General features: G+C 42.7%; 3 protein-coding genes across 3 annotated transcripts; 2 read left to right on the top strand and 1 right to left on the bottom strand.

Annotated features, from left to right (window-relative positions):
- Nucleotides 1-2,565: 2,565 nt before the first annotated feature.
- Nucleotides 2,566-6,499, bottom strand: LOC134334695 (TLC domain-containing protein 1-like). The gene is made up of 4 exons (XM_063017117.1): nucleotides 6,068-6,499; nucleotides 5,499-5,581; nucleotides 4,812-4,894; nucleotides 2,566-2,985 (listed from the first exon to the last, which is right to left on the bottom strand). Exons 1-4 carry the CDS (start codon nucleotides 6,262-6,264, stop codon nucleotides 2,581-2,583), a joined length of 768 nt encoding a protein of 255 aa, XP_062873187.1. The 5' UTR covers nucleotides 6,265-6,499; the 3' UTR covers nucleotides 2,566-2,580.
- A 3,590-nt stretch (nucleotides 6,500-10,089) lies between these two features.
- On the top strand, nucleotides 10,090-21,918 carry nek8 (NIMA-related kinase 8). The gene is made up of 15 exons (XM_063016646.1): nucleotides 10,090-10,161; nucleotides 11,428-11,633; nucleotides 12,028-12,260; nucleotides 12,649-12,780; nucleotides 12,871-13,079; nucleotides 13,362-13,441; nucleotides 14,407-14,594; nucleotides 15,164-15,311; nucleotides 15,708-15,784; nucleotides 16,136-16,253; nucleotides 16,924-17,074; nucleotides 17,374-17,537; nucleotides 17,639-17,791; nucleotides 18,481-18,639; nucleotides 21,377-21,918. Exons 1-15 carry the CDS (start codon nucleotides 10,115-10,117, stop codon nucleotides 21,403-21,405), a joined length of 2,094 nt encoding a protein of 697 aa, XP_062872716.1. The 5' UTR covers nucleotides 10,090-10,114; the 3' UTR covers nucleotides 21,406-21,918.
- A 3,027-nt stretch (nucleotides 21,919-24,945) lies between these two features.
- Nucleotides 24,946-62,243, top strand: traf4a (tnf receptor-associated factor 4a). Its single transcript, XM_063017067.1, has 7 exons — nucleotides 24,946-25,280; nucleotides 53,786-53,837; nucleotides 57,478-57,582; nucleotides 58,667-58,828; nucleotides 59,091-59,252; nucleotides 60,964-61,119; nucleotides 61,579-62,243. The coding sequence occupies exons 1-7, from the start codon at nucleotides 25,138-25,140 to the stop codon at nucleotides 62,209-62,211; spliced, it is 1,413 nt and encodes a 470-aa protein (XP_062873137.1). The 5' UTR covers nucleotides 24,946-25,137; the 3' UTR covers nucleotides 62,212-62,243.
- Nucleotides 62,244-72,089: the final 9,846 nt, after the last annotated feature.

Here is a 72,089-nt window from a genome sequence, read left to right as displayed (position 1 = left end):
CCTCACTGTCAGAGCTGGACTGGATAATACGAACCAAAAATATCCAGCCAACAGCGCCCCGTGGGCAGCGTCCTGTGATCACTGATGAAGGTCTAGAAGATGACCGACTCAAACAGCAGCAATAGATGAGCAATCTACAAGGTGGACCAACTAGGTAGGAGTGTCTAATAGAGTGGACAGTGAGTGGACAACGTATTTAGCCTGAACCACTCATACCAGCACAACACACACTAACACACCACCACCATGTCAGTGTCACTGCAGTGCTGAGAATGATCCACCACCCAAATAATACCTGCTCTGTGGTGGTCCTGACCCCTAAAGAACAGGGTGAAAGCAGGCTAAAAAAGTATGTAGAGAAATAGATGGACTACAGTCAGTAATTGTAGAACTACAAAGTGCTTCTATATGGTAAGTGGAGCTGATAAAATGGACAGTGAGTGTGGAAATAAGGAGGTGGTTTTAATGTTGTGGCTGATCAGTGTACCTAAACAAGTCACCAAGCAATAGTGTTGGTATTACTGGTAATCAAAGTTGTCTTAATACTGGACAAACTGACACACCTGAAAACAAATTATTCCCAAGTGGAAGGGTCCGGATCCTTTCTGTTCTGGAGTTTGCATGTTCTCCCTCTGTCATTGTGGTTTTCCTCAGGTTTACTCCCACAGTCTAAAGACATGCAGTCAGGTTAACTGGAGATACTAAAATTGTCCTAGATGTTAATGAGTGTTTGTGTGTGTGTGTGTGTGTGTGTGTGTGTGTGTGTTTGCACTGTGATAGGCCACGCCACAAAGACATGCTTTTCAAAAACACATTTATTCACAACAATTTAAATACAACAAATAACAAATAATTCACACTGTAGTTTAAAGGCCTGTTCCAAGTTTTCACTCATCATCCAGGCACACACGACTTTAAGCCTTTCTAGTCACCGTTCCAACCTGCACAATGCAAGAAATGACTTTTCAAATGCAAATCTTCATACGGTGACCTAATGCTGTGAGGCCTTTATCATGCATAAATTAAAGAATTAAGAATTAGAACAATCTAATCTGGACGAAATACATCTTCAAGCTGCAATACTTTCTCAGTAAATTATCAGTAAGGGATACGTACAGATGTTTACAAACTGTAAAATATAATACTTTCAGAATTGTCATTAGGTACTGTGGTACATTTCCCTTGTGAACCTGAGGACAAGTAAACAAAACACTGTGGCACAGACAAACGGCGCATTGACATCCTGACGGTCCAGATACTGACTGTCCAGTTTTAACAATGAAGCCTTTCATTCATCCTAGTTGGACCCAGTCACACATGACACTTTTAGAAATCATTATTTGAATCTTTTGAATAATTTCTGCATTGATTACAAAGCAAATCTAGTCTGTTCATTTAATCATACTAGGCATGCACATTCTGCTCAAACCAATAACACACACTTTTCATGCCTATATGAAACAAACACTAAATCAAGTACAGTCCAGACTAAATATATATAATAAACCTTTATAATTAATAACTGGTAGAACCTCCTTTAGCAGCAATAAAGCAGCCACAAACCATAATGCACCCTCCACCATGCTTCAGAGTTGACAACATGTTTTGCTGTCAATGCCTTTTTCCTCCAAACATGACACTATTGTGTGTTGTGTATTTCTGCCTAAAGGCCCAATGGATTGGCATCTTGTCCAAAGTGTGTTCTTGAATTACGCCCACAGATTCTGACCAGGATAAAGCAGTGGTAACTGTAAAAAAATCTAAACAATATAAAATTCATTCATTTGTAAATACACTATATTTAGGTGTTTCAACCGTCCATTGCTAACAGGTAATAAAATTGATTAAATTTAATAAAAAATATGCTTTCTACAATAAGGGGAAGGCGCTTGTTTATTCCAGCATGACTGTGTCCCTCTGCACAATTCAAGGTCCATAAGGACATAGTTTGATGAGTTTAGTATTAAGGAACTCCAATGGCACGCTTAGAGATCTGACCCTAACATCAATGAGCACCTTTGGGATGAACTGGAATGTGGATTGAAATCCAGGAGTTCTCACACACTAAGGCTTTTTGACTGAAAAATATGGTAAAAAGCCAAAAAAGGTTTGGACACCCCTGCCATATGGAAACCACTGATCATCTAGCTCCTCTTGTTGTAAGACTTAATTAGTTCATTAAAGGCCAGACCCCTGTTACCTAGGGGAACAAGTGTTGGTAGACCATATGACATCCAAGTTTATGCCCAAACACCCCAAACTTTAGTGGAAACTGACTCGAATCTGGAACAAAAGGTTGAATAAAGCCTCAGTTTTGATGGATTTCATGTTTTAAGTCAACAGTTTCTCACATTTGTTATTAATTAAATGTCAAATTGTGATAATCATATACACCACGATGTTACAGATAAGGGTTAGGTTTAAAAAAAACAATTCCACAAACACTTGCGGCAGTGAAATACTGGAAATAGTTCTGAAAAATGTACAAAATAAACACGTCCCAGTGAACTGGGCAAGTAGTCCATTATAAATAAGTGTAATCAAGCAGCCAAGAAAGTTCTCATGAATGCTTCTCATCAATCATTCATCAAGTAAATGAGAGAAGCTGTTGTGTTGAGTGCCATTCTGTTCCGGGTGGCCTTTCCTTCGTGGAAAAAAGTCAGCCCTGAGCAGCCGGTAGAAGTATATGAGGATCATGATGTCCATAAGGAGCACAGTAAATAGAAAGTAGATTCCAAGGTCTAGCCAGTGATAGTCACGCACAACATGGTATGTGATGTAGAACTGAGCTAGCAGACGAAAGGCAACGTACGTGAAGAGGTTGAGGAGCTTGTTGATGTGGTAAAGACGTGACGATTGGGCTCCTGCAAGTTTCAGTAGGAGCCTTGCGTGAAGAGTTGTGCTGTTGATCTCCACCAAGAGGGTAATCGCAGCTCCTGCGATGTATTTTTGGGAGTACAAAACGTACAAGAAGACCCACAGCACCTGGGGATGACAGATACAATGGAAATATTAGAAATATAATAGAATTTAGGAATGTTTTTGTCCTGTGTTCAGGTGATGGTATACTCACAAGTTTATATACCATGCCATTATACACTATATGGTCAAAAGTATTTTGACACCCCAACCAATTATATTCAGATGTTTCAGTCACATCTGTTGCAGGGGTAATTAACCAATTACATAAAATAAATTACATTACTCCATCTTTTGAACAAACCAGCTTGGGGAAGGCTCTTTTCTGTGCCAGCACGACAATGCCCATGTGCAAAAGCTAGGTCTATAAATACATAGTGCATACATACGTACATTACCTTTGGAATGAATTGAAACCTCAACAATGATTTGGAACCTTAACTGTCAGGCCTATTAGTGCCTGAACTCCCAGGCAATGTTCTTTGAATGGATGGACTCACACACACAAAATCCTGTGAAAAACCCTTGCCCATGGTTTTGGAATGTGATATACAACAAGCCTATGGTTAGGTGACCACCTATTGGTCAGACATTGGGCAAAATGGCATATATGGAACACTGCTGACCAAGAGGAACATAAATGTTGGTCTTAGACCTGTCAAAAAAGACCTTAATGATACCTTAGCCTTTTGTGATAACGTTCCTTGGACTGATGAGTCGAAAGTGGAACCTTTGGACAACATGGGTTCTGTTGACTACGTACATTTGAAAACAAGAACATCATACTAACAGTCAAACAGTGGTACTAACAGTGGTTGTATTGGATGCTTTGCTGATTGATGGCCCATGTGACTTGTCCTAATTGAGCTCTACCCAAAAATCCAAAAGGATTGCATAATATAAAGCTCAAGAGCAATTAAGTCATGTGACTAGTTAGTTTTTTCAGCTAAAGGTGGTACAAACACTAATTAAACTTAGATGGGTAATGAATTTAACATAAATGATAAAGCTGTTGTATATATCTTATCATTATTAGGTTTATCTGAATCTTTTTATAATATCATGGTATGTAGATGGTAAAACCCTTAAATTCTTGCAAGTGTACATAGTGGCAAACTTGACCCATCCTTGCTCTTTTTGGAATGTGTTGCAGGCATCAAATTAGGAACTGAAAATCAAACAAGTTTATAATGAAAAGCATTAAGTGTCAGTTCTTTATGCGGTTTTTAACTGAATACTTGTTAAAGACTTGTTAAAGTTTACACAACACTAATTTAGGTTTGTTTTAGAATTTTACCTACTGTCCCAACTTTTTGGGAATTGAGTTTGTACACTTTATAAAAATTTGACACCATTTAGTGCTGAGTTAGCTTAGCTGCTAACAGCAACCAGCCCTAGACAAACAGCAGATCTCCAACAAATAACCAATGTATAAAACTTTGTTTACACTTAGTGTTATTTGGCATCTAAATTGCATTTATGAAGCTAGCAAAACCTGAATTAATTTCCAAAGTACTATTTATGCTGTAAATGCTAAGTAGTTGCTAAACATCTAACAACCATACAATATCTATAGTATATTCCTGAGAAAGAACCATAGGTTTTTATATCATATAAAAGAGCTAGTTTGTTAAACTCGGTCGCAGAAAGATCCTTCTCTTCAGAGCGTGGTGGACAATAAGAAACATCTGAATTATAATGCTTTGCTAACTGTGTTTATATAAAAGCACTCTTGTTCCCTGACTTTGAAACACAGAGGCTTGTTTGTACACCCACACTGTGACCCTTTCTGTAAGCGAGATTCAGATCTGCCTATTCACACCGATGATTAAAGCTATTAGATTATTTCAGCTAAGCATTTCACTCCTCTCTGTTAAAAAAATACAACTCACCAGGAAGTGATGGAGCAAGAACTCCCATGATCCTCTGGCATGCCCTGAAAATATAATGTCACCCACATCTTGTAGAAAGTAGCCTGTGATAATAAAAAACCAAAATTAGAAAGATGCTACCTAGATGGCACCGTACAGTGCTTCAAAGACAGGTCTGGACTACAGGTAGACCAGTCTAGCACCTGCGCTCTTATGCTACGAAGATGCTGTTGGAATGTGACTAGGTACTGTCTTGCTGAAACAAGCAAGGATGTTTCTGAAAAAGAAAGCAATCCAGATGGCAGCATACAATGCACCAACAACAGGTCGGGACTACAGGGAGGCCAGTCTAGCACCTGTGCTCTTATACTACAAAGACGCTCTTGGAACATGTGCAGAATGTGACTAGGCATTGTCTTGCTGAAACAAGCAGGGATGGTCCTGAGGAAAGATGCTGTCTAGATGGCAGCATACAATGCTCCAATGACAGGTCTGGGCTACAGGTAGGACAATCTAGCACCTGTGCTCTCATGCTACGACGATGCTGTTGGAACATGCAGAATGTGACTAGGCATTGTCTTGGTAAGGCACCTGTGCTCTTACTGCTATGAAGAAACTGTTGGAATGTGTGCATGTCTCTGCTGTTCATACCAAAATGAATACCCATGTTGTATACCAACCTGTAGGCAGTAAAAGGTGGATACTGACCTGATGAAACACACACTAGCAGATAGGAGACTGGTGTGCCGTTGGAATAGATGTCACTCAGCATCTCTGGCCAGAGGCTTACACTGTAGTGAAAGAGAAAATAATCACATATAGATATGAACGTCCATGTTTTCATCACACAGAGTGTCTTGAAAAAGTATTCACGCCATCGTTTTAGCTCTTTCTTCCCCAAAATCCTGACACTCCACCAATTTCCTACTCAATCCTGAGACTCTCGAAAAACTGCCTATATCTGTGCTTGTCTGCAATATCCAAAATCAACCTGAAAGGCCTCCTGTTCCATCTCAAATCCTCAAATTTCCTCTTGTTCTATTACAAATCTTGAAACTCCTTATGTTCTAATGCAAAATCCTAAACCTCCTTCTTTTCCATCTAAGATCACGCCTGAAATGCCTCTTGCTTTTTCCAAAATCCTAAAACATCTGTAACAAATACTGATCTCCTTGTGTTCTCCGCTAAATGCTGAAACTCCTCTTCTGTATCACTAAAACTCATGAACCTCTGTGCATCATCAAAGAGAATCTCAAGACCAAAGCATTGTGACCCACCACATGATGGCCCATGGACCGGTAAGCAGTGAGTGGACCAGAGACACACTGAGGTTCCTCCACTTCCAGGATCGAAGCTCATCCCGTTCCACCACTTTAGGCAAAGGCAGCTTTCTCAGGAGGTGATGAACCACCCTGAACATGAAAGAAAACACCAACACAGAGACCCCAGGTTTCTGATGCCACATTCCCTCCATTTTTCACCACCTGCCTCCCTCCTTTCTCCTCCGCCTCCACGTCCTCCGTCCTCCCTCGGGGTGCACTAGGAGATTCCGAAGCCTGGCTGTTTGGGTTTGAACAGACAGCTCCAGAGGGCAAACTTGCTCTTTCCTCTGCCCCCTTTGTTTTCCTCATCAGCCGTCGCACATCGCCTTGTGTTTCCCAGCTCCCAGAGGCGCCGGAGGAGTCTCAATTCCGTGCATTCTTTTCTTTGCCTCTGTCCCTTCTTCTGCGGCAGCTCCGGCAGACCGAGCGGTGTGAGGGGGGTGATGGAAAAACAGGGGGAGTGGAGAAGAGAGGAGAGATGAGGAACAGAGAAGAGAGGGGAGGGGTGATGGATCCAGAAATGCCAGGGAACCAAACGGAGGCGACGTCACGTTATTTGGTGAAAATCAAAATAAAGACATCTGACCCAGAAGGCAGCATGTTTTGCAAAGCACAGTATCTGCAAGGCAAAATGGCTGATTGTTCCCACCCAACAATGTGTTGTTTATGTGTCTCTCGTGGAGAAAGTTCAGGCATTGTCACGAGACCCTCAGTCAACTAGCTATTAGGTGTCGACAATGAATGGCCATGAAGTGGTATGTGGATGGGTTTAATTAGCGCTTTGCATCTGTTTTGTCAAGGGAATATAGCACCCAGTTATTAAAGAGAGAAAAACAGAGAGAGTGTTTGTATGCAAATGTGGGAGTGTGAGAGATACCATGATTATCCCATTCACTCTCTCCTCTCCCTCTTTCTCTTTTACAACCTTTCTCTCTTTCTTCCAGTGGGGGAAGGGAAATTGGGGAAAACAGTTGTGCATTATTGGCTGAGCAGCTCCACGGTATCCACAGTGCTCTGATAATGTAACTGACCCTTTATCAGTTCTTTTTGTTATTGCATATTTCTCACAGTGAAGTATAATAATATGACTGCTGCTTTATACTATATAACGATCAGCCATACCATTAAAACCACCTCCTGGTTTCTAAACTCACTGTCCATTTTATCAGCTCCACTTACCATATAGAAGCACTTTGTAGTTCTACAATTACTGACTGTAGTCCATCTATTTCTCTACATACTTTTTAGCCTGCTCTCACCCTGTTCTTCAATGGTCAGGACCCCCACAGAGTAGGTATTATTTAAGCTGTGAATCTCATTCTCATTCTCAGCACTGCAGTGACAATGACATGGTGCTGGTGTGTTAGTGTGTGTTGTGCTGGTATGAGTGGATCAGACACAGCAGCGCTGTTTTTAAATACCGTGTCCACTCACTGTCCACTCTATTAGACACTCCTACCTAGTTGGTCCACTTTGTAGATGTAAAGTCAGAGACGATCGCTCATCTATTGCTGCTGTTTGAGTTGGTCATCTTCTAGGCCTTCATCAGTGGTCACAGGACGCTGCCCATGGGGCGCTGTTTGCTGGATATTTTTGGTTGGTGGACTATTCTCAGTCCAGCAGTTACAGTGAGGTGTTTAAAAACTCAATCAGCATTGCTGTGTCTTATCTGCTCATACCAGCACAACACACACTAACACACCACCACCATGTCAGTGTCACTGCAGTGCTGAGAATGATCCACCATCTAAATAATACCTGCTCTGTGGGGGTCCTGTGGGGGTCCTGACCATTGAAGAACAGCATGAAAGGGGGCTAACAAAGCATGCAGAGAAATAGATGGATTACAGTCAGTAATTGTAGAACTACAAAGTGCTTCTATATGGTAAGTGAAGCTGATAAAATGGATAGTGTGTGTAGAAGCGGTGTGCCACCCGAGGTATTTAAAGCATTCTTCACTTACATAGAGTGTCATGGGTGTTTTGCACACATGGGGGCACTATAAGCACATGTGAGAAAATCAAATCAATTCCAAGTTAATTAGAGAAAAATGTAAGTGGCACAATAACAAAAGTTAAGTGTGGATGCAACATATCACCAGGATTTAGTCACTGTTTGTGAGTAGTTTAGCATGTTTTCCCTTTATTTGTTTAAGTTTATTTAACATATTCTGGTGTCCTCCAACCTAACAACATGCTTTAAATTGCCCCTGGGCATGGGGGAGTAAATATGAACTGATATGTTGCTGTATGTATATTTTGCACTTCAGAGTTTCTAATTCTCTATACACCATGGTTGTTTTGTCTTGTGGATTTTTACTGTCATGAACTCTTTTTCAGAACGTGTCTCATTGCATGTTTCCATTGTTGCTCATGTTGGCTGGCTGCTCTCACTGGAACTCACAGGTTGAGGGAGTGAATCACCAAAACAAATTCAGAGCTCCAAGTACAGCTTCATTCCTCACTGTACCATTTCTGCTCCAGTATACATACAGTATATAACATTGTATTACCTATGCTTTATTGTAAGCTTATTGCAGTAGGCATAAAAACGTTCAGACACCAAGAAATGTCTTGTGATTGCAAGGCCATAATCACAATATATACTGGAAGGGATATACTGATGTAAAAATGATAAATAAACATATTCCACGCACTAGTTTTGTATAATGTTAGGATCTGGCAGTGTTCCTATTAATTATTAATGGCAGGGATGTTTTAGACTGACAGGAACCCCAATTCCCCCCAACCCCAGGTAGATTCATACCCCTCCAATGTTCAATTCATGACTACAGCCTTGAATTATTGGCGCAGCTTTACTTACGGCTACTCAAAGATACTGTATACTGTGGCTGTAAGGCAGTTAAAAAAGCCATCCAGTCTCCATAATTACTGTCAAACGTATTTAAAGGAAATGATAAATCTTATTAAAATATTTTGAATAGAATCATAATCATTGGCAATTCTTGTGGAAAAATCTAGAGTATACTCTCATTTGGATTATACGTTTTCAATTTTTTAGAAACAGTAAACTGGGCATCCATGACATTCTCAAATATACATACATATGTACAGTATATAATCAGGTCAAACTGTATTTTTTTTTCTTTATTCTGCTGTTTTTGTACAAACATTTGTGAAACAGTTCACATATCACACATTACTCTTATTATTATTATTATTATTATTAGCATTTTAGTAACTTAACCAACGTTTTGGGGATTGGGATTTGAGCAAAACATTTTAATAGTAAATAAAGCACCATTGTATGAGTATTTGTACTTTTGTTGACAGTATGGGTGGCACAGTGACTCGGTGGGTAGCACTATCGCCTCACAGCAAGAAGGTCCTGGGTTTGATTCCCTTTCTGTGTGGAGTTTGCATGTTCTCCCTGTGTCCACGTGGGTGACATACAGTCAGATAAATAGGAGATACCAAATACCCTTATAGGTGTGTGTGTGTGTGTGTGTGTGTGTGTGTGTGTTCGCCCTGTGACGACCCAAAAATAGGATAAAGAGGTGATAAAACAGACTGAATAAATCATTATAATTTGTATTGATTTTCTGACGCCTCACAGCAAGAAGGTCCTGGGTTCGAACCCCAGTTCGGATGTGTGGAGTTTTGCATGTTCTCCCAGTGTCTGCGTGGGTTTCCTCCAGGTGCTCCGGTGTCCTCCGGCAGTCCAAAAACATGCAGTCAGGTCAATTGGAGACACTGAATTGCCCTATAGGTGAATGTGTGTGTCTGCCCTGCGATGGACTGGCGCCCCGTCCAGGGTGTTAATGTGTGCCTTGCGCCTATTGAAAAGCTGGGGTAGGCTCCAGCACCCCCCGCGACCCTGATCGGATAAGCGGATAAGAAAGTGAGTGAGTACCTCACATTCTTACGCGTTTTGTTTTTCCACGCGCGCCTTTGTTTTGTCCTTTCTGGGTTTCCGTACTGCAGCTGTGAATGAGCGTTGCCTGGAGACCGGGACAGTGGCGTCACTGCTTTACGGAGCAAGATGGAGAAGTATGAGAAGATTAAAGTGGTGGGCAGAGGAGCGTTCGGGTAAATATTACACTGTATTTAATAACACCGATATATTATTACATTAAATGTAAATACCGTACTAAATCATTCAGTTACGCAATTTTTATTAACCGTCTCATTTTGTTAAAAAAATTAAGTAGCTTAGCATCAGTCAAAAAGTTTTGTTGCATCCGGGACTTTAAGTAACTGTTCACCGTCAGAATGAAAAACTCACTCATTACATCCAGTGAGCTCAGATAAAGTATTCAACCGCTTTAGTTTTTCTTATTTAATATACTTTTACTGCACAAATACACTTCAAAATGTCTTTCGACTTTAAATTTACAACTGTTAACTAAAAGGTTTGTATTTATAAACACAAACAACTACGTTTCAGGGCTGGGCGGTATGACCAAACATTTGTATCACGGTACTTTTAAGATTCTGACGGTTTCACGGTATATCACGGTACTTTAAATTAATTTATTTATTTTGTATGACTGGGACTTTTTATATGTCTGTGGCTTATTCTACTGTCATAAGTATGTATATAATAAAGGTTTTGAGTATGTTTGAGGCCCCACAAAATGACACAATAAATGATGGAATCAGTACTCATAAAACAGTTGCAATAAATAAAATTCTTATTGTTTATTTAATATTTAAGTATTGTAAAATTACCCTTAGCTCTCCCTTTAACGAATAAAACGACAGTTAAAAACCGAATGTACCGTCATAACGCCAGGCCCTACTCCGTTTCAAAAATATATATTAAAATTATAAAATATGTGTAATATAACTAATATTAATTTAAAATCAAAAATTGAGGGCCGCTCAGGTGGCGCAGAAGTAAAACACGCTAGCACACCAGAGCTGACATTTCGAACTCTTCGGCCATCCGTCTGGGCTGGGCAGCTACATGAACAACGATTGGCTTGTTGTTTATACAGAGTGGGAAGCCAGATAGGGACCTCATAACTGATGCAATTACGAGTCAAGGAATAATGCGTTGATCAGGGTGTGGCTCTCTGTACACGCTGATCCGCATATGAACTCCCCTTGTGCAGGTGAAAAAATGCCAAAATGCAGTCGGCTACTGCACACGTGTCGGAGGGGGCGTGTGTCAGTCTTGCTCTCCTCAATCAGAAGTGGAGATCAGCATCAGTAGAGAGGAAGTGTAATGCAATCGGGTAATTGGATACAACTAGATTGGGAGGAAAAATGCAAAATGCAGTGATTAACTGAATAGGCTTTGGTGTTTAGCTTGACCTTATACATTATACTTTATACTTATCTTTGGAACAGGATAGTGCACCTTTGCCGACGAAAAACCGACGGTGCTTTGGTGATCCTAAAAGAAATCCCAGTGGAGCAGATGACACGGGATGAGCGTCTCTCTGCACAGAACGAGTGCCAAGTCCTCAAGTTACTCAACCACCCGAACATAATCGAGTACTATGAGAATTTCCTGGAGGACAAGGCACTCATGATCGCCATGGAATATGCACCAGGTATTTTTTGCATGAGACGTATAAAGTTGTTTGAAACCTGAGTACATTTTAGAGCTCATTGTCAGATATTGTTTGCCCTTTGGAGAAATTACCACCAAACAAAATAGAACTGAAACACAGATTAGTAACTAGTGTTTGGGTGGTACAGGAGTAAACTGCACTAGTCCACTACCAATCCAGGGTTTAATCCAAGGGGTGGTGTTAGCTAGTTGGGTATCTACATACAGACATGATTGGCTATGTATATTAACAAATGAAATATACTGTCTGGGTTCATACTGTCTGCAGTGAAATAAAAGTCAAAGTATATTTGCATTTTTTATACTTTCATACTTTTTCTGATTTAGGGTTGTAGAATTTGTAATCTTTGTTCTTCACGTTATGTTTACTGTAGGTGGAACTCTTGCAGATTACATCCAGAAGCGATGCAACTCCCCGCTTGATGAAGACACCATACTGCATTTCTTTGTACAGATTTTACTGGCTCTCTATCACGTCCACAACAAACTCATTCTTCACCGAGACCTCAAAACGCAGAACATCCTACTGGACAAGCATCAAATGATAGTCAAAATAGGAGACTTTGGGATCTCCAAAATTCTAGTTAGCAAGAGCAAAGCTTACACTGTAAGTTTCATAATACACAAGGTTTGGCCAAAAGTATGTGAATAGCAGGCCTCAGAAGAGTCTATAGAGTTTGGTTTGAAAAAACTCCAGTGGTCTGCACAAAGCCATGATTTTAATCTTTACGATCACTTTTGGGAGAAAATAAAATTGAAATCTAAATTGCAATCCAGGCATTTCCATCCAAAATAATGACTGACTGGCACTCTAAAATGTTATGGAAAACCAGAAGTTAAAAAGTAGAGGCTGTTATAGTCGCAAGGGCCATGGTTTTGAAATAAAAAGCCCAACAAATCCATGGTCATGTGTCTACATACTTTTGGCCATATAGTTTATAAACCAGGTCTTTTGCTTATCTGAATTGTACTTAGGCTTCTTCTCTCATTTTCAGGTGGTAGGAACACCCTGTTATATCTCTCCAGAACTCTGTGAGGGAAAACCATACAATCAGAAGAGTGATATATGGGCTTTGGGCTGTGTGCTCTATGAACTCGCTAGCCTTAAAAGAGCCTTCGAAGCAGCTGTAAGATTCTTCCATTTGTTTGGACTTAAACAAAATACCTCAGCTTGATACGTGAAAATCTTAGTGTACGTCTGTTTTTTTTCTTCACAGAATTTGCCTGCCTTAGTCCTGAAGATCATGAGTGGCACCTTCGCCCCTATTTCAGACCGTTACAGCCCAGAGCTGCGCCAGCTCATCCTCAACATGCTCAACCTGGACCCATCCAAACGGCCCCAGCTGAACGAGATCATGGCCAATCCTATTTGCATCCGGCCCCTGCTGAACCTCTACACCGATATCGGCAATGTGAAAATGCGCAGGTTAGACATAGAGCTTGGTTGGTAAAAATTTAAGTAGATTTGCTAAGTCTCAACCATAATTCAGTTTGTATGTGGGTGCTTGTCAGCGGCAGAGACAGGGCGACTGGTGATAATTGAGTAATGCATGTTCTCCAGGAGGACTTGCAGCTTATTGAGTAAAGGGTCTGAATATTTTACGGCATGTCTAATCATTTAAATTGGGGTAAAAAGGTTTAAAATGTAAAACGTTTAAGAGGTTAATATTCAGGTATGTTTGTGTTTATATGTAAACTGTTTTAACAGAATTGAAAAGCCGCTGTCCACTATGCAGACAGGCGGTCCTGGCAGACCTGGAAGCCGAATGACTGGAACCAGAACAAGAGGTTTGATTGTTTTTCCTACTGTCTTTAGTACAGCATACCTATGGCAAGGTTTTATAAGAAGAACTCTTTTGTATAATACCAAGATCTTAATTTAATGAATAAATAGTTTTGCATTTAAAATTTCATTTCATTTTCATCAGCTGCTTTATCCTGGTCAGGGTCATGTATGGAACACTTCTTGGTTTATTAGTTACCTATTAAACTCTGATTAACTCTAAAGCCACAATAAGACTGGCATATGAATCAAAGTGCTACCAATCACACATTAATATGAACATTTAGGTAATCTATCTATCTATTTCCTCGGCTGCTCCCGTTAGGGGTCGCCGGCGGATCGTGATCCGCATTATTGATTTTGCACAGTTTTTACGCCGGATGCCCTTCCTGACACGACCCTCCCTATTTATCCGGGCTTGGGACCGGCACTACAATGCGCTGGTTTCTGCATTCTAGTGGCTGGTACCTATAGGACAATTCAGTGTCTCCAATTAGCCTGGCTGCATGTTTTTGGACTGTGGGAGGAAACCGGAGCACCCGGAGGAAACCCACGCAGACACGGGGAGAACATGCAAACTCCGCACAGAAAGGACCCGGACCGCCCCACCTGGGGATCGAACCCAGGACCTTCTTGCTGTGAGGCGACAGTGCTACCCACTTAGCCACTGTGCTGCCCATCATGGACATTTAGGTAATAATTCATGCCTAATAATTAGTTAAACAGGGTCTTAACAAAGTGCTAATTGTTCATTATTACAACTGAGTGCAATTATAAGTGGTTTCCACATAACAGACCCCCAATTATGTACTAATAAAGGTCACACTGACTAAAGCTTAATGTATAGAAAATTCTATTGGGTTTTTTATACAGTTTTATATACATGCATTATTCTATATATAGAGTGCATTGTTTTATATACTGAGTATATACAGATTTTTAGTTTTTTATGTGTTATTATTTTAATCAGGTGGTTTATCTAGCTTAAGTTCCACCAAGATGATGCACGCTCTGCCCTCATCGTCAGTCTACACGTGGGGCAGTGGCATCTCCACACCACTACGTCTGCCCATGCTCAACACTGAGGTACTGCAGGTCTCACTGGGCCGCACACAAAAGATGGGTGTCACCAAATCAGGACGCCTTATCACTTGGGAGGTCAGTCGCTCAAGTTATGACTTTGAATCTTGCATTAACCGTTCCGTTCCGTTTCAGAAACAATATTATACAAGCTGTTTAGGTAAAGATGTGAACACGGGAATGATTTGGAGCATTAAAATAAAATGAGAGAATGTGTTATAAAAGTCTTTATAGGTTATTTTCGTCCCATTCACATGACCTCTGAGTTTCTTTTTACTTCTGTACACACATTTTTGTTTAAATGTCTGTGTGGTTAAAGGATTCCATGGTGTTTCATAAAGAGGAGAAAAAACTCTATCATTATAGGAAGGGTAAAGCGACATCAGCTAATTAATACAGATATGAACAATGTTAGCCTTTAGATAACTTTTGTTAATGTTAGCAGACGAGAGATAAACAGTTGTCCTTCTAAAATACAGTAGCTTGCTTGCAAAGAGCTGGTTAACATTATATTCCTCTGGAGTTTCTAGAAATGTAAATGCCATTTGAATGAAGAAACATGAAAGTGAATGTCCTAAAATGTCCATAAAACTGAAAATTGGAATTACCTATAATGACTCATGACTTCTGATCTGACATGCTGACAGGCTCCCACTGTGGGATCTTGCGAGGCTTCCCTACCTGGCGCTGTGGAGCAGATGCAGCAACAGTTCATCTCTCGATTCCTGGAAGGACAGTCCGGTGTCACCATCAAGTCTGTGTCTTGTGGAGATCTTTTTACCACCTGCATGACAGGTACACGCGAACTACAGCATCACCAGCTGCAAAACAGATCCGAATGCATGGCTAAAAGTATGTAGACACCCCTTGTAATAACTACCCATGGCACCGCTGGAAATTCGAACCGTGGAGTACCCCATTTGCCACACAAGCATCTTAACTATGGCTTACATGTTACTGTAGCAACCTTGTACAACCCCTTATTAGCTTCTGGCTTAACTTTACTGCTTTTGCATTTGCTCCCTTTTTCATACAGTCTAGTCATTGGCCTGTACTTAAGAGTTGACTGTCTGTTTTCACAAATAAAGAATCGTTGCTTTTGTAGGATTTAGCCAGTTTCGGATGAAGTACACTGTGACATGCTCATTCTCATGCACTAACAACGCTTGCGTTTTCTCTTTTTGTTTACAGACAGAGGCATAATTATGACATTTGGAAGTGGGAGCAATGGGTGTCTTGGACATGGGAACTTTAACGACGTGACACAAGTAGGTGTTTCTTATGATTCCTCTTAAAACTGACAAAAAGAAATGTTCAAATACACAATATGGCCAGAAATATTTGGACAATATTTGGGTTTAGATGTTTCATCCATATCTATTGCTACAACGGAACATTTGATGATGTTTGTTATCGTGAATAACATAACAGCTGCCTTAGTACAACAGGCTACACGCCACCGAGCAACCCACATTCAGACCATGCTTGATTGGCATCAGGTGGCCCAAGAAAACATTCCTGAAACCCATATCGCATCACCAAGTGGGTGACAGATATATAGTACAACAAATCTCAATGTCTTTGTTTTCTGGCCTTGATTTTACCTTTGTTTCATGCAGCCTAAAATAGTGGAGGCCCTCTTGGGCTACGAGTTGGTTCATGTGTCCTGTGGTGCCTCCCATGTGCTGGCTGTGACCAATGAGAGAGAGGTCTTCTCTTGGGGAAGAGGTGACAATGGTATGTAAGCATTCGTACTGTCTTCTGGTTATGTTCTATGATGTTTGTTTATTAGGATTCTAACGTCATGTTTTACACTCTGGTTACATTCATGACAGACACAGTAGTTACTCATTACACACGGTTCATCAGTTCACAAAGTTATATCGAACACAGTCAATTTAGTGTCTCCAATTCACCTCACTTGCATGTCTTTGGACTGTGGGAGAAAACCAGAGCACACAGAGGAAACCCACACAGAAACGGGGAGAACATGCAAACTCCACACAGAAAGGACCTTCTTGCTGTGAGGCGACAGTGCTACCCACTTAGCCACCGTGCCACCCGCTGGATCTATGAATTTTTTCATTCAGGCAGGTCATTTTGGTTTAGGTGTGGTGGACACCTGACCAAGAACTTCTTGGACGAGTTCAAAAGCATATAATTCGTTGTTTTGAAATGGATTTAATACACCAGTAAAACACCCAAACACAATAATTATCAGTCGTGTCCACATACTTTTGACTGTATAATTTATTTTACTATAAAAGCTTCAGCTGAGTGGCTACATGTCTAAGAATTATAATATTATTAATTGTGAATCAAGATTCTCTTTTGAAACTGTCGAAAGCGTCTTACCATTACTAGCTATGTTCTCATGTTCTGATTTTGTGTTTCTAAAAACTGACAGGTCGTCTGGGTCTGGGCACTCAGGATACCCACAATTCCCCACAGCAGGTGAATGTCCCAGTAGATTTGGAGGCTCAGCGAGTGCTGTGCGGGGTGGACTGTTCCATGGTCATTAGTACCCAGCACCAGATTCTGGCCTGTGGAAGCAACAAGTACGTCACTTTTACCCACCTAATATACAGCTGCACTTTTCAAAAACAAACCCCATTTCCAAAAAAGTTGGGACATTTTGTGAGCGAAGCTTGTTGAGTAAAAACAAGAATCTGTAATGTGTTAACTACCTAACAAGATTACAGACTTAATTGTATTTTGTAAATATTAACAAATGTTGAATTTGATGCATGCAAAAAAGTTAAGACAGGGGCAATGTAATAAAACCCTCACCTGCTACCAGTTTACCTGCTTATACAATCAAGTTCACAACTCGGTTCTGCTTATTCTCATGTGACAGGTTCAACAAACTTGGACTGGATAAGATCAGCGATACAGAGGAACCCACCTCGTGTTGTCAGATGGAAGAAGTTCACACATTTCAGCCTGTCCAATCAGCGCCGCTAAACGTCGAGACGATAGTGTACATAGACATTGGAACGTCCCACTCCGCAGCAGTCACGGGTGAGAACAGCATCTGTTTATTTGGTTCACTAAAGTTCTTACGTTTCAAGCACTGACCAGGCTACTGTTTTAAATACTAATGTGTGTGTCCTAATGTGCAGAGCGGGGTGAGTGTTTCACCTTTGGCAGTAACCAGCACGGGCAGCTCGGCTGCAGCTCTCGCCGCAACAGCAGATTGCCCTGTCTGGTGCCAGGGCTGCAGGGCATTACCATGGCAGCGTGCGGTGATGCCTTCACTCTGGCTATTGGATCAGGTACTGAAAACGAAGTGGTCTTTGAATTTATTTGTTAAATTTGTCGAATTGTCACCTGACTTGTAAATGACATGTGACTTATCATGCTTTAAACTCTGATTGGCTGAGGGCACAATTTGACTAAAGTAAGTGTTTTTTGCTGTATAATTTATAGTCGTGGTCTAGCAAAAGTTAAGTGAGTATGGCATGTTTTGTTAGCCTTTGTAACTAGGTCTGTTTATGTTGTTTGTTCCAGCATTTACTATGTCAAGCTTTTTATGTTTAAAGCATAAAGCGACACTCTGATGTGTTTCATATTTTGATTGGTACATGTATACCTACAGTATATACTTGTTGATTAACATTTAAATGTCCACTAATGACGACTGGTTATAGGTTAAAATAATTTTTTTTGTCATTGTAAGTTAAATGAGAAATTCAGCTTTATTTGCTGATATTTCTGTTGATTGCATTTTATTGTCCTTACAGTGTTCTTATGCACCCTGAAAGGCATCATTGTTGTAGGGCGATATTGTTGTTTCGGGTGGAGCAGCAGTAAATTACGCTAGCTCCCACTGTGACCATGACCAGGTTAAACCGGTGGAAACAAAGTGAAATGAATGTGTTTTTTTACATTCAAGCTTGTTATGTGTACATCCCTGCAGTTATTATAACAATCGATGTGCTTTACGTGTTCTCTCATCTTTCAGAAGGTGAGGTGTACACCTGGGGGAAAGGAGCCCGGGGCCGACTCGGCAGGAAAGAGGAGGACTCTGGAATCCCGAAGGCTGTGCAGCTCGACGAGAGCCATCCATACACGGTTATGTCGGTGGCTTGTTGCCATGGCAACACACTCCTGGCTGTAAAACGTAATGTAGTCTAATTTTTTCTTTTAAGGTTCTACGAAAAGGATCCGAAAACACCCTGATTCACTGCAGTGCTAAGATGCTGATCGATAATGAGTGGCACCGCTTCATTCTGTCACGGTAATGGACAGAATCGATTGGCGGACACACATATGGCCATGTGGAAACCACGGCACACTCCTCACACTGTGATCAGAAGTGTGGATCAAACCCAGGTCTCTAGGACCTTTCAGCACCAACTTAGGAGAGAACATTGTAAATGTTAAAGCCCCTGATCTAAGTAGCATGGAGACTTTCAGATCATAGTTCTGTTGTTCATTGTACTCAGGGAACAAGGCATAATAAAAAGGCTCATCTGAACTTAATTTGGTGCATTTAGTGAGAAGCCCTTGGCTATTAAGTGCAAAAGAGTCCTAAACAATGTGAGGATTATGAGGGTTATAATGCTGGAAAATGCAGTCTTACTGAAACAACTTCCATCTTTATTGTGTTAATAGCATTTTGTGAATTAGGAATTGTCACATAAACACATCTTATCTCTGGCAGATCTCGCAACGTCCAGCATCAGCCCTTGCAACTGATTTGAAATACAGCCGCTAACCTTCTTTTTAGAAGAAGGTCCCCCCTGCTGCTGGGGCCCTCAACGGTGTCCAAGGAGGATATATATTCGCCTGACACACACTCCCTCTGATGTGTGCGCAGTCCACCAGTCCCTTCTTATTCACCCATATTTCGGTGGATTTGCGACCGAGGTCCTTACACAGCATTGATAACCTCACCCCTTAGTCTGCTCTTTCCCACCTACCAGACTGGAAGCCAATTTTGTCTGCTGCTGGCATTAGCCAATTATTGCTGCTAGAGGGCGCCCAGCCGACCGGTAGCAGAGCCAAGATTCGAACCAGGGAGTTTAGAATCTCTGCGCTGGGTTGCTAGCAGATTATCCCACTGCATCACCTAAGTGCCCTAGATATTTTTCCTAACATTATTTTAGAGGATTCCTGTTTGTAGACCCATTCTATTTGTACTAGATCCATTTTCATCAAATATGTAGTAGTAGGACTGAAATAACATTTGTTATGACTCATTTTTAACTCTCAAGGGCTTAAAATAATAAATACCACCCCTCATACCTAGCCTTTGCTTGGTCGTGCATTAGGAAAAGAACAGTCCTAGTTGATTTATGGTGAGTAGGTTGATTGTAGTGTGTTGTGTCTGAATCTTTTTGCTTCAGGCCCTTAGATGTAAATGATCACTGATTGTGGGTTAAAAGGTTTTTTTCCTTGTTCATGCTGGTCTGCTCACAATAGCAGCACAAGTCACACATTGTTTAGGACTCTTTAGCAGTTAATAGCCAAGGGCTTCTCACTGAACGCACCTAATTAAGTTCAGATGAGCCTTTTTATTATGCCTTGTTCCCTGAGTACAATGAACAACAGAACTGTCATGTGAAAGTTGCCTAAATACTTCGGTCAGGGGCTTTTACATTCACAGGGTTCACATAATGCTCTGGTAGTGCAGCGGTCTGTTGGCTGTGTCTGACCTGGGCCTTGCACCCAGTGTTTCCCTGTGGAACCGGACCCAGCTGTGACCCTGACCAGGATAAAGCTGATGAAAATGAAATGAAATATACACTTTGTAAATGATGCTAGTAGGAAAGGGACTACAAATGATACACACGGGTCAATGGCAAAAGTAAAAAACTTACATTAACCTGAAAATAGGTTTGCTTTTAGATAGTAAATATACAGTATATGACAGTGAATATAAACACTCATCAACCATGGCATTAAAACCAGCTGTTGAAAATTGTGGTCACCTTTATGCAGTTTTCTTCTTATTTAGTCATGTCCAATACTGTATTGGTCTTTTGACTCCCTGCTACGTTGGCAAAGTAGGGCCACAGACTACACTTTTTATCTGACAGCACCGGATTACTTGCTACATAAAGCCCTATATCAGGGGTGTCCAAACTTTTCTTGTTGGGTGCCAGATGGAGAATAAATATGCAAACACGGGCCACAGACCTTTTGTAATAAAACCAAAAATGTATATAATAGACCTACTTGATCTACTTAACAATTATACTTAATTTTTATTACATTGTTTTTAGATCATTTTATTTAACAACACTGTAAACTAAGATTTTGCCAATTTCACCCACCTGTTTATAATCCTAATAGGAAGATTATTAGACTTCTTTATATTAAACGTACACACTTCCCTCTGAACTTGCCGTCTAGATTCTAGTTTCTTTGGAACCGCCATGTTTATCTAAAACTCGGGAACATTAATATAGGTGTAATGTTAATGTTTTGAGTTGAAAGAAGATTTATAAGTTGTAGGACTGTTTGAGTTTAAACAGTTCAAGCAGTTTTAACCTGCTTAATAGTGGGCGAACTTTAATTTTATTCCTTAAAAATACCTCATTTCAAAAATGTTAACAGGCCACCAATTGTCCGTGGGTCTTAATTTGGACATTCCTGCCCTATATACTTGGAGGAACATGCCAGGCTGTTTGTATATCTCCACCACTGTTTGTCTTCACCTAAACAGGGGGTCGCTGTTGTTGACACATTTGTTGCAGCAGCAATCTGACCTTAACTAACTTAGTTATATGTGTGCATATGGTTTTTTTGTTCTTTTTTAGACTATAAATTAGCATAAAATATTATTTGCAAAGTTGTAACAATGACAAAAAGAACTGTATCACTTTGACATTCTTGCTGACTCTCTTTTCCAGCCTTTTTTGAAGAACTCGTCCCTAAGTGACCTCACTCACCCCGCAGCAGAAGCAAAGACAGTATTGAAAGACAACTTCCTTTAAGAACCGTCTGGAAGCTTCAGTGTAATTACGGACTGAATGGAAGGACTGACTGTACAAAGTGGTCTGACAAATACTACAGAGTGCAATAATGTCTGAAGGATGACATGTTATGTGAAGACCTCTACTACAGTCATGTAATTATATATACAGTTTTATTGTTTATATTTCAACACTGTGTCCTTGTAGATGCTTCGGCTGTGAAGTGAAGAGCTGCTACATTGTTTTTAGATCATTAAGTCATTATGCAACTCACTGGCAGGATGTCGGACTGGTCCTGTTGGTTTATTCTAGCACTGTACGTATCACTTACATGTCACACAGCTGATTGACAAACATAATCCTTTGACTAAAGAATGCAGGTTTGCATTCTTCTGTCATTAAATCATAGACTGTACATTTCTGCAAGTCAGACGTGTTGTAAATTATGTTGAACATTTGTAATAAATGCTTCGTAACTATTTAGAGCAGGATTTTTCAAACCCTGGGTAGGGGTCGTGACCCAAAATGTTGTAAATCACAGTGGGACCAGATTGTACACTCTTAGTAAGGCTATAGTATTTATCATTTTCATTTCAGGTGCTCAGGTGGCGCAGTGCTAAAATACTCTAGTCCACTCACTACTCAGCGGTGCTATTGGCCAGTCGGGCCTCTACACAGACATAAGTGTTTATGTCTGAGGGAAGGAATGACTGACAAGCCTAGCCATTGGGAGGTGCACGTGTCAGTGTTTTCTCAGTGCTGGTCCCTAAGGAGGGTTCCATCAGGAAGTGGTGCCAAGTCAGGTATGGTGGCCAGAATAATTTCCTGTGGTGAACCCAAAAAAATAGTTTGAGTCTCTAACTGTTCACCTATGACAGGTGCTAACAGGATGTGTTTTTTAATAAAGAGGCCAGTACATTCATACCAGAACAACACACACTGCATTGTCTTTACACTGTTAGTGTCATTGCAGCATGGTGAATGCTCCAGCACCCAAATAACATCTTGTCACCTAACGGGGCACCTTTTAATTGATAAATGGGATACAGGGGGAACAGGTAGTAGTTGATTATCCACACAGTTCATCCATTTGTGTCAAGAGTAATTTATAATAAAACTAGAAGTAACAGATTAGTTTACCGATAGAGGGAGCTCTTTCCTAAAGCATTTCCTTTGGCGTTGATTCCCATATGCCACTTTGGATAAAAATAAAAGCCATCAGCATTTGTAGTGCTAAAAATTAGAATTTCATTTTTTTTTATTAAGTTTTTACTAGTGCTTTACTTTGGTTAGGGTCGCAGTGGGTCCAGCTTCCCTGGAATCGCTGGGTGCAGTTCAATAACACAGGCCAGTCAAGACACCAATCATCACGACATTGGCCATCTCTCCAGACATAGCAACATGCCTGTATGTAGACAGCAGTCAGACCGACAGCACCACTGGGGATTCGAACTTTGGAACTCATCTGAAGTTAGCTAACTTAATTTACTGCTAATAATAATAATAACATGTTTTTGAATTAATAATAATCTGGAAGGCTTTTAAGTTATGTAACCTACACTATACTACACTATAATGTAAGTATCTGGACAACCTCAGAATTATTGAGTCTAGGCGTTTTAGCCACACCTATTTCAACAGTTGTTGAAAGAAAGGAATCAAATGACAAAATAGAAATGATTTGTGTACGACTTTGTGACAACAGCAAGTTCGGTCAAGACCTTTTAACTTGTTTGGTGTGGAGAAACTCTAGTGGCCTTGCTAAAGTTCTAAATCCCTGACCTCAACACCACCCAACACCTTTGGAAAGAATTGGATCGTTGATTGTGAGTCTTGCCTTCTCGTCCTGAGTGCCTGATCTAACAAGTTCTCATTTGGCCGTATGGGCACAAATTCCCACTGACACACTTAAAAATCTTGTAGTGACTACCTGTTGGGAGGATTACATTCAGGCAAACACATCAGGGCAGTTTAAGCTAAAGCAGCACGACACACCAAGAGCTTTATCACACAGGTAGTTTCACAAACAAACTTTAAACCTGCGCTGCTGCACTGTGTACTTTAGAACTTACCCTTGAACAAGCATTAGGTCTGTTCTAAATGCGCAGTTTGTACCACCTCAAAATCACTTGTTAATCTGTGTTTTGTACTGTTGTCTGAATTGTTGCGCTTGGCCTGTCCTACAATTTTTATAGTATCTTAGTATTAGTACCATCTACACCCAGTCAAAATCGAGTACCTGCCCAGTGATTAAAGTGACTAAAATGCCTAAAATACATTTCATTTCAATTCAGTAAATATGCATCCACATAAAGGCTGTATTGTAAAGTAATGTGACTGATGTCCATTTTATTTATTGTTTCTTTAAAGAAATGTAATTTCCAGGCATTTAGGTGTTCCAGCGAAGAATTTCTTAGCCCACCACTGCTTTGGTCCAGGATTCAAGTACCTAGTGGTCTAACTGTCTAGTCAGACATATGCATATATACATAACTAGATGTGTCTGAGAGGGGTGGCAGAGGATTGGTGCCCTGTCCAGGATGTGTTGCTGCATTGCGACCAATCATTCCTGGGAAGTCAGACCCACCGCTGGGAAGTCAGACCCACCGCAACTCTGACCAGAATAAGGCGTTAGTAAAACATGAAGATGAAATGAGTAGCGTGAAAAGTATAGAAATTATATGTTTTGACTTTGGCAGTCATCAGATTTGAAGCTGATGTGTTAGACTGAACTAAACTGATGTGTTAGAAGTAAAACTGATGCTCTGTTCAGGTTTTTTGTTTGTTTGTTGTAAGGTTTAGGCTGTAGACCCACTGTGACCCTGACTGGGATGGATACGTTCTGCAAAGATAGTGATATTGGATTGTCACAGTATTGTGGTGGGTAGTTCGGGGGCTGTAAAGCATCAGGGTTCTACGGACCTAGGTTTAAACATCTTTCCTGTTCACTGTCTGGAAAAAATTGGTCTCTTTTTTATATGTCAGTTGTTTTTACTGTGTGCTCGGGGTTCCTTGTAATTCATAAAAGCATGCTAAGGTGTCCAATATTAGTATTTGATCGTGCAGATGCTCTTTTGTTTCAATAGATACAAATTCACTTGGTCACGCTCTAAAATCTAGTTAAAAACACTTTTCCATGAAGGAAATGCAGTTATAGCTTCAAATATAGGCATGGAATGTGATGTTAAACGCTAATACTAAGGCGTCCACATACTTCTGGCCATGTAGTTCAGGCGCGTGCGGAAATTCAATTACAGGCTGTTTGATTGACACGAGGAAGACGATGACGCAATTAGGCCCGCCCACACAAGGTTGTGGGCGTGGTTACATGGACCAAAACAGATGGGCGCTCGAGCTTTGTTCACACAGGCTGTCAGTGAGCGGAGAGCGCGGAGGTGATCGCGCTCACACTGTGGTTTTCTATAGCGAAGCTCGCCATTTTCACCAAAAAGACACAGAAGCGCTTGAATTCTTACATTTAAGCTTCATCCTGCAGTAGAGACTGCTGTCAGGCTTCAGAACCTCAGCACGGACAGACTAGCTTTGCTGAACGTGAGGCGCCGAGCCGACCTTGTTGCTATAGACTCGGTATTGACGAGAGGACAATAGCACAGAGCTGCTCGCCGCTCAGAGGAGACACCAGGAGCACCGAGGGAGGCTATTCTACTGACCTGTGCTGGCCGTTCACCCAAGCCACCATGCCCGGGTACGACTACAAGTTCCTGGAGAAGCCGAAAAGGCGTTTTCAGTGTCCGCTATGCAGTAAAGCAATGAGGGAACCGGTGCAGGTCTCTACATGCGGCCACAGATTCTGTGATACCTGCCTACAGGAGTTCCTCAGGTACAAACACAGTACAGCATTATTATAGATACAGTTCTCACCATGCACTGGTCTGGAATAGAACTTGGTTGACCATATGTAATGGTATCACACAACTGACAGCACCCAGACATGTTGACCTGGCTTTTAAAAGAGCTCCATGTGCTCTAGGGGTCTGATGTGGACAGTGTCTGTGTGGACAAGCCATCAAAAGTGCATGAGCGCTGGCACCGTGGCACTAAAATGTATTTAGATCGATCCCAATTTTATCCATGGACAGGAATTTAATAGTTTAAAAGCTGCTGTGAGTTAATTTTGTTTCGATTTGCTCTGTGGACAGAGACTACATTAATGATAGACCTCACAAAGACCTCAGACAGTTAGATCAACTTTTCTGCACATGGATTCTGACTACATTAACATTGGGCGTTACTTTAAACATTGCTATTTCTGCAGCAAGACAGTCTGGGTCCTTTCTGTGTGGAGTTTGCATGTTTTCTATACCGCCCACTCTCAGACATAGCCAGTCATGTCAGTATGTAGACTCCCGACTGGTCGATAGCACTGCTGGGAATTCAAACCCTGGATCCATGCCATAGTGGGTTAGTGCTGCTTGACCAAACGGACTACAAATACACTAACCACTGGTCCCGCAGCTTTAAAAAATGACCACAGTTGTGGTTAAGTCGGTGGGCCACCTCACCCCGATATAACCCGTGTCGATATTACCAACAATGCATCTGCCTAGTCTACTCGCATCATGATGCAGTATATTTATCAGTGTTTAATCATGTTAAAGAATGAAGCAGCTGCACATGGTGTTGGTGCTGCACAGCTCCAGGACCTGGATTTATCCTTGCTTCCAGGTAGCTTTGTAATAGATTCAGGTATGTTGTCCACATCGGGTGTCTTTGGCTCTTTTGTTGCTCCAAATGTAAATGTATTAGTGAGTGTGGTGTCCAGTGATGGACTGGTACATTTAGCTGGGTGTGTTTTTTTTTTAATGGACTCAAGGATTGGCTTTAGCCCTAGTGTGACGATGACCAGGATGGAGAAGGTTCATTATTGAAAGAAAGGCTTTTATTTTGGGCACATGGAGCATTATAGTTTTTCTTGTATATGTGAGTACAGTGTGTACTGTACATGCACCTCACTTTTGTGTGTGTGTGTGTGTAATCAGGCAGCGGATTGCCTCAGCTCTGGCCTTGTCTGTCATTTCACTTAGAGTCAGTTTATCATAAGAACGGGGGTAGATAGGAGTTAGAGGCGAGCTGCCAGAGACATGGGATTAGCAAGGGATTCCTTTATTGGATTTAGTAGAGCTGGCGGGGGGTGTGTTGAAAGACTGGCGGCTTTTGCTCACACCTCGTTTATGCTCCGCTCACCGTATGCACACATGGAGACAGACGCTATTTCGGCATATGTTCCATTCACCAATTGTTCCATAACTCCCACACTGATTCCCAGTAGACCATAACGTGACAGTGTGTCATTATCCATTAGCATTGAGTTTGGCAATCAAGTAGTGATAGGATGTTTAGAAGACCTCAAGTATTGGGTTCCTTTTTTAAGTATGGATACTAGAGGTGTAAAAATACTCTCAAAACAGACCAAGTTTAAGAGTCAGGATTTGTTTGCATGAGTGGATTAAGCTAAATTGGGATAAAGAAAAATAAAGAAGTTTATTTTCTAGGCGTAAACAAAATACAGCAGTAATTGTTTTTTTTTCTGCAAGAAAAAAAATATAATTGAAGATAATACATTTATTATTTATTTATTATTAATGTATTATTTCTTTATATTAAGGATGCACATTTTGGTTGTTTTTTTTTTAAGCCACAACCGTCAAGTTTATAGCGTTCCATTATAAATCACATTACATATTTTATATCTATAATGAATTTAAAGAGGAACCCAAGACGTGGGAAGCCTAACCGACGTAGAACAATACTGCGACTAAAGAGCCACAGCCAACCAGAAAAATGACATTGGTAGCCAAAATAATAAGGGTGGTCAATTCCAATTGGTGGAACTGGTTGAATTGGTGGCCAATTCCAATCATTTCCTTGAAGATAAATTTACATTTTACATTTTCAGCATTTAGCAGACGCTTTTATCCAAAGCGACTTACAGTACTGTGAGAGTAGATTGTCTGAGCAATTTGTGGGTTAAGGGTCTTGCTCAAGGGCCCAACAGTGGCAACCTGGCAGTGGTGTGGCTTGAACCAGCGACCTTTCGATTACTAGTCCAGTACCTTAACCGCTAGGCTACAACTACATAAATAAAGTATCTATCTATCTATCTATCTATCTATCTATCTATCTATCTATCTATCTATCTATCTAATAAAAGTATCCTTCATGCCTGGCGACCAGTGTTTTTGTGCTTCCTGACGATTCAGTCAAGGTCGCCTGGAGTTCCACCACTGAGACCAGTTCGTTTACTGTCTATCAAACAGAATCCTCTGTTTTGACAACAGAGAAATAGGAAGTCACTTCTCTTTCCTTTTCTCATTCTAAACAGAAACCCATTATCTGATGTGAATTCTATAGGAGCTCCTTGCATATTCAAATGACCGGTGGGTGCTTGTTCTCCTGCCTGTCGTACCACCATAGGGTGTAAGCAAGGCTCCTGTGGATGTTCCACTACAGAGACAAAACACAGCTACGATGGCAACTCGAAATGAGCATTTCAGTGTCTGCTTTTCTGTCTAATGTTCTCACTTAGAGCTGGAATTCTTTCACACCCACCGATAGCCCGTGGCCTAATTGTGCAGCAAGGCGTCAGTCATGCAACTGTGCACTTCAAAATATTGATTTGGTTAGATAAGAAACATAAAAGCCTGAGTAGAATTTGAATGAACCTGAGAAAAAGAAAGTGAATCATCACGCCCTTGAGGGAAAACGATGAATCATGATGCTTTCGCAAACCAGGTTCACACCGTTTTGAGATTCTTTTATAAAGGGGGTTGCTACTACCTGACTTCTGTGCTTTGCTGGTAGGAAATCTCTGTTCTGTAGTAAATGTGTAATGGAGAAGTTATGTGGGATTGGATTGGCCTTTTTTAGGCAGATTCAGAATCATACAGGAACTGGAAACTGTCTTTTCCTGGTTCATTTCATTTCCATTAACCGCTTTATCCTGGTCAGGGTCATAAAGGGTCAGTTTTTATTGGGAAACACAGGCCGCAAGGCAGGAACACAGTCACAGGGCTTCAGCCAACCCCCCTCAGACATAGCAAATCATATCTGCATAGGTTGTTTTCACTATCCGCTTTATCCTGATTAGGGTTGCACCAGGTTCAGTTCCACCCCCATCCCCTTAGACATAGCCAGTCATGTCTGCATAGACACTGATCTTTAAATCCAGGTGCATCTTGTGCAACTGGTATTTTTTATCCCTGAAAACAGCACATAGATACAGCACTGGTCCGTAAAACGCAATTGTCTTTTTCCAGAGGGTTGATTACTCTTTCGAAGTCATAACTTAGCCATAACTAAGCACTAAAACTTGCACAAATTAAGCATTAAACACAAAGAAAAAGGCGAGAACAAAGCGAGCCTGCTGGCAAAACAAAGCCTATCGCTCATGTAAACAGAGAGACGTGCGCTGGCTAGCGGACAATTACTAAACTACTGGTCTTGGTACGCTTCTCATGGGATTTTGTCTGTTAAATCCGAAATCAGTTAATTGGAGATTCGTTAAATCGAGGTTCCTCTGTATTACTGTCTGAAACACATTCCCAAAATGTTGGGACGGGTACCTGGGCAAATTAAGTCCAGGAAAGTTGTAATATAGGTGATTCTGTCATGACTGGGGATAAAAACACACCTCACCTCAGTTGTAAGTGGCTTTGGATAAAAACGTCTGCTAAATGCCAGTAATATAAATATAAGCTAATGTAAAATCCTGCAGCCCAAGTGCCCAATTTTTACCCGTATGACCCTTCCATGCTAAAATAGTTCTACTGTGCTTGACGGCTGCATGTTTTGTTCCCCGTGCAGCTGGTGTAAATTTAGCTTGATGATGTAAAACAGTGGTAAGAATTGGGCTTAATATAGCTGGTTCCAGTCATACAGATAGATATTCCCAGCTCAGCCAAGATCAAGATATTTTATTATTATTATTTTGTAACTGTAAAACTCTTTAAACCAAATGAAGAACTGCAGTCACTAACCCTGAGGCTGATTAGAGATGCAAATGTAGCCAAATTCTTTGAACCAAATTCTGTTAACCGACCGTTATTTACTCATTAAAATATCAAACACATAACGCCCAGGTGGTGCAGTGGGAAATGAATGACATGGCATGGCAGGTAGGCATGATACTGCAATCCATGCCACTCTGTCGAGCTATACGGCAGGTAGCTCTGTTACTTCCAGGTATGAGTAGTGAAGAATGAATAAGTAAGTGTGTGATGCCCAGCGATCAGTTTGCAACCTGACAACGGTGTGTTAAAAAGCATTGAAATAAACCAATGAAGAAATGAATGGAGTTTATTCATAAGCTTCCTGCTATAAACGTAGTAATGCTATTTCATTGCTAATTTAAGTAAAGGAAGAGTTTGTGCACTTGTAGCCACTCCTGTAAGTGACTCGTGTAGACTGAGTTTCCCGTGATCAGATGTCCTACATACGTTGATTGATTGGATGAATCTGATAAAACAATAAGTAAACATGCTCTGGGTTAAATGTCACATGGCTGAATGATGCTCGGAGTGTATGTAGCAGAGATTTCTCACTCATAATTCCTCCAGGCAGACTGCTATCTGTCTAGACATGTCAGTTTGTACATTGGAAGTGTTTTACACTCTGCCTCAGTGACGGCATGTATATTTAACGAAATTATCTAAGTAATAGCAGATTGTGTTGCAGTCGAGCAGGTGTACAGCACTTACTCAGTAATGCAGGGCTTCCACATGTCATTTTATCTGATTTACATTTTTTCTTCGTAACGTCAGAATGTTTCTACACGCTTCTTACCTTAATTTTTACCACTGTCTTTGGCCATATTTCTGTCTTATATGCCAATATATTTTAATATATTAGGCATGTAAATGATTATATACTCCGGTTATTAGTTATCAGTTATAATTAGGGGTGTCCACATACTTTTGACTATACGGTATATGGTTTTAAAACATTAAATAACATGAAGATGTGTTTCAATCTGCAGGTATCTGTTAAGTCAAATTGATGTTATTTTTTTCTTTGTTATAATAATAAGCAATAATAAAAATTAAAATTACATAATAATAATAATATAAACAACAACAATAATAAAAGTCAAAATAAGAATGTTATATTAATAACAACTTAATAACAAATTGTTATTACATCTTTATAGCAATTATAATAAGTTATATTGTATAGTAATAAATTATTATATAATAATAAAAATATATATAATATAATAATTGTTGTAATAATAATAATAATAATAATAATAATAATAATAATAATAATAAAGCCCTGTCCTGGCTGTACACCAGGATAAAGCAGTAGTAAAATTAAAATGAAAAGTAATAATAATTATATAATATAAAAGTAATAATTATAATAATAATATTCAACGTTTTAGTCCTGCTGTCCCTTCCAGTGCTGTGGTAAATATTTCCATTAAAGAAGGAATGTGTAATGTGTAAATAAACCAGCGCCTCAGGAGGCCGGGAGAGGCAGGAGAGACCTTCGGTCACAGTTTATCGGTGTTGCAATCCCACGTGAGTCACATGGCCATGCAGTAAACACAGGTTGGGCAAACCTTGATGAGAAGGCAATAAATCACTGCATAATGGGTTACAAATTACAAACCTATTTAAATATTTAACAGGGTACATTCAGCTGGTTAGTCAAACTATGCAGGAAATGTGGCTAAACACTAAACAGAAAAGAATGATATAGTTTCCTGCTCCTCGCAAGAAGAGGTACAGTGAGTATAAAAGTCTACACACTACTGTTATGATTCCAGGTTTATGTCATGTAAAAATGTGACCAAGATGAATCATTTCAGAACTCTTTTCACCTTTGATGTGATCTATAATCTGACATTTTTGAGGGGGAATAAAATACTTACAATAATATATAACATATACACCCTTAAACTAATACTTTGTTTAAACACCTTTTGATTTATGAGAGTGTTCAGCATGGTAAATCTTGACAGACATGATTGGCTGTGTCTGAGGAAGGGGTGGCCAAAGCCCAACAATGCATTGTTTTGCTAGTTTTCGAGTTTCCTCCTGTTGTCTTATGTTGGATTAAGAAGTGTTTCCCATGTCTTTACTCATCCTCCATGTAACATGGTTAGTTCACTTTTACATTCATGGTTATATGAGGCGGTCCTAGCAATCCTACGGCAATTCGGTTAGTCAAAATGTCCAAATGTCAAAGTGTAAAGCAGCTAAAAACACTGTAATTTAAATGTGGCACTTTTTTCTTAAAAAATCTGTGAAATCTTTCTATACAAAAGCAGAATCAGTTATATGTTAACAAAATCGCCAGCCGGTCGTCTCTAGTTCTAGCCACATTTCAGGCCACACTGTAATTGCTACATGGGAAAACATCGTCAAACTCAAAACTCAATTTTGGCTTAAATTTTCTCTGATAGAAACGTGAATCAATGTCTTGAACTTTGTAATAGAAAAATCAGCAATCGGATTCGTCCAAGAAAATTGCAACTGGTGCATCTCTAGTTCTAGCCCCATTTAAGGCCACACTATAACTGGCATTAGCATTAACTACACTGGAAAACATCACCATTTCTGGCCTGAATTTTGTCTGATAGAAATCTGAATCAATGTCTCAAAATTTTTAATTGAATGGGGATTCAAGTCTGTATATCAGCAACACTAGAACCCTCCTAGGCATCCATAATATGGAAATCATTCAGAGAATCTTCCTGGATCTTGTTCTGAGCTCGTTCTAAAATCTGCTACCTCTGAGCGAGTGTTCTCTGAAGCCATTACAGGAAGGATGAGCTGAAGCGGAATAAAAAGACCTGATTGACGACAACCTCGAACCTCGTAGAGAAAGGTTTACTTCTCCTCTGTTAAGCCATCTGCGAGAACAGCATCCGTCTTCATTAAAGCCAAATGAATTGACCACTGTCTCTTTAGGGCTTATTTTTTTTTAAACTGGGCTACATAGCTAGCGTCTCTGTTCGGGAATGAATAGGTAGCGGAAGTGCTCTTGACTCTGTGCTGTGCCAAGTGATCGGGTTTTATGAGCTCATTGGGAAATGAGCCACTAAGGATGCTGGAAGGCTGAGTTCATCCTCTGCCACTTGTTGTCCTGCCAGTTTATGGGGACTGACAGAAGCCTGCCTGAGCACAAACCCCACCTGGGTGCTGAAAAGCCTTTTTAACCAAGAACTGTTGTTCTTTACCCCGGCTGGAAGGGTAATTAATTGGTAGATGCATTTATTTCATTCATTAATTTTCTTAACTGCTTATCAAATTATGGTCGGGGGGTTGTGCTGGAGCCTATCCCAGCTTTTCAATGGCTGCAAGGCACACAGTAACACCCTGGACGGGGTGCCAGTCCATCCCAGGACGGGGTGCCAGTCCATCCCAGGACAGACACACACATACACACACCCATTCACCTATAGGGCAATTCAGTGTCTCCAATTAACCTGACTGCATGTTTTTGGACTGTGGGAGAAAACCGGAGCTCCCGGAGGAAACCCACACAGACACAGGGAGAACATGCTAACTTTCTTGCTGTGAGGCAACAGTGCTACCCACTGAGCCACCGTGCTAGTAAATAAGATAAAGAGTCCAGTTTTGAGACTGCCCTCAGTGAACTGAGCAAGGCTGCAGACCTTCCAGCATCCTGCACGTGCTCTTTCGTGAGCTTGCAGCTGCGCAAACAGATGTTGAGTTTTCTCTCAACGACGTCCTCTTTACAGCTGGATTGCAGCTCTACTTTTCCTTTCTTCCCTCTCACCAGTACCTCTCTTATTCGACATCGTGGCTCCGTCCTCTGACTGTAAACAAAGTGAGTCACAAGAGAAAACACGAGCGCACGCTCTGCTCGTTCTCTCATATTTACCTTTCTGCTTTTCGCCCTCGATGATAATATAATAATAAGCACAGGGCCAGAAAAAGGCGTGCGCCGAGCCGCCGGGATTGTCGATCGTGACCGCGTTCGCCGTGACCCTGAGTATCTGTGTTTAACTCCAGGTAATAATAGACTTCAAGGGCAGAGCGTGGAATTGATTCGTTACCATTAAACAGCGCTCGTGATGTTTCAGAGCTGGTAACGGTGACGGTGCAAAATGATTCATGAACACCACCCTGGGATCTCAAACCTCAAACTATCATGAAAAGCTCTGTGTACGATATAGACAGGCTGTATTAACCGCGTCAGTTTACAAGCGGCTTTTCAAAGTCGAATTTGTTTCGTTTAGTAGAAATGGTGTGTTTAACACGGCTTACAAACATTTACACTCTGGATATTTACTTCTTCTAGTCCAGGTTGCACAAACGTATGCACAAAGGCCCATGTGGATGCACCAAGCAGCTGTAGCTTCTTCCTGCTTGTATACCAACCTGCAGAAAGGCCGACTCTTTACAAACAACACTGGTCATGTAAATACATTTACATTTTTGGCATTTAGCAGACGCTTTTATCCAAAGTGACTTACAGTCTAAGCAATTGAGGGTTAAGGGCCCAACAGTTGCAACCTGACAGTGGTGGGGTTTTGAACCAGCGACCTTCTGCTTACTAGTCCAGTACCTTAACCGCTAGGCTACAACCGCCTAAATAGTCATCCAAGCCTTTCTGGGTTTCCCCAACACGCTGAAAATCGTCCGTATCTTTACGCCCGACATTGATGGACACGTTTGGAGGAACAGTTTGTGTCCTTGCTTTATTTTTCCACCAGCGTTTTCCCACAGTAACCTGATTGCATTACGCTTCCTCTCTACCAATGTTGACCTCCACTCTGACTGAGGAGAGCCATGACTAACACACGTGTGCTACAGCCGACTGCATTTTTTCACCTGCACGAGGCGAGTTCATATGCGGATCAGCTTTGCGCACAGTGCGACACACCCTGATCATATTATCCCCCGTCCGGTGATCTTTTTTGGCACCCTCCCTATGAACGAGCCAATCGTTGTTTGTGTAGGCGCCCAGCCTGCCGGTAACAGAGCTGAGATTCGAACCGACGAGTTCCAGATGTCAACTGTGCAACGGTGCGCTAGCGCTAGCGTGTTTTACCACTGCCCCACCTGATCGCCCTTCCTCCAGTCTTGTCAGCACCTCAAACAGAACGCAGGCGTCACTGTTGCAGTCCCAATGCAGCATCCCTTCTTTCAGATAGATAGATAGATAGATATACTTTATTTGTCATATATACATATATAGGTGTACAGTGCAATCAAATTCTTTCTTTGCATATCCCAGCTGCATAGCAGAGCCTGGATTTGAACCACCAATATTCCGGTTGATAGTCCAGAGCTCTACCCACTGTCCCTGTACACGTCCAGATGTTACCGCTGAATTCCCAGACAAGTCAGGAGCCGAGGTGCATTTCACGGCACTATTTATATATTTCTAGGGTAGTTGTAGTAATTGGAAACATGCTTATTCAAGCCAATGTTAGGCCCTTGAGCAGGGCCCTTAATTATCAATTGCTTGGATTGTATCTGGTCACATTGCCTTGTAAGCTGCTTTGAATAAAAGCGCCTGCTAAATACACAACCGTAAATAACACTGGAACTGACCTGGTCTGTGTGTTTGACGTCGTTTACTTCCATGAAGCTCTTAGTGGAGATTTGGAACAGGCCCAGAACGACCCGAAGCCTGAATAGGTTTCATCCAAACCTCCCACCCTGTCTCCCACCGAGTGCACTACGAAGTAAATATTTCAGCTATGCGCTACAGAACCTCCTCTTTACGTTCGAAGCAAGCTGGGACCAGGTCACCTTTTAACCCAGTTGTGTCTGGTAGACGTTCCAGCAGTTAGCGGAGGCATGTAGAGATTTGCATGTTGCGTGTTAGCGAGAGCCCAGGAATATGATAATCATATCGACGGACCTGTTTGACAGATGGCGTGTGCATACCTGATGCATTCGTGCATGTTTTTCTGTTTTAGAAACGATGTCTTCAGGTTCTGTCTTGTTTTGCTATTTGAGTGTAATTATATGCACAGTTTAATACTGAGGGAATCCTGCGCTTTCAGTTCGGGGTCGATTCTGATTCATCCTTCTGCATGACTAGCGAACTGCGTGGGATCTGATCGGTCATGCCTGAGTTTCTGCTGCAGTAACGTATCAGTGCACTTACCCTGCTATCTTTTCCCAAACTATAGGTATTGGCATGCAGTTACTCCTTCGATGCTATAACAGCCTCCAATTATCTGTGAATTTTCAGCATTTTGGAGTGCGCTTGTGGGGATTCAGAGAAGCAAGTCTTGTAGCATTTGTGAGGTTGTTGTAGCCTAGTGGTTAAGAAACTGGATTAGTAATGGAGAGGTCACTGGTTCAAGCCCCACCACTACCCGGTTGCTGCGGTTGGGCCCTTGAGCAAGGCCCTTAACCCTCAATTGCTTAGACAGTATACTGTCACAGCACTGTAAGTCGGTTTGGATAAAAGCATCAGGCGCCGATGTTGGACTGCTTGCAATGGACATTCCAATTCATTCCAAAGCTGTTAGGTTGGATTGATATCAGGGTTCTGTTCAAGCAGCAGGACTTCCCTTACAACGAATTCACCAACCCGTGTCTTTATGACCTTTTGTGCCCACTTTGTACTGGACTAGTAATCAGAAGGTCACTGGTTCAAGCCCCACCACTGCCAGGTTGCCCTCAATTGCTCGGACGTTCCAATTCATCCCAAAGCAGTTCAGTGGGATTGATTTCAGGGTTCTGTTCAGACAACCGGACTTCCTCAACAACAAATTCACCAACTTTTTGTGCCCACTTTGTGTCCATATAGGGCAAGCCGTAGCCTAGTGGTTAAGGTACTGGACTAGTAATCAGAAGGTTGCCGGTTCAAGTCCCACCACTGCCAGGTTGCCACTGTTGGGCCCTTCAGCAAAGCCCATAACCCCCAATTGTTTAGACAGTATACTGTAACTGTAATGTAAGTCTCTTTGGATAAAGGCGTCTGCTAAATGCCGAAAATGTATACGAGGTCAGGCGCTGGTTTAGGACGGCTTGCAATGGACATTCCAATTCATCCCAAAGCTGTTCAGTGGGATTGATATCAGGGTTCTGTTCAGGCAACCGGACTTCCCCAACAACAAACCAACTTTTTGTGCCCACTTTGTGTCCATATAGGGCAAGCCATAGCCTAGTGGTTAAGGTACTGGACTAGTAATCAGAAGGTTGCTGGGTTAAGCCACACCGCTGCTAGGTTGCTGCTGTTGGGCCCTTGAGCAAGGGCCTTAACCCTCAATTGCTTAGACTGTATACTGTAACTGTGATGTAAGTCGCTTTGGATAAAGGCGTCATGTGACTGAATATTGTCTAAGCAAAAAGGTTAAGGGCCATTCTCAAGGGCCCAACAGTGGCAGCCTGGCAGTGGTGGGGCTTGAACCAGTGACCTTTCCATTACTAGTCCAGTACCTTAACTGCAAGGCTACAACTGCCCTTCACGACCCATCTTGTCTCAGTAATAAGAATGAAGTGTCCACATACTTTTAGCCATGTGACATATCCAGACAGGAGGTGATTGTGCGATTGCTTGTTAGACAGGAGTGGAGGGCCTAGACGAAACACCCCCGTCCCCCTCCCCAAGTGTTCAGGGGTGAGAAAAGGATTGTGTTGCGTAGCTGACAGGCAGGCATGGCAGGAATCTGTGCGCTGGCTCAGGGACGGGAGCAGCTGGGTGAACACGGACGCCTCTCCAGGCACCTGTCTCTGTGAAAGACCCTCTTTTAGGCACTAACAGGTGTTGGCAGAGGAGCTAAGCTCCAGTTAAACGCGCTCTCTGTTCCCCTTCACCCTTTTCACCGGCGTGTCCGGTTAAGGTCGCCGCCCCCGGTTGTGCCCATCAGTAAGAGGAACATCAATGGTGCCTTCCTTCCTGTCCAAGCACAACAGGTCCATTCTGTTCATCAAGGTGGTCCTGTTGGCAGCCCAGTCGAGCACAGCGGGGGCCGTGTGACATCCCTTTAGCTACCGGACGAGACCGGATTTCAGATTTGCCCACACGTGACATTTTTAAGCACCTGTCCTGGACTGACACAGACCTTTGATTCAGCAAGTGAGAATCATTTCAAGAGCAAATGAATTTCCTGTTTTTCCTTTAATCCGGGTCCATTTCCATATTCGGACTTTGTTCTGCAGCTGGGAGGTCCTTTGTTGCTGTGCTTTATATCGTTTGTTAATTTGGTCCATCAATTTACTGATCTGTTATTTTCAACCGATAAATACGAGTCAATTCCAAAATGATTCAGAAGCTTTGGAGTCAATTGCATCATCAATAATAGATTCAGGTCTAGTTTGGACAGTTGATTGAAATAATGGTCATAAAAATATTCATTATAAGAAGAAGAATAAGCAGTCTGTTATGCTAGCCCACCACAGCTGAGATTTGAATTGAAAATTTAATTTAAAAGTTATCGGCCGGCTGGACGTCTAGACAGACACGATTGCCTTGCAATAGATTAGTGTATTAGGGGGGTTCGTGCCTTACACCTAAGGTTTCCAAGTCAAATCGAACCTGCTGCGACCCTAACTACTGTAGAATGAAGGAAACCTAACAATACAAAAAATAATAATAATAATGTCATGTGTAAACATGATAGAGCCGGAATAGAACCTTGTGGGACACCATACTGCACCTTAATTGGCTCTGAGAAAAACAGTTGACAGGTTTAGCATCCAATCGGGTACTTTCTATACTGTATGACCAAAAATATGTGAACACCTGACATTGACCTTGTTGGACATCCCATTCCAAAAGCATGGGCAATAATATGGACTGTAAAAAGACTACAATATTTTGGAATGTGTCTGTGGGAATTTGTGATCTCAGACTCCGGTGTGGCTTGCAATGTGTGATTCGATTCATCCTACAGGTGTTCATTGGGATTGAAGTCGGGGCTGTGTTCAGGCTACTGAAGTTTGTATACACAAAACACAGTCATGCTGGAACAGGAATGGGGGACTTCCCTAAACTGTTGCTACAAAGTTGGAAGCATATTTGCATATAACCTGTTAGCCATGGGTGTGACTAAAATGTATTTATTTATGTTTTTCCTTTTTTTTTTCATATTCGACAAATGCTTGATCCTGGTCAGGGTTGCAGTGGGAAACACGAGGAGCAAGGCATGAATACCCAGGACAGGGCATCAAATCCACCCCGCACCCCGCTCCTTTCAAATCCAGACATAGTCAATCATGTCCGTCTAGACGCCTGGCTGGCCAGCACCACTACTGGGATTCAAACCCAGATCTCAGTAGTAGTGGGCCAAGTACCCAAATATTTATGATGACATGACAACAATCCTGTTAAGCACTTTTGGTCCGACATCAGTGCCTGACCTCACAAATGCTCTTTGAAATGAATGGACACACATTCCCACAGTCACACTACAAAATCTTGCGGAATGTTAAAAAGGTTTCTTATAGTCGAAAGTGCAAATTCATGCAGCCACTGTTGGACCCTTGAGCAAGGCTCTTAACCCTATCAGCTCCAGGGGCTCTGTACAGTGTCTGACCCTGCACTCTGACCCCAGCTTCCAAACAAGCTGTAATATGCAAGGAAAGAATTTTGTTGTACTGTGCATGTGTATAATAATAGCATTCCATTAAGGCATTCTATTTTATAAATTGGATGTCCAACGAAGCCGACGGTCAGTTGTCCACATACTTGTGGCTGGTCCACACAAAGGACTCAACAGGAGCTTGATCATGATTTTCACAGCTGTAAATCTGCCCAGCCTGATGTTTCTGTCAAACCCACGTTGTTACGTCCTTCTCTGTCTGACACAAAGAGCCTCACCTTCCCTGGTTACCATGGCCACTGTATCAGCGCTCTCAGCCAATCAGAGGCCCGGATGAGGAGCCTCAGACCTACGCAGGGATGAACGAGCGAGCCGACAAATCAACGACGAACGTCTCCGTTCCTTTAGATGCACGGATTTCCGGTCGAAGCGGGAGCAACTTTCGGATTACGTAAGCCCCCCGGAGCAGGGGAGAGATTCCGGTTACGTAAGCCCTCCGCCCCTCCAGCCCTCCACCCCTCCCCTCTTCCCCTCCCACTTCTGCTTTGATGTGGCTCAGAAGGAAGTCACTTAATAAAGCCGTTAAAGGCTCGATTTTAAACGCTGATTATATTAGACCTCCAGAGGAGGCTAACTTCAGGAGCCGAAGCAGAGGATGCTGGGAGGTGCGGGAGGTGACTCACGGCGGATAAGGTGCGTGGCCGTTTTGACGGTGCCAACCAGCAGCACCCTGTGAGTCACCTCATCACGTACGCAGCAGATAAGGAGCTAAATCATTCAAATATTTAAACGACTCTTATCAACCTGACTCACAAGGAATAATCTCACCAGGTGTAATTGTGCAAAAGTATTTGGACACCTGACCATGAGCGTGGAAAAAAAGTCCTCTTCTGAACTGATATTCTTCTGAATAGGCTTCTCATAAAACTTTAAAGTATGTCTGTGGGGATTTGTGCCCATTCAGTCAAAATATTGCCACAGAGTTGAAAGCATATTTGCTTTATATTGATTTTGTGCAGCCATAAGTATTTGGACACCTGATCATGATCATGGGCAAATAATATTAACATAAAAAGAGTGATCTTTGTGTGATCCTTTTTTGAGAAGGCTTCTCGTGAGATTTTGAAGTATGTCTGTGGGGATTTGTGCCCGTTCTGTCAAAAGATCATTTGTACCAGATCATTTGGACACCCCATTCCAAAAGCATGGGCAATAATATGAAGTTTTAGGACACTTTTTTTCACCAGATTTTGGAATGTGTCTGTGGGGATTTGTGAGATCAGGCTCCAGTGTGGCTCACGACTGATGATTCGATTCATCCCACGTGTATGTGTTAGGATTGAAGTTGGGGGTGTGTGTAGGCCTATGAAGAGGAAGGGGCCTTCCCCAAACTGTTGCTTTCTTTTAATTTTGTACACCTGTTAGCAGCCAAAAGTATTTGGACACCTGACCATGAGCATAGACGAATGGTCTTAAAATAGAGTGACCTTTGTGTGTACTTTCAGCTATAACAACATAAGACTTTGAAGTATGTCTGTGGGAATTTGTGCCCATTCGGTCAAATGATCATTTGTACCTGACCTTGAGCTTGTTGGACACCCCATTCCACCCCACAACTTTTTGCACTGATTTTCGCTCGGCGACGGGTCGGTGCTGGATTCGGGAGGAACTCGGTGTTCGCTCTGCGATCAAAACTCGGCTCTCAATCAATTTTTGTGAGAAACAGCGAGGGGAAACACAGGGGAGAGGTTGTAAACAGGTGGTGGAGCGCAATATAGTTTCTATCAGAATACATCAGCACACTCGAGTTTTACAGTATTTCTGACCTGATCGTTCTCTACAAAACTAAATATTTATTAACCTCCAACTCACTATAGAACGATCCATGCTGCTCGTGTTGCCAAATCCACTCAGATTCATTTATTTCATCAGCGCACAAACTTTGATCTCTCGCTACTTGTTGATGTGCATGTTTGGACGTGGTATCATTAAACCTTTCATCACTTCTCACGTGTGTTTTCGTGACAAAACGTAGTTTTGGAGACCAGAGAAGCTCGCCTGTGATTCTCCCTGGTGATAGATGGTGTAGTGTAAAACTCCCCATCGCCGATCAGTCGTGTAGTGTGAACATTACAGCGACCAGGTGTTAATCAGAGTGTCGTGTAGTGTAAACTTGGCATAAGCTGTTCAACAGCCAGGTGTATGTTTACATTACATTTACAATGTTGTAGCGTGTCAGACATATAAAATAATAATAAAAAATGAATGTTACTGTTTTCTGTTTTGGATTAATTATTTATGTAAACAAAATACACAAATATTTTTAATAATAAATGTTCTTTGTACAATTATCACATTCGTTCTCTGAACATCTGTACATATTTAAACAAAACCTGTTAATGTAACTCAAATATGCCTAAATGTGTTGAATCGAAATTGAATCGAAAATCGAATCGAAAATCGAATCGAAAATCGAAGATCGAATCGAATCGGGACCTTGTGAATCGGAATCGAATCGATCCAGGAAATCGATTAGTAGTGGCGATACCCAGCCCTAGTGTCTGTGGGAATTTGGTGTGGCTTGCGATCGATGATTCGATTCATCCCACAAGTGTTTGTTAGGATTGAAGTTGGGGCTGTTCGCAAGACACTGGACATTATATACACAGGGCACAGTCATGCTGGAACAGTAAGGGACCTTCCCCAAACTATTGCTTTCTATTGATTTTGTACACCTGTTAGCAGCCAAAAGTATTTGGATACCTGACCATGAGCATGGACGAATGGTATTAAAATTGAGTGACATTCTCATGGGACTTTGACGTGTGGCTATGGGGATTTGTGCCCATTCGGTCAAAAGATTTTCAGCTTGTTGGACTTCCCGGTCCAAAACCATGGGCGATAATATGGAGTTTAAGGGGCTTTTTACAAGAATTTGGAATGTGTCTGTGAGAATTTGTGAGGTCAGGCTTCTAATGAGACTTAGAAGTAAGTATGTGGGGATTTGTGCCCATTCAGTCTAAAGAGCATTTGTACAGCTAGGTTGTGCTCCAGTTCATTCCAAAGCTGGTCGCTGGTCAGTGAGCCAGGTCAGGGCTTAGTTGTGCTCGCCAGGGGCGCCCAGCCGACCGGTAGCAGAGCTAAGATCACTCACTCACTCACTCACTCACTCACTGTCTTAACCGCTTATCCAATTAGGGTCACGGGGGTGTGCTGCAGCCTATCCCAGCTTTTCAATGGGCGCAAGGCACACAGTAACACCCTGGACGGGGTGTCAGTCCATCGCAGGGCAGACACACACACAAACACACCCATACACACACCTATTAACCTATAGGGCAATTCAGTGTCTTGACTGCATGTTTTTGGACTGTGGGAGGAAACTGGAGCTTCTGGAGGAAACCCACACAGACACAGGGAGAACATGCAAACTCCACACAGAAAGGACCCGGACCGCCCCGCCTGGGGATCGAACCCAGGACCTTCTTGCTGTGAGGCGACAGTGCTACCCACCAAGCCACCGTGCCGCCCAGAGCTAAGATCCTGCACCACAATTATTTTTAATAAAGTGAGTTTTTTTACGGTCGTTGTCCGGTTCCTCTCTTCTTCTCCAGTATCAGATCCTTTCAACTTTACCCCTCGTAGGCTGAAAGGAATGCCCACGGAGAACTGAACATTGTCACGAAAACGTGTGGGTTACGAATAACAGAGTAGCATTTAATGCCGTCTAAAAGCTGGGTCGTGCCACGAAGATGAAATAAATGCCCGCTCATGCATGGTATGACAGAATATCGTGCTGAATCATGCATTGTCTGAGAGAACACTACAACATGTAAAATGTGGGCGCCGGGCGTAATACCGAGGTAAATCGAGGCAGAACACGAGTTCAGATGTGCACAGTGCTGAGGGGAACGCTGGCACATGCTGACGGATGAAAAGCTACGCTGCTCACAGTGAGTTATTGAGTAAATGGAAAATCTGGTCTCCCCACCTGCTCTCCTGCTGCAGGGACGTGGAAAAAAAGCCCCATAGATAGAGTAAGGTGATCTCTGGATTAGCCCCATGCTAATATGTTCCAGTCGTGCTGTGAGCCTGTGATATGAGCGCTGTAAGAGCTTCGGAAAGATCAGCTCTTTGTTTGGACTGAATAATAGTACCGAGCGCTCATCACATGCACTTTCAGGTGCTAAGTGGTTGCATTATTCCTTTTTTCTCTCAATTTAGTCATTTCCGATTCCCTGTTGCACCAACCCCCACCTGAGCCCACCCCCTTCCAGATGTACGACCAGTCAACGGTCGCTATAAAGTCAGCCGGCTAACCTGAATTCTCACTACAGGAATCACTATAGGCAGCAAAGCAACTCCAAAGCAACCACTCCACCTTTCAGGCCAGGAGGGTATCTGTAAGAGCGTCAGATCCAGAATGTCGCTATCATTCGATTGACTGACCTTACCGGAAACCAAACCTGCTAGTCAAGCCAGTCAGGTAGCCAGAAAGGCAGAGATCTTTCAACCATTTTATAGGTAGTGCAGGTAATGCTTTGAAGTGAAGTTCAAAGACAACACACATTTACATTTTCATCATTTAGCAGACGCTTTTATCCAAACCGACTAACAGTACTGTTACAGTGTATTGTCTGAGCAATTGAGGGTTAAGGGCCTTGCTCAAGGGCCCAACAGTGACAACCTGGCAGTGGTGGGGCTTTTTGATTACTGGTCCAGTACCTTAACCACTAGGCTACATGGCACCCCTGGAGCTGAGAGGAATAGGGGCCTTGCTAAAGGGCCCAACAGTGGCTGCATGGCAGAGTTTTGTTGGCAGGCTGTGTGTAAAAGCTGTACAGATACAGATAAGCGTGAGATATAAAACATGCTCTGCTCTGTTACTGCTGCATTACATAATGAGAAATCTTGGCTGCATTTAAATGACCCAGGGCACCAGTCTACCGTGCCGTAATTTGCCCTCAGGAAGATGATTCCAAGCTTTCTGACTTTAATCGATAAACGCCCTTCAGGATTTTCAAGATCTACAGGATATCCTGCTTCTGACTAACTCAGCTTAGAGCAGCAATCCAAAAAAATCAATAACTAGTTTTATATTTAGGACTCACATCTTTTATTCCCTTCTGGTGTGTGTGTGTGGGGGGGGGGGGGTTAGGAGGAAAATATGTTATAGGGCAGTGGTAGCTCAGTGGTTAAGGTACTTGGGTAGTAAACAAGAGGTTGCCGGTTTAAGCCCCAGCACTGCCAGGTTGCCACTGTTGAGTCCCTTCTGATACAGGCATCTCCTAATGCTGCAAATGTAAATATAACAGACGCTCACAATTCTTGATGCACAGGTCAACAAAAATAAAAACAAAAATATCAGTGGACAGATAGAAACAAAATAATAATAGAAAAATAATAATAGAAAAATAGGCACCCAGGTGCAGCAGGACATTCCACTAGAACACTGGTCGTCCGGGTGCCATGTAGCGGGTATAATTGCCAGTGCCTGCAGCAGACACGTTTCTGCTAGGGCGGGATGCCCGGACTATGTGGGTGGGGTATTCAAACGCTGTGTAAGGACCCTGATTAGCAGATGCATGGGTAAAGAAGGGTTCCGCTAAGGGCTGGGTGTGGGTCGGAGGAGGCGTGAGCAGCAATATACCCATCTCGACTGCAAGCAGGGATCCCCCAGCAGCGGAAGACAAATTGACTACGCTAAATTGGGAGAAAATGCTTTAAAAAAAAATTTAAAACAGAAGAAAACGTGAAAAATCATGCCATTATTGCCACATTTAGCTAGCATGGACATATGCTAGCTAAATGTGGCATCAACAAAACAAGTCTTAGGGCCTCTTGACCTTTTCAAAGCTCCTTCGATGAGATTAACTGTTTGATATGACGTGGTATAAGCTACTCAGGTTGTACGAACAGCGCTTAACATAAACAAAGCTTAACGTGACTTATCGTATTAAAACAGCGACAGAGGAATTTCGTTAGTGGAGAGAACTTATGAGCAGTAATAATTAAGAGAGCTTTAATGTCCTTATGTCATTTTTTAGTACGTTAAACCATGTTAAACGTGGTAAACGTTTAAGACTCTCTCAGAAAAGCTGATTCTCAGTGTTTCTCAGCACCTCGAGCTATAACACAAGTTTAAAAGTGAAACAGAAGAAAATAGAGCTAAACACAGATATTTATGTGGACGCTTTCAGAGTGGATTTAACGGTTATTCCACACAAATGCAAATTTGTCTCATATTCTGAACTAAGCAACAGTTTGAGCACAGGCTCGCACTGAGCAAGAGCAAAACGCTTCTCATGTGAATGCGCCCTCAGGGTTCTGGGTCCCTGAGGTAAGAGGCGACACACCTAACTCCTAAGCCTCATTTGTTTGCATTTAAGAGGGGATGACTGATACAGCCTTTGAAGTGCCACGTATAAACCCTGGACCACTTCCCGTTTATTAAGCCTCTTAGGTGCGGATGACTCGCAAAATCGCTCCGCTTCGTACCGGCGGACATCCACCTTAGAGTTCTAAAGGTAGACGTGCCGTTAGACACCAGCCTGTCGAACTCTTTCTCATTTGTAAAAGGAAAAAGACGTAATTAAAGTGAGAAGGTGAGAAGGAAGGAACGGAGAGAAGGTGGGCATGAAAGCAGAAGCTGTGAGGCTTCACACGTCATCACTTGGCGGGAGCGTTTCACACCTCCGAGGAGACCAGAATCTCCAGCTCAGATCCTCTCATTAACTAAAAGCCTCGTACTCGTTTTCCCCGATTAGAAGCTTCGCTCCCATTGCTGCGTTCACTGTGTTTAATCTCGGAACTTGGCTGTACTGTTCACATTACACATCTTGATCTTTTGGGACAGCGGTAGCCTAGTGGGTAGAGCTTTGGGCTTTCAATCAAAAGGTTGAGAGTTTAAATCCCAGCTCTGCCATGCAGCCACTGTTGGGGCCCTTGAGCGAGTCCTTAAACCTGCTCGGCTACACAAACACGATTAGATATGTTTGTGTAGCGAAGGTGAGGCACTGATCTCAGGCGACCTTCCCGTTCATCCCACAGGGGTTTGATAGGGATGAATTCAGAAAGCGTAAGGCTTTGAGTGGGTGACCCTATTATTAAACACAAACATGACTGGCTGTGTCTAAGAAAGAAAAGGTGGATTGGCCGAACAGCTTTCATTCTTCTTCTGTGGGAACTTGTACCCATTCAGACAAAAGAGCATTGTGAGGTCAGGCACTAATCTTGGACATAAATGCCTGGCTTGCAGTCAAGGTTCCAATTCATCCCCAAGATGTTGATGGTCGTGAGGTCTGGGCTTTTGTTCAGGCCGCTGGACTTCCACCATGCATACCATGTCATATTTGGGTGCCTGAAGCCCCTGGTTGTATTGCATGTATAGATACATACTATATAGCCAAAAGTATGTGGACACCTACGTTTAACCATGTCTATCAGCTTATGCTTTGCCACAATGGGGCACCTGTTAGCAATAGTTTGGCTAAAACACTGAAGCTTAATAATTAGAAGTTCTGTCTAGGGTCTGTCATCATAGGCGCTTTCCCGAGAAGTAGGCATGTCAAAATTCTTAGATAAGTTATAATTCTGCCTACTGAGGTGCCGAATTTCAAAGTGGTAAACTGACTGAATATGGGGGAGCATTCGATGCTTCCTCAGTGCGGCACAGCATTTTCGGTACACGGAGGGAGACGTTAGCTGACATGTTAGTGGGTTGTGCCACCTCAGCCCATTGGTTTGAATGGTCTGATGCTAACTGTGTTAGCTTAGTAACTAAAACTGTGGTGATGTAATCGCTGTCTAAGTAGTGTGTCTAAATAATCTGCCTTTATAAGTCGATGTCTTATTAGAATCCGCTCTACTGAGGCAGCGCACTAGGTTTTCGGACAGACCCATAGTGTGTATGTATGATCAAATTAGCTTACAGTTGACTCGTATACCCAAATGTCAGCGCAGTGCCTGGAGGAGCACAAACCCCTGACGACTACGACGCAATCATGACCCGTGCAAGACGTGGTATCACTCACGTCCACGCGACGCATCGATCCGCCTTCTGAATTTCAAATGCCAAGCGCATCTCACGTCAGGGTGTCATGACAGGAACCCACGGCGGTACCGAGAGTCATCCGGTCTCTCTCACTTCGCCCGCAATGTTTCTCTCAGCGGTCCGACGCGTCGGCTGATCTTACCTCATTACCAAGCCGCGTGGGCGTTTTTGCTACTGACGGGTCTCAAAAGTTCAGAGGTTCGGATGAACCTGATTCGGACTTCTGATCATGTTCTTGCTCAAAGACCCAGCAGTGCCTGCATGACCGAGCTGGGATTCGAACTCACAATCTTTTAATTGATAGTCCAAAGCATTAGGCTACCATGGTTCCAAAAAAATGGACGACTGGAGATGCTACCACCTCGATCCTGGGAAGTGAACTCCGCAGGTAGTCGGACAGCCTTTCTGAGAAATCTGATTACAGCCTCGTGCAGATTCGGTTTCCTTTCATGACATTATTGAAGTGCATGTTAGAAGTATAATCCGATTAACGCCGAAATCGGACTTCTCTCATTTATCCGATTATCCTCTTTGGGAACACTTAACATGACTAGACAAATGGAAGCAAACGCCCCTGGAAAGCCAAATTAGCAGCATTATGGCCCTTCCCTTTAAATTCCCTTGTGGCTAGGATGATAAATAAGTGTGCTCCTAAACCCCCCTTTTAACACTCAGTCGTCTTCCATGTGACAATCCCCCCAACCACACACACACACACACACACACACGTAAACACACCCCCAACCTTTCTGAAAAGCCACTGCTGTGCCCCGGAGCAAGCATTAAAGAATGATCCACTACTTTGGAGCTATAGATGTAGACAGCCGTCACAACACTGCTCAGAGATTCACTAAACCGTCTCTGACAGATGGGTTAGCAGAGAAGTGGCCAATCACAAAGAAGCTTTAAGAACAAAAGAAGCCTTGGCAGGGACTGAGGTAATGCTAATTCTTCCTGGAGGCTTCCCTCACGCTTGCTCTTTTTCTAACTCACGTTGGCTAACTGCGCTAAACAAGCAGCGAGGCAATTGAGGACGCAGAGTCATCCGAAACGTGAAATGTTCCTCCAGCGTCCACTGATGTGTGTACACCAGACCGGAGCAGTGTTTGGATACTGAAGTGGTTGAGAGCCTGCCAAAGCGTTTTACGTTCAGCTCATCGTTCGTTTCCCTCCGCAGGCTAAGAGCCGGGCTGACCTCTACGTACAAACGAAACCAAATCCTGTTTTGGCGTCCTAGTTCCTCTTTGTGAATATACACTGTTTGACCAAAGGTTCTTAGACGCTGTCTAATTACTGTCTTAGTCCTGACCCTAACCACACCACCTTAGGATGAACTGGAAGGTCGCCTGTGACATGGATTTCATTAATCTGACAGTGGGAAACTTTCATACAATGGCTGACCCTGTGCTCTGACCCCAGCTTCCAAACAAGCTGTGATATGTGAAAAAAGAATTTCATTGTACTGTATACACCAATCAGCCATAACATTAAAACCACCTCCTTGTTTCTACACTCACTGTCCTTTTAATCAGCTCCACTTACCATATAGAAGCACTTTGTAGTTCTACAATTACTGACTGTAGTCCATCTGTTTCTCTGCATGCTTTGTTAACCCCCTTTCATGCTGTTCTGCAATGGTCAGGACCACTACAGAGCAGGTATTATCTGGGTGCTGGATAATTCTCAGCACTGCAGTGACACTGACATGGTGGTGGTGTGTTAGTGTGTTGTGCTGGTATGTGTGGATCAGAGTTTTAATACACCTCACTGTTACTGCTGGACTGAGAATAGTCCACCAACCAAAAATATCCAGCCAACAGCACCCTGTAGGCAGCGTCCTGTGTCCACTGATGATGGTCTAGAAGATGACCAACTCAAACAGTAGCAATTGATCGATAAAGCGATCGTCTCTGAATTTACATCTACAAGGTGGACCAACTAGGTAGGAGTTTCTAATAGAGTGGACAGTGAGTGGACACGGTATTTAAAACCTCCAGCAGCGCTGCTGTGTCTGATCCACTCATACCAGCACAACACACACTAACACACCACCACCATGTCAGTGTCACTGCAGTGCTGAGAATGATCCAAAACCCAAATAATACCTGCTCTGTGGGGGTCCTGTGGTGGTCCTGACCATTGAAGAACAGCATGAAAACAGGCTTAAAGAGTATGTAGAGAAACAGATGGACTACAGTCAGTAATTGTAGAACTACAAAGTGCTTCTATATGGTAAATGGACAGTGAGTGTAGAAACCAGGAGGTGGTTTTAACGTTATGGTTGATCGGTGTATGTGTATATGTATGTATGACAGATACGGGCATTCTATTCTGTTGCCAGTGTTTCAGGAAGCAGCCTGGTACATGCAGGGTTTCAGCACCTGTACACCTATTAATCAGCTGATTATGGGACTAAAGTCTAGGTGACCTTGTCAGATTTCAGGTTTGACATTAGGCTGTTTGCTGATCTACCACAAAAAGACACATATCAGTTGGCATTCTTCAAGTAGGGGTGGGTAACACGGCAGTGACGTTACCCTCTGGGCGCCCCCCTCCGTCCTGGCCTTCTGCTGGTCCTTGATATATTGGAGCAGCTGTGATGCCAGCTTACATATTATAGAGACCAGCAGGACCTCTAAAATTTTAATGTTGTGTCCCAATATGTTTGTACTTCAAGTAATGGCTTAAAGGGCCAATGACTATATGGCCAAAAGTATGTGGACACCCAGATTTGCTTCCAACTTTGTGGCAGGTCCATAAACACAATGCCTTGCCTCAACCCCATTATAATTGTTATCTTTGGGATAGGTCAGAATGTAGACGGTGAGCCCGGCCTCACAAATCTGTTAACGGAATGGGCATGAATTCCAAACTCTTGTAGAAAGCCTTGGAGGAGTGGAGGAGATATTGACTGTGGAACAGGAGGTCCATTAAGCTCAGGATCAGATAAGACAAGTCAGTGATTCTCAAACCCTTGAGTATCTGAGAAGAAATGGAGAACAACAACAGAGAAGGGAAGCTTGTAGCCTTGACGTGGTGGCAACAAAGCGAGGTCCATAAACACGTGCTTTGAATCTGGTCTGAAGGATCTCAGTAGCTTGACTTAAGCACTGACCTTAACACCATTCAGCAAGTCTGAGGTTAATCGGAATGCCGATTGTGATCCAGGCCTTCTTGCGGACAGGTACTGGTCCTTCAAATGTTAGGAGCTTTAGGAGCAAATGGTTTAGAAAGAGGGTGTCCACCAAGCTCATGGTCAGGTGTCCACTTACTTTTTTGAGTACCAATCTCAGCACAAATGTTGCTTTTGGCCCTCAAGGCTTAAGCATTAGCAAAGGAAGTTCTTTGTGTATCTTTGGCTCCTGCAAGTGTGCATCCAGCCTTTCAAGATCCTGCAAAGCGGCTTGTTTAACTCTTTGTCTCTTTTTACGCTAATCCTAGTGCATGGTCATTAAGCAGGAATAAGCGTCCAGGTTTAGCCGCTTAGCTCCAGGGTTCTTAGCAGCTGAATAGCTAGCTCCAGGTCTCCTCTTATCGTTGCCTGGAAGGAATCGGCCCGACCGACCTCTTTGTGCTTATTTCCGAGTCGGTGCCGAGGTGAACAGGCACTTCATTCTCGCACTGTCAAATGCTCTCTCGGCCTCCTCGAATAGGAGCGCATGAGCAGGAGCCCTAAATCACGACCTCATCTAGAGAGGATCTGCCTGAATGGAGCGGCTCAGCTGAACCAACAATAAACCGCTGTATTCACCGACGCTTCTAATTCTGTTGAACCGCTGAGCAATTGATTGAGGTCCCATTGTGGGTATTAATTGCCCGGTGCCCAGCTGACACACTGACCCTAATAGAGTAAAACGACAGCAAGCATTCAGCTGGAGGCCTGCCATCGCCTCGTCACGTGACCCCTTGGTGCCTCCAAATTAGGGGTACTTGGGATTAACTGGGAGCATTGTATGCTGTCGTTCTTTTGGCCACTGTAGATGTGCATATATGTGTATAGACACAGCACAGATCAGCCACCCTTATTGCTCTTTTAAAGTTTTGCCATGGCCAAAAGTATGTGGATGCCAGTTCTATTTATTTGGATCATGGGCTTGAGCCAAACGTATTGCTATCAGGCTTATAAAACGGATTATATTATAAATGACATGCTCTCGTGCTACCATGTACCTTTAGTTTAATGCCAGTGAGGTCTATAAAGACACGATTTGACACTGTTATCTTTGGGATAAGTTAGAATGTAGACAGAGAGTCCAGCCTTTTCATTCAACATCAGTGTATGACCTTACAAATGTATTGACAAAATGGGCACAAATTCCAAAATCTTGTGGAAAGCCTTCCAAGAAAACTGAAGGACTTTGACTCTATATACTGTACATTTACCTTTACATTTACATTTTCTGCCTTTAGCAGACGCTCTTATCCAGAGCGACTTACAGAAGTGCTTCCATAGTAAACATTACCCTACTCTAGTTTTAAGTAGACAGTGTCCAAGAACACAAATCTGCTAAAACCTGTTAGAACCAAAGTGGGGTTGTTTTTTTTTGCAAGAAATGAATAAGAGTGTCAGCTTAAGTGCTTAGTAAAGAGGTGGGTTTTTAATAGTTTTTTAAAGACATATAACGCCAATGGTTTTGGAATGGCGTGTCCATCAAGCTTGAGGTCAGATGTCTACTTACTTTTGACAGACAAACTTGTGATTTTCAAACCCTTAAGTATCTGAGAAGAAATGGAGAAAAATAACAACAACCAAAAAACACAACATGAAATTGTAACATTGCTAGCCTAGCTTGTTTGGTAACACATTTGAAATTGTGCGTATACCCAATAAGACACTTTGTAAAAGACATTTGTCATCATTTACGCTACCGAAAGAATGACAACAATGTTCAAAAAGTCCATTCATGTGACACACAGTTCATCAGACAAAACCCCCCTTTGTAAGGACTTCAGAGAAGAGACGCTTGTAGCCCTCAGGCGTAGTAGCATCTAAAACGTTGTGGTCAACTTCTTTTTAAGCATACCAACAAGTCCCGATTGTCTCTTCTCAAATAATGTTGTCGCTTGATACTGCTTTAACCATATTTGGATTCACTCGTTTCTCAGGCAGTAGTTGAGTAGCTGGATCGTAGCTATGCAGATCTGATTTGTGTTTGCTGAAATGTAAACATTTTTCTGATGACAACATCTAGAATATCTCTTTCCATCATCAGATTTTGCAAGTTGAGCGTATTTCTTTTGGGAAGTATTGCAAAACCACTGGTCTTGGAGCCTGATGCTTGCCACCTATCAAAGTTGGGTCTAGCAAGTCATTTAGTAGTGTAGTTGTAGTGCACTTGTAGTTCGCTTTACTTGAAGTCGATGTGCACAAGCATCCCGTCCTTTACTGTGACAAACTTTCATTAGCTTTTATTAGCTTATTAGTTGAGGGCTGGTTTCCATTTAAATCTTCCCATTTTCATTGCAAGACCAAAACATTCTACAAGCAGAATGCCAGACTGACCTTATACTATCTTACAGTCCAGCATACAATGAATGTAACCAAAATGCTAATAGCATCACGTCGTACAGCGTGACGTACTAATCCACAAGCCTGCAGCCTACAGCCGGCTTAACGTGACCCGAAATCACTCCATCACTTTCTCTTTTTCTCTTCATCACACCAAACAAAGAAAATTCTCCCCCAAATCCAGCCCGTCCCTCCCAACCAGCAAGGAAATAAGTTATCAGTGTTTCCCCAGGGGAGAGACACAAAAAGCCCTAAATCCCAGACGCCCCTCACTGCTGCAAGCTATTCTACCACTGAGGCGCTTTCTTTTATTATTTCTGATGCTACGTTATTCCTCTTACATGGAAGGAAATAGAAACCAGATGCACGTTTAGTCCGGAGAAGCTAAAATATAACGAGTCAGGCTGGACAGCCATTGGTACGTTATAGATGGACCGGTCAGGCTCAGAGCCAGCGCCGGGTTTAACTCTGATTGTAAAATACATTAATGCAAAGAACGAGAGCATTCAGTGAAATGAGCGGAGAGGATCCGGGCCGGATTAGCGCACGCTCGGTTGGGAGTGAAGCGGCTTCATATATGGGTCATTTGTTTTATTACTCAGCTGTCCTCCTGGCATCTGGGGCTGGAGAACTCGCACAGGTTGGAGCTCATCGTTCAAGATTTACTCACGCACAAACACCTGTTAGGAGTCCGAATAGAAATAATGAACCCTTGAACTGGTCATGGACAACAGAGTCTTTGTTCCATAACAGCATATTTTGAACCGTGGTTGGATATGTCCAAAAATGCATATAACACATGCATAAAAGATCCTTTCTTCTTGATTTAGCATTTTCTGCTTAATAAACAAAGCTATGTTTGGATATTCCACTAGCGCACCAGCGCCGAGATTCTGAACCCCTCGGTTCGAAACTAGGCGTTGCCACCGGTCGACCAGGTGCCATCTAGCGGGCATAATTGCCAGTGCCTTTAGCAGACACATTTCTGCTAGGGCTGGGTGACCGGACTATGTGGGTGGGGTCTTCAAACGCTGTGTAAGAACCCTGATTAGCACATAGAGAGGCGCCTGTGCAGAGTGTATGGGTGAAAAAGGGTTCCGCTAAGGGCTGCGCATGGGTCGAATGACGCGTGAGCAGCAATATACCCTCCTCGACTGCAATCATGGATCCCCCAGCAGTGGAAGACAGATTGACTACACCAAAATGGGAGAAAATGCATAAATAAAAATAGGAAGTGACGTCTCTACCACATATTAATGACGGCTTTTCTTCTTCTCTTCACAGTGAAGGGGTTTTCAAGTGTCCGGAAGACCAGCTCCCCCTGGATTATGCCAAGGTAACACACCTCCCACCTTTCCCTCATGACATAAATCCTTGCAAGAATAATTCATGCTTCGTGCTTCCTTAAAACTGAAGCTTGCTGAGGAGGTGGCAGGATTTCAGCTCACATGGGAATCCTGCCAATTACACTAACCAGCACTACCACACTAACCACCAACTTCTTGTTAACCCGGTATGCCCATTGCGGAGGAGGGCGGATGTAGGACGAGGAAGCGTGGGGAACGAATACAGCATGAATCACGCCAATTATTCTTCGTGTAGAAGGATGCTCCTCGAACGAGACGCGCTGTTTCCTCGATCCCGACGCAAACGTCAATGCGTGACTGTGAATGAGACGCAGAATGTCGTCAGCGAATCCCGGCTAACGTGGTCGTGATGTCAAGTCGAAAACTGCAACGAGCTCCCGATATAGTTGTGGAGTAAAGGGGGGCAGTGGGGGGGTTAAGCATGAGACAAAAATGCACAAATGAGTCGCAGCTATTTCTGTAAGACTATCTGAAGCGGGTTCTCACTGCAGCTCGCCCAAAACTACTACTTTTCCTAATCTATTTATGGGAGGAAATTACAACCTGCAGGCTGGATCGTATTTGGCTTCGCTCTTCAAAGGAAAGGGATTCCACCCTACAGTGTAATTAGAGTTTTGGCTCAGATTGGCTTGGATGTTGGGAACGTGAGGTCTTCTGCATTCCTCTTCTTAAATAATTTGCTAGATAGGTGATTTATAGGTGTCGTTTATCTATTAACCCTTTGATGCACGAGCTAAGCAAACCCCTTCTAATGCACAACATGGGTCAAAAAAGACCCATATTCATCCATTCAAGAATATTTTCATATGCACATTTGTCAGTTATTCATGTATTTGCTGTCTTAGCTAATAAAATCTATCTATACTAGAATATGTAAACAGCTAGCAAGCAAATAGTATTGGACATATTCAAGATTCAAGAGCCTAATCTTTGGTTGTCTTTCAAAAGATCAGTAAATATGTTTTTGACTACAAACACTTACAAATGTCAGTAGTTCCTGTCAAATTCCATAGTAAATACATAAGGGTCATTTTTGACCCATGTTGTGCATTAGAAGGGTAGTGATACAAAAATGATTTTTATTAAAAAAGCAAAAAATATAAAACTGAAATAAGGATTTGTGATGATCAAAAACAAGTTAATTGAAAAATTCATGGAAGCTTGAATGACGAAATTAATTTATTGCAAAGATATAGAAAATAAAAACTCAGTTGGGTCACTTTTGACCCAGGTTGTGCATCAAAGGGTTAAAGCTGTGTGTAAACAGTGTGTGTGTGAATGTAGGTCTGTCCGAAAACCCAGTGATCTCTCTACATAGATGCATTTTGCGTCATCCTACATGCTCCTGAGAAGAAGGCATATCTAAATTCTTTTTGTTTTCTTTATGCATTTTCTCCCCTTTTTCTCCCTTTTTTTAGCGCGTCCAATTGCCCGATTGCGTCATGCTTCCTCTCCACCAATGCCGATCCCTGCTCTGATTGAGGAGAACGAAGCTAACCCACGCCCCCCTCTGACACATGGGCAGCATGCCGTATGCATCTTATCACCTACACTTTGACGAGTGCAGTGCAGCTCAGCGTTGTGTAAGGAGAGACACACCCTGAGAGCACTCTTTTCTCATCTCTGTGCAGGCGGCATCAATCAGCCAGCAGAGGTCGTAATTGCACCAGTCATGAGAGAGAGACCCCATCCGGCTTAATCCTGCCCATATCTGAACAACAGGCCAGTCGTTGTTCATGTGGCCGCTCAGCCTTAGCCGGCAGGCAGAGCTGAGATTCGATACGATGTATTTGAGATCCAGCTCTGGTTCCAGCGTGTATTTTTACCGCTGCGCCAACTGAACGGGGCATATCTACATTTTTAGATGCTGCCTACTGAGGTGCCTTATTTTGAAGCGATAATCTGACTGAATAACGAGGGAGCATCTGATGATTCTTAGCGGTAAAGGCAACCGCAGCATTCAGTGCGACATTCTTAATCAGGTTAATTAATCATAGAATTAAGTTTCAGGTTGCCAATTCACATAAAACTCCCCGTACCTCGTATCTGTCCGCGGAATCTGATCAAATACAATACGACATGTGAGTGGTGGCGGATATTTTTAATGTAATGAGACACTAAATTCAGGCGTTCTTTTGCTCAATATGTCTGATGGATTTGCCCTCAGCAGTGCCATACACGTGATCCTCACAAACAGTCAGTGTGTGTGGGTGTGTGTGTGTGTGTGTGTGTGTGTGTGTGTGTGTGTGTGAGAGAGAGAGAGCGAGGTTCAGTGGTTCTAAATCCTCTATTTGCTGCGGCTTGAGGATTTGGGCTGATTGGATCGAGCACTGCCTCATCCTTCTTCATCTTTATGGACGACAGGGAAATGCAGTAGTGCTGAACTCACACGACCCCCCCCCCCCCCCCCACACACACACACACACTCAGTCATTTCCCAGCTTTTTATAATACACTCCAAACTATATTTAGTTTCAGGATGTGCCAAAGTTACACGTATCTAGAATCAACCTTAAAGTGGGTGGTCTGAACGTCTAGTCGACGAGTCTGCCTGATGGAAGCCGTGTAAAGCCCTGTGTAATTACGACGGCTTAGAGTTAGGTCCATCCGACACGTATCTGACGCCTTTCTGGTTTCGGGGAGCCAACGGAAGCTTCGGGAGGCTTTGAATGGACAATGAAACAATAAAACGCTCTGAGAACTTCATTATGTTCTCCTGTCTGATTTGATGTACATTCACTGATTATTTTAAAAGCCACACCACAATACAGATTAAATTGGGTATACAATTACAGACTGTCGCACATGTGTTGCTTCGTACCCTTTTATCAATTAAAAGGAACCCTCATAGCTTCATAGGACCCTGCAATGACACTATCATGGTAACAATCTGGTAGTGTGTGATGTTCTGGTATGTGTGTATCATGTGCAGCAGTGTTGTTGGGATTTAGTTTAAATACTGTTTAAACCTGGTGTCATTCCAGTTGGAGTTCACACTGTTGGCTTTCAATATTTGGTTGGGCCACTATGTTTCCCCCAGCATTAATATTAAGGTGTTTTAACAATCCCAACAACAATGCTGCACCTAATGCTGCAGTGACCTTGCAATGCTGAGAATGTTTAACCGCCCAGATAACATCTGGTCAGTATGGGTCATATAAGGGTCTCTGTCAATTGATAAACAATGTGCAGTAGAATGGCTTCCTGACCATAGCATGGTACTACGTTCCACCCAGTGATTCCAGTGAAGTTAGACCCATCACAACCCTGACCAGGCGGCGTATTATATTCAAATGAAATGAAAATGCCAGGTTTATTAAGACATGCTGTGGCTTAGCCTTCACGTGTAACATCAGTGCCTGGCCTCAAGAATGCTCTTTTGACTGAATGAGCACAAATTCCCACAGACACGCTCTAAAATATTATTAAAAGGGCCTTGTAAAGGATAAAGCAAGTCCATATTAATATATTCATGTTCATGGTTTAGAGGTGGGATGATGCTTATGGTCAGGTGTCCACATACTTTTGGCCACAGAGTGGTCAGTACTTGATTTGACGTTTCCAGTTGGATGCTTGGTTAATCCTTGATTGTGTGCTCGTGTTGTACAGATCTACCCCGACCCAGAGCTGGAGCAGCAGATATTGGCTCTGGCCATCCGCTGCATCCACAGTGAGGAAGGCTGCCGCTGGACCGGCCAGATGAAGCAGCTGCAGGTCAGTTCACCTTTCACCTCTCTGTAATTCTCGACTTCTTTGTATTCTTTTGAGCAGGTCACATGTCTGAGTAGTATAGTAAGCTGGCAATGTGTGTAGGTGTTACGCAAACATTTCAGATCATCTAACACCCCATTTTCATCCCTACCAAGGTATCGCTGCTGTGAGGAAACATTCATGCAGCCATGCAGTGTTCTAATCCAGACATTTTCAGGTCATTAGCGTGTGTATTTTTGTCCTAAGTACTGCCATAAAAATACAAAAATAAGTCTGTTTTTCTTTTAATGCTCTGTGATGTCAGCCAGCACATCATGATCATGGAGACTGGAGTCTGTTTATGCTAGTTTATGACCAGACGCTGCACAAATGCGCAGAAATAGCCAACATTCATTTTGAGACTGTCTGAAAACCTAGTGAGCTGCCTTGCTGCCCTGCCTACCTTAGGCAGCTGCTTAAATAGAGAGGATTCTAACTGACATCGAATTTATTTAGACGCACTTCTCAGACAGCGATTACATCATTGGCTGCCCCACCTACCGTCAGTTTAAGCTTCCAAAGCTAACAGAATTAGTGGGTAGCACTGTCGCCTCATAGCAAGAAGGTCCTGGGTTCGATTCCCAAGTGGAGCGGTCCAGGTCCTTTCTGTGTGGAGTTTGCATGTTCTCCCTGTGTCTGTGTGGGTTCCCTACAGGAGCTTAGCTTAGTAAGTGAAAACTGCATTGACCTAATCACTGTCTAAGTAGTTCGTCTGAATAACCTGCCTTATAAGTTTGATATAAGTCTTATAGGAATCCTCTCTACTTAGGCAGCTGCCTAGGTAGGCCGTAGGCAGCAAGGCAGCTCACTAGGTTTTCGGACAGACCCAATGTGTGTTATTGGAATGATAACCTTCAGTATCATTGGCCATACTGCATGAATTGGAAATGTCCTGTCAAAAGGCCTCTTCTAGGCACAAAGCGGTCTGGTATTAATGGGCATTTTTACTGGTGTCTACATACTTTTGGCCATCCAGTAAATAAGTGTAAAAAGCACACCAGTTTCGCCATGTCCAGAGACCTGACAGTTGCACTTTCTTCTTTCACAGAGTCATTTCACCACCTGTGCGTTCAACGTGATCCCCTGCCCGAACCGCTGCAGTGTCAAGCTGACGCGCCGCGACCTGCCCGAGCACCTGCAGCACGACTGCCCCAAGCGCAAGGTCAAGTGCGAGTTCTGCGGCAGCGAGTTCACCGGCGAGGCCTTCGAGGTACGCAACCTGTCGTCTGATTGATGGGTACTCTTTGTTCTTGTTTTATTTGACTCTGGAAAGTGGGGAGGAGGACCAGGGTGCGTTTGCCTGTTAAGCACTCTAGACTGATTGTTTCTGTCTGACGGGGATGGCTGAAAAAAGCCTAGTCAGCGGGAGGTGCACTTATCAGTGTGCTCTGTGCCGGTCCCAATCCCAGATAATATAGGAGTGCTGTTTTGGACGTAATGCTAATATATTTTTTCTCTTTGGACTCTTTCAGAATCACCAGGGCATTTGTCCCCAGGAGAGTGTTTACTGTGAGAACAAGTGCGGAGCGAGGATGATGAGGAGACTCCTGACCCAGCATACCATGGCTGAATGTCCCAAACGCACACAGCCATGCAAGTACTGCGGCAAAGAGTTCGTCTACGACACCATCCAGGTCTGTATCACAATGGTCACCTTTCTGATCTACTTGAAAGAGCAATTATGGACGTTTTAATATCTATTGGATGGATGGATAGAGAGATAGAGAGATGGATGGATGGATGAATGAATAGAGATGGATGGATGGATGGAGAGATGGATAGATGGATGGATAGAGAAATAGAGAGATGGATGGATGGATGAATGAATAGAGATGGATGGATGGATGGATGGAGAGATGGATAGATGGATGGATGTATGGATAGAGAGATGGATGGATGAATAGATAGATGGATGGATGGATGGATAGAGAGATGGATGAATGGATGGATGGATGGATGAATAGATGGATGGATGGATGGATGGATGAAGAGATGGATGGATGGATGGATGGATGGAAGAATGAATAGATGGATGGATGGATGAATAGATAGATGGATGGATAGATGGATGGAAGAATGAATAGATGGATGGATGGATGAATAGATAGATGGATGGATGGATGAATAGATGGATGGATGGATGGAAGAATGGATGGATTATTAAATAGATACAACCCAAATGCTTAGCAAGGGAACCAAGGAAGACGGTGCTCGGGTGGCCCAGTGGTAAAACACGCTAGTTAGCAAGTTCATGAGTTCAAATCTCAGCTCTGCTCTCAGCCATTCGGGCACCTATACAGACAATAATTGGCCCGTCCAGGGGAGAAGGGTGAGCCCCAGAGGGAATCATCATAACTGCTGCATTTACAACCTGTGTTAGGAGATAATGGAGATCATTACATGTGACTCTGTGCACGATACGGATCTCTATATGAACCCGTTTTGTGCAGGTGATAAGAAGAGTTCGACTACTGCACACGTATCGGAGGGGGTGTATGTTAGTTAAGGTTCTTCTAAGTGAGGAGTGGAGTAGAGGTGTACTATGATGTGGGAATTGGATATGACTAAATTGGGAGAAACATTTCCTACACTACCAGTAGGAAAGGTCAGGAACAGATACCAGATACCCGCCACAGATTCCCAGAAACAACAGCTAAAAAACGCTAGCAAGGAAGCTAGCAGGAGATACAGGGAGGGCGAGGAATAACGTTTATTGCTATTGTGTGAACCCCCTGCACCACCCCCCTCTCCGTCTGTTGTGGGAATGGTAGGTAGGGAAGTTACTGGTATGCGGTGGAGTTTGTTCTCTTGTGTTCCCTCATACTTTGGATCATAAGTTAAACATACTGGTTGTCCTGGTGTTGTTGTAAGGTCTGACTGGAACTTTCCAGGTGTTGGTGAGGTGGTCAGTGCTCTTGGTTAAAGACGCCGTGTGTGTGTGTGTGTGTGTTTATTAATGGAACAGTGGCGTCTCAGTCATGTATTAATGAAAATAAAGGCTCCATAGTGCTGGTGGCAGGAGGCCTGAGGCTGCATGAACAGGAGCTTTTATGGTCGAGCAGAGTTTGGTGCCAGTCAGCCACAGCTTGAGTTGGCACCGTCTCGGCAGGGCACCTGCATCCTCACACTTAAACACACACATTCTGACATACTGTTTACACAAACACACACACACAGAACACAGGGTGTATTTCTAAGGCAGTAGTTTCTAAAGCAGCATCCTTTGAAGGATTGTAGGATTTGAACCACAATCTTTTAACCACAACAGAACCTTGATAGACTTTGAGATACTTAAAAACGTTGAGTCATCCTAATGCTTACATGTTGTGTTTCCATTTTCCACAGAATCATCAGTATCACTGCCCTCGCTTCCCAGTTCAATGCCCTAACCAGTGCGGTGCCCCCAACATTGCCCGGGAAGATCTCGCCACTCACGTGAAGGAAAGCTGTGGCAGCGCGTTAGTGCTCTGTCCCTTCAAAGAAGCCGGCTGCAAACACAGAGTAAGTGTGGGTGCTGTTATAGCCGGAAAAGGGTGGTTTTAAAAAAGGATGGTCAGGTGGCGCAGTGGATTAGTCAGAGTTCGAATCTCGGCTCTGCTACCGGTCAGCTGGGCGCCCTCTAGCAGGTACAACTGGCTTCCAGTCTGCTAGGTGGGAAAAGAGCAGACTAAGGGGTGGGGTTATCAAGGCTAAGGACCTAGGGGTGTCTGTACAGAAAGTGGACGGGCGCAGAGATCAGGGTGTGGCCGACCTCATGCGCAAATCCACTAAAGTATGGGTGAATACGAAGGGATTGGTGGATCGCAAACACTTCGGAGGTCCCCAGCAGCGGATTGGCTACGCTAAATTGGGAGAAAAAGGGGGTAAAATGCATTTAAAAAAGTGTCCATATACTTTTGGGCAGAAGTGCACCTTTGACAAACCCAATAACACTGTATGAAAATGTCCTCTTGCTTGCAGTGCCCAAAGCTGGTGATCGGTCGACACCTAGAAGAGACCACCAAATCCCACCTGACCATGATGTGCAACCTGGTGGGGCGCCAGCGCCAGGAGATCGCCGAGCTCCGCCGTGACCTGGAAGAGTTGTCGGTGAGCCACGACGGCGTCCTGATCTGGAAACTGAACGACTACTCGCGCAAGCTGCAGGAGGCCAAAATGCACAGCAACCACGAGTTCTTCAGCCCGCCCTTCTACACGCACCGCTACGGCTACAAGCTTCAGGCCTCCGCCTTCCTCAACGGCAACGGCAGCGGCGAGGGCTCGCACCTCTCCGTCTACATCCGAGTGCTACCCGGCGAGTACGACAACCTGCTCGAGTGGCCTTTCTCCTACAAGGTCACCTTCTCTATAATGGACCAGAGCGACCCGTCACTGTCCAAGCCCCAGCACATCACCGAGACCTTCAACCCCGACCCAAACTGGAAGAACTTCCAGAAGCCTAGCAGCAGCCGCGGCTCCCTGGACGAGAGCGCGCTCGGGTTCGGCTACCCCAAGTTCGTCTCGCATGAGGAGATCCGCAAGAGAAACTACATCCGAGATAACGCCATCTTCCTTAAGGCTTCCATCGAGATTCCACAGAAGATCATGAGCTGAGGGAACAATGCGCTATTGATGTCATTAACGTTCTTCGATGCTCGTTTTCCATTCAGAAACTCCAGAAGCTCATCCATCTGGTCATGATGAAGCAGAGCAAAGGAGGTTCAGTGTTCGGGGTTTGGTCCGGCATGCGTTCTCTCGTCGTTCTCGGTTTGCTTCTTACCGCTGTTCGCAGCAACAGCCTCCGGACATTCGATAGTGCCTAGAAAGTTTTACTTTGGACGTTTTTTAAGATCTAACTTGTCAGAAGACTAGGGGGGTGTGAAAGACTATTCGAAGCCTTCGCACTTTTAACGTTTGAACGCTGTGAGGGAACGAAGCTACAGCGCTATGAGGGAAAACTCGTAGGACCAGTGTTAGGAATTTAGCGTAAACACTAAAGCTTTCCCTTTGTTTACACACGCTCCCTTGAACCGAAACTGGGCAGCAGGGTCAGCAGCAGGACCCGGCGTTCCCGTGTACTTGGTTTTAAGTAAACTAACAGCAGCTGTGAGGGTAACTCTACATTTTTTTGCAGCATTTGCCAAGAAATCGTTCTCGGAATATCTCCTGAAATTCTTTGAATTTAATGGGCTGAACGTGTCGTCTTAGGCTCTTCAGGACAGTGGACACTAGGCTTGTGTGATGATTTGATTGCCCTGCATAATGTTCTATGCTCTGCCATTAAATTCATAGTTCTATTTACTTTAAATATAGTACTGAATATGCAAATTTACCATTAAAATGTTTTTGCACTCTTCTATGCACAGCCAGAAGTATTTTTAATGCATTTTCTCCCAGTTTTACGTAGCCAATCTATTGCTGGGGACCCCAATGTCGTTCAAGGAGGGTGTATTTTTGCCTAACACACACTCCCTTCGATGTGTGCGTGGTTCTTCAAAAGCTTCGCACATGGAAAGCCACGCCCCGATCTCTGCGCTCGTCCTTTTTCTATACAGGCACCCTGGGCAACCAAGGTCCTTACACAGCGCTGATAACCTCGCCCCTTAGTCCGGTCTTTCCCACCCAGCAGACTAAGACCAATTTCGTCTGCTACAGGTACTAGTCGATTGAGCCTGCGAGAGGGCGCCCGGCCGGCCGGTAGCAGAGAAGCTCGGGGAGCTCAGAATCTCAGCGCAATCTTTTTTTGCACCACGGACCGGTTTCATATAAGATATAATTTCACAGACCGGCGGGGGGCGGGAAGATTTAAAATAGAATAACTACACTGCTCACGAGATGCTGCTTCCACCTGGGGGTGATATGAGATGATAAACAGCTGTGTGTTGGAAATGAAAGCAGTGTTTTCATTGCTGATGTAGCAATCTCTAAATATTTATTCTTTCTGTGAGGCCCGGTAATAAATGACCTGCGTGTGTCTCGGTGGTTGGGGACCACTGTGCTAGCGGATTATCCCACTCCGCCTCCTGAGCGTGCATCCTCAGCAGCACATTTTAAAATAGAGACCATATATGAACATACAAAAGTTCACGCAACATGGTCTGTATTTTTCCCACACAGTTGCATTGTTGAGGAGAGGATTTCCAATCCGACTGTCCCTCTTTCAGAAACAGCCAACTGCATCTGTTGACTGTCCGACCAGCTGAAATTTAAACTCGGATTTCTGCTGAGTTGGGCTAGAGTATAAGGTTAGTTAGAGCGTCCACAGTTTTGTAAAAAGCACTGTTACATTTAGTTTCCTACATTTCACACCACCCCAGTTGGGTTCTTCAATCCAGGATTAGAATAGAATGCCTAGAATTTGTCATTTATACATATACAGGTGTACAGTACAACGAAGTTCCTTCTTCGCGCATCCTAGCTTGTTTGGAAGATGTGGTCACAGAGCAGGGTCAGTCATTGTACGACGCCCCTGGAGCAGAGAGGGTTAAGTGCCTTGCTCAAGGGCCCAACAGTGGCTGCGTGGCAGAGCTGGAATTCGAATTCTCAACCTTTCAGTTAATAGCCCAAAGCTCTACCCACTAGGCTCCCACTGTCCCATATAGACCTTCTCTAAGAAAATACTCATTCATTCCCAATTTGTATAAATAAAAAAGTACCCGATGCTTTAAAAACAAACATTACTGGGAAAAATCAAAATCGCACAAGCCTAGTGGAGGCAAGCGGTCTTCTGTGTATGTAAAAAAAAGCCATGAACATGTTTCCTTGCGGTCTGAAAGTGTTTGGGAAGGGGAGCAGTAATTGTTCTGAAGAGCAGAAACTCAGTTTGTACTCTAAACATTGTGTTCCATTTTTGTACTGTAACCTTCACTCCTGACTAAGGAACAAACCAACAAACCATCATCATCATAACATGGAACTTTTTTATGTACAAAAAATGTGAGTGACCTCCAGACGTACCACACTCTCCATTCTCTTTGTCTTGCCCTGCTGGTCACTGGCAGCTCAGAGAGTGAATGAGGGACTCTGAAACATAACGGTGCTTTGGATAGATACCAGTTCTCTTGAACAAGCCTGAGGAAGACGAGCTTTGTGCAATATGGCTGCCAGTTTGTCGGACTGCAGACCAGTAGACTTGGACCATAACGAAGCGTGCGAATACTAATAAGTCATGCGGAAGCACATTCTCATCGTCCTTCTCTTCATGAAAAGTCCTGATTACATCACAGTATAATACCAGCTAATATTTTTCAAATTAACCTAATATGTGTGTCTGTGTGTGTGTGTGTCTGTGTGTGTGTTTTGAGGGGGGAGGTTTGCAAGATTCTGTATTTTACAAGGTAGTTCAAAGGGTTTTCTATGACAATTTTGGAAGCTGAACATAGACTTTTTTGGAACACTCTGTCTCTCTTGAATTTGCTGTCGTTTTGTTCGTCCGGTTTGAATTTCTTGCATATTCTGTCTGTACTATATGCTCTTAAAGAAGTATTTATTTTAAGCCTCTGCAAAGGCTCGATACGCACGATGGTGCAAATGTTTTTATATTGATTGATGTTGATTGATGATTGCTTGTCAGTTTCACCTTGAAATAAATAATGTCAATATCAGCCAGCTTCACTTCTGATGTGTTTAGGGATGTGTGGAATGCCTGCAGAAGTATTTATGTCTACATACTGCACGAGAAAGTCAGACGTAATGCTAACAGGATCCATGGTGAGGAACTTCCATGTTTCAAACTCCCTGATGATGAACTCCTTTCAACTTTCAACACCTTTGAGATGAATTGAAACCTTGATTGTGAGCCAGACCTTTTATTCCAGCATCAGTGTCTGACATCGCAAATGTTCTTTTCACTGAATGGGCACAAAATACCACAGAAACACTACAAAAGCTCATGGAAAGCCTTTCCATGTATTTTGATGCCTACAATTTATATATTACCAGCACGCTCGTGGTCAGCTGTTCACATACTTTTGGCAATGAAGTGTAACATCAGTGTGATCTTGGAATTTCAGTATTTTCTGCAGCTGTGACAGAATCATAAACGAGCAAATCAGCCAGGTCAAAAAATTGTAGACACTTTTGTTGCTACATGAACGTTAAATGTCCTAAACTAAACAAATCTGAGGGAACTGGAAGTGGCAGAGATGAAGATGTTGTGATTCTTGTTGGGACTGACAAAGACGGGCAAGATTAGGAATGTGTTTATTAGAGGGGCATCACAGGTAGGATGTTTGAAGGAGGTGTGATTGAGATGCAGAAGAAGCTGGCCGAAGAGAGCTGATTGCTGGTCACATTACCATATTAACATAGCCGCATAGGTTGGTGACTTCTTTGTGCTTATATAGTGTAAATGCACAATACATGGAACAGTGTGCTGTTTGTCAAGGTCAAGAGGAAAGCCCAAGCTGTCTTGTTTGCTGATATTTGTCCGTATGGTCAGATGTGATCCAAGAATAGCAAATAAGTAGGCTTGACTCTTTTAAGAATATAACTTAATACAGGTTGTACTGTCTACAGTCAGGGGTGTATCTACCAGTGTATCTACCAGTAGGCTGTGGTGCCCACCTAGAATTAAGAATTGCCCACCCAGTAGAATCATTTGCCCATCCAATAAACATCTTCATTATACACTATATTGCCAAAAGTATTCACTCACCCATCCAATCACTTTCATGCCCACAGTCTATAAAAGCACCTAGGCATGCAGACTGCTTCTACAAACATTAGTGGAAGAATGGGTCGCTCTCAGGAGCTCAGTGAATTCCAGCATGGTATCGTGATAGGATGCCACCTGTGCAACAAGTCCAGTCGTGAATTTTCGTCACAGTCGACTGTCAGTGGTATTATAACAAAGTGGAAGCGATTGGGAACGACAGCAACTCAGCCACGAAGTGGTAGGCCGCGTAAAATGACAGAGCGGGGTCAACGGATGCTGAGGCGCATAGTGCGCAGAGGTCGCCAACTTTCTGCAGAGTCAAACGCTACAGACCAGAAGAGTTGAAGCTGTTATAGCTGCAAAGGGTGGGCCGACATCATATTAAACCCTATGGATTAAGAATGGGATGACACTCAAGTTCATATGCGTTTGAAGGCAGATGAGCGAATACTTTTGGCAATATAGTGTAGGTATTTTTGAGAGTTTATACTTTTCTGTAATTTTGTCTCTGGATATTAACTATGCAATGTGTTCATTTTGACCGTTTGATTGTGTGAGTCACTCGAGTAAGCGACTCGAGTCCGAGTCACAATGAAGTTACATACTAATAAACTTCAGAATTGACTCGCGAATCGTCTCAATGACTCCTGAGTCGACTCCGAGTCGACAAAATTAACTCCTGAACAATGAGTCGTTCATTAATATCTAGTCAGTAGTTCTTGATGTGTCGGGTGGGAACCGTTAATAGCGCTTAATATTAGCATGTCACGGGAATGTAGCCGAACTGCGGTTGCATTTTTACATTGTTTTTTTTTTTAATAAGCGCTTTTATGAATAATTGTTTGCAACAAACGGCCTTTTATCTTTGAAGTTTATTTGTTTTTACATCCTAATTGCCTTGAGTCTGTGGGAAATTGGTTGTGGAGCTGGACATTACAGCAGTTTAATGTAAGTTGCTGTTTGTTTATTGAGCGTTTTAGCAACTTAGCTAAGAGTCACTTTGTTTTTGTACACTGTGCTTATTTTTGTATTATTTGTGTGCTTTAAACAGTAAATAGTCATATTTATGTTGTGGTTTGGTGTTGGTTCGAGCACAAGTGCTTTGAGAGGAACATATTATGTTTAAAGTAGCAAAGTAATGAGCACTAACACACACACACACAGACAGGCCTTGTACATGGTGAGTGGTTTTATTAGCATATCTTGCCCTGTCAGGCAGGTGCTAATGGCTGGTGTTCTTACAGGATGCTGCAAGTTGCTGAGCAGAATCAGTCACTGTTTTCTTCCCTCTACTGTTGGTATTTTTTTGTTTAATAATGTTTACTATTAGTCCTAAACCAGAGTGGTGGGGTCTATGATAGATAGATAGATAGATAGATGGATGGATGGATGGACGGACGGACGGACGGACGGATTGATAGACAGACAGACAGATAGATAGATAGATAGACTGATAGACAGACAGACAGACAGACAGATAGATAGATAGATAGACAGATTGATAGACAGACAGACAGATAGATAGATAGATAGACAGACAGACAGACTGATAGACAGACAGACAGACAGACAGACAGATAGATAGATAGACAGATTGATAGATAGACAGACAGATAGTTAGATAGACAGACAGATAGTTAGATAGATAGATAGATAGATAGATAGATAGACTGATAGACTGATAGACAGACAGACAGACAGACAGATAGATAGACAGATTGATAAACAGACAGACAGACAGACAGACAGATAGTTAGATAGATAGATAGATAGATAGATAGATAGATAGATAGATAGACTGATAGACAGACAGACAGACAGACAGATAGATAGACAGATTGATAAACAGACAGACAGATAGTTAGATAGATAGATAGATAGATAGATAGATAGATAGATAGATAGACAGATAGACAGATTGATAGACAGACAGACAGACAGACAGACAGACAGACAGACAGACAGATAGATAGATAGATAGATAGATAGACGGATATATAGACAGTTAGATAGATAGACAGACAGACAGATATATAGACAGTTAGATAGATAGATAGACAGACAGACAGACAGACAGACAGATAGACAGATAGATAGACAGATACTTTATTGATCCTTTGCAGGAAATTTATTTGTTACAGCAGCTCACATCAGACAACAAACAACTTCTTGCATACATACAACATTCACTTACAGTATAAAAACAAGCAATAAAAATTCACAGTAAGATTCTATATACATGTAAACACTATTTTTATGGTGCATGCATAGCATACAAAATGTAGGTATTTATTAGGTATTAGGTATGTAAACATTGGTCTTATGGTGCATGCAGAATGTAGGTATTTATTATAAATTATTATGAATTATTTTGAATTATTATGAGTTGTTAAACAGTCTGATTGCAGTTGTAAGGAAAGATTTCCTGTAGTGTTCAGTCCTGCATTTGGGAGGAATCAGTCTGTGACTGAAGGTGCTCTGTCGAAACACCTCCATATATGAAGTGGGTGTGAATGGTTTTTGATTATTGAGTTAAGTTTTGTGAGCATTCTTAACTCTGCTGTCTGTCAGTCCTGTTTGGACCCCACTATGGAGCTGGCCTTCTTGATAAGTTTGTTTATTCGGTTTGTGTCCGTTAATCTAGCACACAAACAGCTTTATGTATTTGGTGTCTATTTGTGGTGATCTGCACTGTACATCGGTAGCTGCTCTGTTCTGGTTACCACACCACCATAGTTGTATGAACCATTTTATTTATTATTTTTATTATTTATTAATATTTTAACGTCATGTTTTACACACTTTTGGTTACATTCATGACAGAAATGTTAGTTACTTGTTAAACATGATTCATCATTTCACAAGTTGAATGTCAAACACAGTCATGGACAATTCGATATCTCCAGTTCACCTTTTATGCATATCTTTGGACTGTGGGAGGAAATCGGAGCGCCCGGAGGAAACCCACACAGACATGGGGAGAACATGCAAACTCCTCACAGAAAGGACCCGGACCGTCCCACCTGGGGATCAAACCCAGGACCTTCTTGTTGTGAGGTGACGGTGCTACCCACTGAACCACCGCGCTGCCCACACTTATATCAGTTGTAGCCTAGTGTTTGAGGGACTGGACTAGTAAGCAGAAGGTTGCTGGTTCAAACCCCACCACTGCCAGGTTGCCATTGTTGGGCCCTTGAGCAAGGCCCTTAACCCTCAGTTGCTTAAACTGTATACTGTCCTAGTACTGTAAGTCGCTTTGGATAAAAGTGAAGGATAAAATGCCGTAAATGTAAAATTCCCCTTAATGCTCTTTTCTTTATGCTAAGGCCTATCTAGATTATACTGCTCTTCTAATCTTTAAACACTATTGATCGCTGGTTTGTATTCTTTTAAACAAGGCAATCCTATTTCTATTTGTTTGAGAGCTATTCTAGATTAAGTATTAAGTATTTTTATATACCAGATTTGTAATCAGTTTACAGCCCTCCAAAATTACTGGCAGAGTGCTAGTGTAAACAAGAAACCTCTTTCTTGGTTGTTTACTAGATATTTGAACCACATTTCTTAGGATTCCTTCATCCTTTAACTGGGGATGGCGTAGTGCAGTGGTTCTCAACCTGGGTGGCCTCTGTAAAGGGGGGGTCCCATCCCATAAAATTGAAAAGAGTAAAAACTAATCACACATGATGGGACAGGAAAATCAATACGCTGTTGGCATACAGGAGATTTCTTGTGATGTCAAATAGATCCATTTAAACTGCCTATAGCCTACGCTTGGTCTTTGAGAATGGACACATTTGATTTGCCCATCACAAATGTGCAAAGATCAACAGATGGTGACTATAAAATAATCAGATTCAGTTGTGGATGCAGATCACAATACCTTTTGTCATTTTGGCTGAAAGCAAGACTCATCACCCATGTCCAGGGGGTCCCAGAACCGCTGACATTGTTGGCTACAAATTAAAACCTAGTTTTGTCTAGAGCATTAATGTTAACAGGCCTCTAGCAATGTGAAAAAGTCTTGAAGCTTATATATACACATACTCTATTTCATTGATTTAAGTCACCAACCCTTTTCTTGTTGTGATGCATCATAACATTCGGCTGCCGTAAGCGTGATCTCTGTGAACGGTGTAAACAAAGCATTTTGTGGCCGCTGGTTTAGTTATTAGCCAGCTAGTCAGCCAGCTCCAGGCTAGCTATAGCTGATTTGTTGCTAGTCACTAGAGTTGACTTGTTGGGAAGGTATGTAATAATTTGACAGAAGGATCACATGATGAGTTTTATTTAGTTAGCTAGGTAAATCTTCCAACGAAGACCGGTGGCTCTGAACTCCTTCTAAAAATTGGACGCTTTAAATGCATTCCTTTTCGCCCCTTTTTAAAGTTAAACTACCCCATATGTTTACATACCCTATTTAGGAAAAAGTAATATTTTTGTTGTTGCCCACCCAAATAATTTAAATGTCTAGCATGCAACAAAAAATCCTGTATTTTGGATCAGTGTAGTCCTTTACTGCTTAACCTTGTTGTGTGTTCTGCTGTGATGCCCTGGAGCCAGTTCCCAGGAAATTCTTTACTCTTCTTGGTAACGCACAAGTTTCAGTCACATGCCAGTTTCATGGCCCGCTATTTATACGGCTGCGTCTCACAAATATTTACTGTTCAGATCCATCACGTCCTACTCGGTTTTAATCACGCAGACAACACAGACCGTGAAGACTCCGGAGGACGGCCGATGCCAGAAATATAAGGAACTACAGTATTTCAAGCATTTGTTTACATGTAATTTACTTACTGTCTCACGACTTGGCTTGCAAGTCTTACGAGCAGAATTTTCATAGTTGGGATTTTTTTGATAAATGGCATCTGTAGTACACACCCACTGAGCTCTCGAGCTACACCTCCCATTCAGATGAACTTTGCCTTCCCTAAACTGTTGCTGCAAAGTTGGAATCATATAATTTTTAAATAAGTGGCTAAAACACACATTTAATTCGAAGGGTTGTCCCAATACTTTTTTCTATATAGTGTAGGTGCACCTAATAAAGTGCACGGTAAGTAACTTTGGGATGAATTGGAATGTCACCTGTGGGCCAGGCCTGTTCTTTCTAAAGCTCTTTGTGCTGAATGGGCACAAATATCAATAGACACACTCCAAAATCTTGTGAAGCATTCTTGTTAAAGCCACATGGTGATGGTGGCAACAACTCTGGACCGACCGTAACCCTGACAACGATATATGAAATATTCAGTCAAAATGACTGAATAATAAAATAAATAATATTCTATTTCATTTTCTTGACTGCTGTGTCAGCGTCTGTCCTGCTGCCGTCAGCATATTCCTGCGTTTCCTCAGCTGCCCTGCATGTGATCTCTCACTCTCTGTATTGATTTCATACCAACCTGTGCCAGGCGCTCTGAACATGCCAGTCTGCCTGCCTGTTCTCCACAACGACGACTGCTAAAGTCGCTAAACGTCCCTCCCTCTCCACTTTAAAACCCAGAGATGCCGGGCTGAGGAGAGAAAGGAAATGAGGCAGACACATGTTCTGCTTTTATGTCGTGCCAACCATTTTTTTGGTCTGTTTTTTTTTCTTCACCAGTGTGTATGTGGGGGTTTATGGAAAAGGGGAGGAAATAGTTCCTCCAGTTTCCTCCTGGGAGAAAAGCTGTCCAAGACATTTCAAGATGAGCTAAAACTGAGCTTTTAAATGTGATGCTGGAACTTCTGAGAATGTTCTGTATGTGTTGCATATTCATGTTTACAAAAAAGAAACACAAATAAATGAGAATTGTTTGTTTAAGGAGCCTCTGCCTGAACCTTCGGAGTT

The sequence above is a fragment of the Trichomycterus rosablanca genome, chromosome 20 (genome assembly GCF_030014385.1).
Source record: "Trichomycterus rosablanca isolate fTriRos1 chromosome 20, fTriRos1.hap1, whole genome shotgun sequence".
NCBI classification, from domain to species: domain Eukaryota; kingdom Metazoa; phylum Chordata; class Actinopteri; order Siluriformes; family Trichomycteridae; genus Trichomycterus; species Trichomycterus rosablanca.
This window is presented reverse-complemented; position numbering and strand designations above follow the sequence as displayed.

Bases quoted from the DNA above. Each gene is read 5' to 3' on its own strand.
- traf4a (XM_063017067.1), top strand. From the start codon at position 25,138: ATGCCCGGGTACGACTACAAGTTCCTGGAGAAGCCGAAAAGGCGTTTT. The intron at 59,253-60,963 runs GTCTGTATCACA...CATTTTCCACAG, and splicing joins TCGTCTACGACACCATCCAG to AATCATCAGTATCACTGCCC. The intron at 61,120-61,578 runs GTAAGTGTGGGT...TCTTGCTTGCAG, and splicing joins AAGCCGGCTGCAAACACAGA to TGCCCAAAGCTGGTGATCGG.
- nek8 (XM_063016646.1), top strand. From the start codon at position 10,115: ATGGAGAAGTATGAGAAGATTAAAGTGGTGGGCAGAGGAGCGTTCGG. The intron at 11,634-12,027 runs GTATTTTTTGCA...TGTTTACTGTAG, and splicing joins CGCCATGGAATATGCACCAG to GTGGAACTCTTGCAGATTAC. The intron at 12,261-12,648 runs GTAAGTTTCATA...TCTCATTTTCAG, and splicing joins GCAAGAGCAAAGCTTACACT to GTGGTAGGAACACCCTGTTA.
- LOC134334695 (XM_063017117.1), bottom strand. From the start codon at position 6,264: ATGGAGGGAATGTGGCATCAGAAACCTGGGGTCTCTGTGTTGGTGTTT. The intron at 5,582-6,067 runs GTGGGTCACAAT...CTTTCACTACAG, and splicing joins GGTCCATGGGCCATCATGTG to TGTAAGCCTCTGGCCAGAGA. The intron at 2,986-4,811 runs GTGAGTTGTATT...TGTCATCCCCAG, and splicing joins TCTTGCTCCATCACTTCCTG to GTGCTGTGGGTCTTCTTGTA.